Source organism: Microcebus murinus, chromosome 10 (assembly GCF_040939455.1).
Source record: "Microcebus murinus isolate Inina chromosome 10, M.murinus_Inina_mat1.0, whole genome shotgun sequence".
Lineage (NCBI taxonomy): Eukaryota > Metazoa > Chordata > Mammalia > Primates > Cheirogaleidae > Microcebus > Microcebus murinus.
In genome coordinates this window covers 68,570,184-68,642,272 of record NC_134113.1, presented here as the reverse complement: position 1 = coordinate 68,642,272, position 72,089 = coordinate 68,570,184, and the positions used below count along the sequence as shown (strand labels likewise).

Here is a 72,089-nt window from a genome sequence, read left to right as displayed (position 1 = left end):
CACTGACAAGTTGATTAGTCACTCAACCCCTTTAAGTCTTGTCATTAAATAGAGTAGACAAGGAGTTGTCTATTTCCTGTACAGTTGTCCTTGGAATTAAATTAGTTAAATTTACACTCAATAAATGTGACTAGGAGCAAATTAGGAGAGCATTTCTGAATTTGTGAATGAGAACCGTTGAAGGTTAAATACAAATATAGCTTAGTTATCTCATATTTAGTGACATTTGTTTAGATCCTGTTTGGGCAGAGAGAAGGTGGCTTGTGGGTTGACCACAGTTGTACAGGAAATAGTGATTAAGTTGAAGGTGATCATCTAGGACCTGTCCAGGGAGTAGCAGTCTTGGCTAAGTAACCCAAAACATCCTGGTTTCCTTGGAGAGGTCATTTCTCTAGTGCATGAGACAATCTCAAGCTCCCTTCCCTGAGAAATACTTAATATCAACTAATTCTCCTGTCCCATATCATACCATTTTATATGTAGCTTGCTTACAGGGAGATAATGCACTAAGAGATTGACTTCAGAATTTCAGTTCTCTGGACTAATTCTTCATTAGAAAGTAAATATCTTAGTCCATTTGTGCTGCTATAACAAAATACCACAGACTGGGTAATTTATAAACAATACAAATTTATTCCTCACATTTCTAGAAGCTGGGAAGTCCAAGATCAAGGCACCAGCAGATCCAGTGTCTGGTGAGAGCTGCTCTCTGCTTCCAAGATGGCACCTTGTCCCTGTGTTCTCCCGTGGTGGTAGGTTGAAGGACAAGAAGGCTACCTAGTTCCCAGGGGCTCTTTTTAAAGGCATATAATCCCCTTCGTGAAGGTGGAGTCATCATGACTTAATCACTATCCAAAAGTCCTACCTCTTAACACTATTGTATTAGGATTTCAACATGAATTTTGGAGGAGACACAGTCAAACCATAGTAGCAGAAATTTGGTATGCTGATTTTTATCAATCTACATGAACTTGGTCAATGCAAGTCACCATCGACAGTTAAGCCCATTCCAATGAGAATTAGGAATTCTGGGTTCTGAGATAGCAAGGGTAAGACAGACTCAAAATTCATCAAGGTCAATGCCACCTTGATAGACGCCAGTCTGGAATGTCAGCCAGTCCTATTGGGTGTGACCTGCTTTCTTTAAACTCCAACAAACAACAAACAAAATATGTCATTATGTTTTTCTGTTATTTAATCGATATTAATGGGTATCTAATGCTATACCCTGAAGAAGGTCACAGTCTTAACACTGGCAAGTGACTCATAAATAATATGGCAATGATAATAAAACAATAGGCAAAATGCTAAAGTGGAGAAACATTTAAATTACTGAGGGAGAGCAGAAGAGAGGTGACTCATCACCCAGAAAAGTGTGGAAGGGATTTGTGGAGGAAGTGATATTTATGCTGGATTGTGAACAGATCCGCCTGTCTAGTGGTGGGATGGGGAGAGGGCATTCTAAGTAACTGGAACAGCAGTGCTAAGGCATGGAGATGAGAAGGCACATGGCATGCTTGAAGAATCACAACAAATTTAGTGAGACTAGAACAAAAGGCACAAAGTCTATGGAAGAGAAGCAGGAAGGAGGTAGTGATGGGATATAAATGATGGAGAGATAGTTTAGGGCCAGTTTTTGAAGGTTCTTTATGTTATTTAAAGGATTTTGGACCATATTCTGTATTCAAGATAGAGACATATATGTTGGAAAATGAGTTGGTAGAATTTATTTCTGAAGATTTTTTAATTATTGCAAAGATGTAAATCTGAAAGAGAGTACTTGGTAGAGGACCATATGGTTCTGAAATTGGCTTCATCCTGTAGAACACATTTTATAAAGAATTTCGTATGTGGAAAAAGCAGTTCTATCAAACTGGCCCATGATACAAATCTGGAAAGAAGTACTACAAGATTAGATGATCAAATTACAATTTTAAAAGACTAGTTAATTTGTGTATTCAAAAAATGTTTATTGAGCATCTACTATGATTCAGGAACTTTTCTGAGTGCTAGGGATGCCATGGTGAACAAGTCAAAGTCCTTGGCTTCATGGATTTTATACTCTTAGGAAGAAGACTGATGGAAAAAAGCAAATAAATGTATCATATAATGTCAGGTAGTGGCAAAAGAAGTGAAGAAAATTGATATAGTGTAAAAGGTGATAGAGAATAACAGAGGGAGAAATTTTGAGGGAAGAGAGTTCCAGGCAGGGGAACAGCAAATGCAAATGTCCTGAAGTGGGAACAAGCTTTGCAAGCAAGATGGCCAGTGTGGATGGAGCTGACTGACCAAAGGGAAATGGTAAGAAATGGAGAACTATTCAGAGGCCGCCTCAAGAGTTGGCTCAATGAGGCAAAACAAACAAAATGTTGTTAAACCATGATGTATACAAAGTCATTTAAAAATAGGCGGGTAGTATTATAACAATAAAAATATAATAGACTGTTTTATTTCATAAAAATCAATTTCACAAGGGAAGGTTGAAGGAGATAAGTCTTATCAGCAGTTTATGTGAAAAAGATCTCAAGGCCTTGGTAGATCCACAAGCTCAGTTTGAACTCGTATGAAATGATGACTGCAACACACACACACACCTGTGTGAGCATGCCCGTACCCGCGCTTACCGCAAGCTTAGACTAAATTAACAGAAACATACCCAAATTAAATAACATAATACGCTAGTATTCTTTGTATCTACCATGTTTAAAGCATTACATTGGCTTTACGATGAAAAATGTTAAGAGAGTTATTGGTGAATTAAAATTTTTCTCATTATTTAGTGACCAGGATGCTTAGAAAGATAGAAATAATAACCTTGATAAATCATTGTGGCAATATACACAGACAGAAAATTAGGCTTATTCTTTATTCCTCCGTGGACTGAATGCCTCTGGGTGGAAGCAGAGTCAGTTCGGTCTGAGAGAACTTTCAGCCAGGTACGGTAGCAGTAACTGCAGCGGGCTGCCTGGGGGAGGTAATCCACTTCTCACCTGCTTGCCTGGATTCCAGGGCAAGTGAGAAGGAGACACAGGAGGCAGGAGGGAAGTCTACCACGCTGGTGATAAAGGTGCATCAACACCCTCAGCCTGGACCCATAGCTAAATGAGCACCTCCGATGTCCTCTCCTGTCCCCTCCCGTCCAGCCCTGTGCTTTCGACACAGGCTAGGAGGCAGCAGGAAGTTGGGACAGGTAAGTGACTAAGGTACTCAGAGCCTGGCCCATGCCTCCTCCGTCAGCCTGACCCTAGCCCAGCCCTGACACGGCAGGCCCTTCCTTGCCTGCCGTCTCTCCAGAGTGACACAACATCCCTGCTTGCAAAAGTAGGAGGTGGAAGAAACTGCAGGAAAGTGGGAGAATGATTTCTAATTCTCTTCTCAAAATATTGCTCTCCCTGCCCTGGGAATTTTTCCAGCACACCCTGGATGAGAATTTATCAAATGTTCTTATAGGGAGGATTTCTGCTTTCATCGACGAAAGGTGTACAAGGCTACTTTAATGTGCCTATCAATTCCTAATATTTTATTTCATTGCTTAAAATGCTTAAAGCTTTCCTTTCGGATAAAATTCAAATTGTTCAGCCTGTTATTCAAAAGGCTCTGCGAAGTACCCTACCTTACTCCTGTCTCCAAATTGTTCCTGCTACTTTCTAACCAGTCTACATGACTCTGGGCTCAGGTACATGCCTTGCCAAGTCCTCCTTGGTTCCTGCACCGTTTCACTCTGCCAGAGCCCACTTGGAAGTTCCCTTGCCCTCCATCATTTACGCCAGCAGTGTAGCACTTATCAAATGCTTGGTGTTCGTGGAATCCTCCCAAGCACAGAAGGAAATACAAAGGCATGCAAGAAAATACTTTTCAAAACAACTCATGATTCAGGACCAGAACAAGTGAGTCTGGCAGAGGTGGTACAGGGTGGCCGTGGCAACAAAGCTAACAGTCCTGTGTGGGCTGCTTCACATCAAAGCTGACATCGTCACCGCTTTGGCCGAGTGCCTGAACAGCAGAAGTCGATGCCAAACTTGTGACCTGGCACCATCCCGCAGCGGAACCAGCCAACTAGCTACTTGGTGACAGGTTGACTGCACTGGACTCTCCTTTCTGGGCTGCCGCAAACACTGATTTGTCCCCATCAGACTCTGTTCTCACCGAGTGAGATATGGATTCGCCTTTCCTGGCCACGATGCCTCTGTTAGGACCTTGGTTTGTGGGTTTACAGTATCTTTTAAAACGGCTCTGGTGAAAAAAAAAAAAAAACTCGGAAGAAGCTGAGGCCACGGGGTTCACACTTGCAGAATTCCGCTGGTCTTACTGTGTGCTTCATCACCTGAAGCGGTTGGTTTTATAGAACTGCGAAGTGGCCTGCTGAGAGCTCGGTTATGCTGTCAGCTGGGAGACAACACCCTGGGAGGCTGGATGAAATGCAGGCTTTAAACCAAAGTCCGATGCACAGTGCTGTTTCTGCCACAGCCGGAATATAGAGAAGTCTGCCAAGGGTTTTTACATCTAGGTAACCACTCTGTCTCTCTCTCTCTCTCTCTCTCTCTCTCTCTCTCTCTCTCTCTCTCTCTCTCTCTCTCTCTCTCTCTCTCTCTCTCTCTTTTGGCTTTTGGCTTTTGGTTGTTGGCTTCCCATTTCTTCATCTCTGTGTTCTGCTAATTTAAAGATCTCAAGTGAGAAACGATTCCACGTGGTCACAACAATGGTTTCATGGACCAGGAAGTTAGAGACTGTCATTGTGGGATCTTTATGCCACGAACTAAGAAGAAAGAAGGAGGCAATTCTGCGGCTCTGGGTATTGATTACAATTACCAAGGGGAAATCAGATTTATGAGCACAATGAATGAAGGCAGGCAGGCTTAAGTTTGGAATCTAAGGAATTCTGGGTACTAATAACTCCATACCCAGTAGTGAAAGTTAATGTAAAGTCACAGCACCCCAATAAAGGCAGGATCACTGAGGACTTAGACCCTTCAGAAATGAAGGTCTGGTGCCTATCCTCAGGGAAGGAAGCCTAAACATGATGGTTAATTTTATACGTCAACTTGAATCGGGTATTTGGTAAACCATCATTTCTGGGTGTGTCTGTGAGGGTATTCCTGGAAGAGATTAGCATCTGAGTTGGTGCACTGATCGCCCTTACCGGTGTAGCTGGGCATCTTCCAGTCTGTTGAGGGCCTGGGTAGAACAGAAAGGCAGAGGAAGGGAGAACTCGCCCTCTGTCCTTGAGCTGGGACATCTCTCCTCCCCTGCTCTCAGACATCAGAGCTCCTGATTCTTGGGCCTTCAGGCTTCAAGACCAGAGTCTCATTCCCCCTTCTCAGGCCTTCATACTCAGACTGAATTACCCCACCTCTGTAATTCAGGGAAAACTGTATTTCCTAGATGTCCTTGCCATCCAACTTTTCATCATGGAACATGGAAGGAATGGAGCAACTTTTTCCTTCTCTGCTTTTTAAGGGCCCCTGGCAGTGACAGCATTAGCAGCAGTAGCAGCACAGGTCTCAGGTCGGTCCCTGCTTTCTCCCTTGGCAGTGCCGTTCCAGAAGCATTGGCAGCAAGTTCTCGGCAGCCTTAGTGACACAGTGGTCATGGGCTCTTAAGTAACATTTTCCCTTCTTTTCTCCTTCATCCATAAGCGTAAGAATGCCTTGCTATAGTTATTAATCTCTGGATAACTTCATATTTTCCTTGTTTCTCCTATATCCTTTTTAACACTTTGATAACCAATTCCCAATATTAAATTCCCTCTGTTTGAGATACTTAGTAGGGGTTCTATTTCCCCATAAGTACAGTCACTGACCCAGACACACCCATGACCCAGCCTAGGCAAAGAAAAATATGGAGTAGATGGGGGAGGAAGAGGATAGAGGTTGATAGGCCATGAAAAAATGGACAGATCAGATAATAGGATGCCTTTATGAGGTCAAAGATGACACTATGATTTCTGATGTGTAGCAGTTGTAGGTGGTGAAAGGGTCTAGAGTGTGGCCTTGGAAATAGTGGCCAAAGTGAAATGGAAAGTAGTTTCACTGTAATTGATGGGGCCTTTTTAACCATGAGGCAGTGATGTTGCTTGTTCATTCAAATGCCATTGAAATCAGTAATGATAATGCCAGGATGTGAGACAGGGAGAAAGATCCAGAATATGTCCTGTAAAATACAGTGACAACTATTTTTTATTAGGGAAACACATTTTAATGGCCAAGATAGGCTATTAGTAATCACATGAATTATTTCCCTTTCTTTGCACTGCTAGACAAATGCATAATGAAAATGTCAGAGATTGCTCTGCCTCCTGTCTCAAGCAATAGCCTTAGAGCTGCCGACAGTGAGTTCATATAAACATGCATATTTGGCTTTGTAGGCATGCTAGAATCTTAAAATTTCCTTCAGGGTATACAAAATAAAAACAATAAAAGGTCATAGATTAATATTTACCCTTGGCTGAAGTCATTACAGCTTTTTTTTTAAAAATCCTGTTATAATCATAAAAGAAAAAGAAATATCACAAGAGCCAATGTTTTATGGTCCAGCAATTGTGTTATAATTAGCCTATACAGATTGAAAATGACATGAGATTATCATTAGTGAATAATGGGATTAAGAAGATTAAGACCACCAGAGCAACCTCACTCCAATGTGCTGTTTAGAAATGATCCCAGTTTACATGTATTTATGTATTTAATTCCCTAACTTCTCTTTTGCAGAAATATTTGCAGTGATGGGAGTTGGCATTTCCATTTCAGGAAACACAAAATAGCACCAAAACATTAATCTGGTATCAAAAGAACAAAATTTGTGTCCATTTTATGCTCCATTTTATGCCACTACTCATTTATCTTTTAGCTGGACTTGCCTAGGAAGTATTTTTTTTAATCATATTTACACACTTTGTAACTTAGTTATGCCCACAAAACAGTCCCTCTAGCTAGAACTCATTAGAATTGATGTTTTACCCTTGAGTACTTTGCTATTTCCCTTTATAATTAATGCATTATTGTGAAGTTCATTAGCATTGTTACATAGGATCCATCGATACCTGCCCCAGAAAAGCACTGCGTTCCATCACAATTCCTCTGCACTGTTGCAAGTTTTATTTCCAACTGATAACTACCGGAGTCTGTTACATTCAGCAAGTTAAAAATTTTATGTAGGCCAGGACTGGAGAGTGGGGCAGAGTCTGTGGACTGGACACGTTATGGCAGGAAAGTCATCTCTCCAGGGATCTTTTCATTTAACTGTGGGTAACTTCCTGAAGTAGGGATTTTTAAGTATAAACCTCAAGGGTAATTTTTGTAAAGATTTTAGCAAAATCAACTAATATTTGACTACAATCTACTCTCAGCTGTGCACTGCCATCTGTTCTCTACTCTTTTGTATTTCAGCATATCTGGTTTTTGCCTCTTGGATTGTGTTTTCACATGTCCTCTCAGAACTCGTTACTCTGGATATCAGACAAATCCATTTGGTAGCTTCAGTCACTAAAGTAGGAAGATAAAAATATTAATAATAAAAGGCAATGGAATAGAAGCATTATTACTGGTTGCTAACAAGGGCACAACTAAGCATGCAGCCAGGTAAATGTAGAAATGTAGAGAATAACTTTTCTTTCCAAAGTAAAAATAGCTTTATTATTTTCTAATAATAAAAATGACATATGCTCATTATAAAATTTTCAAATACATTAAAGTCTATAGAAATTAAAGATCATCCAAATACCACATCCCAGAAAAAAGTCATCATTAACATTTGGCAAAGCTTTCTCTATAAAACATATATTATTTTAAAACATTCAGTGTTATAAATAGGCTCATATGAAACATGCTGTTGTGCAGTCTGCTTTTTCATTCAATACTATTTTAGGGACAAATTTCCATAGCAATAAACATAGATGTAAATAATTTTTAATGACAGTTGCATGTAATTTATTTGACCCATCTTCTACTGAAGGATATTTAGGTTGTTTCCAATGTTTTAATATGATAAACATCATGAAATACATCTTTGGGCTCATGTTTACACACTTGTGCAATTTTTGTTCATCAGGATAAATTCCTAAACAAACTGCTGGGTAAAGGTGTACCATTTAGATTTTCGATCTATATTGCCAAATTGCCTTCTAGAATGGTTGTGCCAATTTTCCCTTCTGTCAACAGTGAACAGGAATCCCATTCTTGTCAATTGCTTTAATTGCTGACAATCTGGGAGGACAAAATTAATAATAATGAAAGAAACACAGACATATATTAGCTGTTTTCATTTTCAAATAGGGAATACTTTCCATTTTTAAGTTACCCCCTTTTTCAGGGCAGGTATTTCTTGGACCTGAATAAAGCTTTTAGTTGCATCAGCAGTGTGACTCAGGGCAAGAGTCAACTTCTTTGAGCCTCATTTTCCTTGATCTCACAGAAATAGAAGCCTGCCCAATAGATTGTTTAAAGCTTAAATGACTTCAGAATGCATCTAGCACGTTAGTAGACACAGTGATGTTAACTGAGTCAGCATCTCCGATAAGTAAGCTCATTTCAATTAATGCTGGTCTATGAGAATATTTTAAAATTAAGGAGCCAATAAAAAAACTCTGTAAATATTCTTTTGCTATTTATGACCACAAAAGTTTGCAATGAGGCAGATGACACCCATATAAGAAGGCTCTTAAGTGAAGGTTTGGTAGGCAATATAGATTTATGGAATAAAAATGCCTTCTGGGAAAATACATGCAAGTCAAGTCCATGGACCATCAGATATATATAAATAATCTGGAACAGGTAGACAGGAACAAAACATAACAAAAATCAGTTTGTTGCCTGAATGTTGGTTTATCATTGCTTAGACATGGTTTAAGAATATTTTCCACCATAGAGCAAATTTAATGCAACATATACAATGTCTAATTCCTCTTTCAAAGATATCTTAACATTAATATTTGAAATTAATAACTTTTATCCAAGAATGGTGAAATGAAACCATTTAGGCAAGTGATTGGTGATATTCTGGATACCAGAAAGACAAACTTTGGATGCAGTCTAGACAATCTTGATTCTGACGCTGTTTTGAAGGACTATTTGATTCATTCATTTTATAAATATTTATTGTACCATGTTATGTGATAGGTACCTGCTAGCCACTAGGGAGACAAAAATGAGCAGGACTTAGCTCCTGCCCTCAGGGAACTTGCAGTTTTGTGGAGGAGGAAAGATAACTCAACAAATTCCAGTACTGTGTGATAGTGAGGTGAAGTTTGTGTAGGTGCTTCAGCCTCCTTGGAAGATGCCTGCCGAAGATGCCATCAGTAGCCAAATAAATCACTGGAGAAACTGTAAGTCAATAGAATAGGGTCTGTCATGATTGCCACAAAGCATGTCGCAGACTACTTAGTGTACACTAATACCATAGTGATGGGCCACCATGGGGTTATCAGTTACACAACGGGACAAGGAGAAAACCTCTCTGAACCTATTCAGAAGAGCTGGCTGGCAGAGAAGATGGCACCTATGATTGGAGAATACTCTAAGATTTATGCACTCAAGCAGCAGCTCCATGAGGATCTTTGTTGGTTTTGATCTCCACTGTATCCCCAGTTCCTAGGACAGCACCTGACACAAAAGAGGCCATTGAAAAATGTTTATCCAGTGCATGCATGGATAGATAGATGAATTCACTTAACTCACATCAAATGACTACAGAGGTAGGTGCCTGTAGAAGAGGAATAGGATAGTGAAAAAGGCAGAAGACATGGCAAGACTTGCATGCCTACTAAAAATTTGTGGAACTGGCTGGACGTGGTAGCTCAAACCTATAATCCCAGCACTTTGGGAGGCTAATTCAGGAGGATTGCTTGAAGTCAAGAGTTCAAGACTAGCCTAAGAAAAGCAAGAAAGACCCCATTTCTACAAAAAAATAGAAAAATTAGCCAGGTGTGGTGATGCACCTGTAGTCCCAGATACTCGGGAGACTGAGGCAGGAAGATGGCTTGAGCCCAGGAGTGTGAGGTTGCAATAAGCTTTGATGATGCCACGGCATTCTAGCTCCAGCAACAGAATGAGACCTTGTCTCAAAAAAAAAAAAATGTGGAATCAACATATGGTTTTTCACATCCATGCCTTTTCATAGGAGCTTGAACCTCCGGTGGCTCCTTTGTACAATGTGGACCACAAGAAAGAGCATGGGCTTTGAAGTCAGACAGATATGGGTTCAAATCCTGGCTCCTCCAAATCTGGCAGGACTTTCAGCAAGTCCTAAGACTTGCTGAGTCTTAATTTCCCTGAGTCAGCATCCTCACCTATAAGGCAGGATTCACACCTTTAGCCACAAACAACCACGCTAAGCTCCTGACCCAACTCCCTTCACCCTCATCCCATCCTTCCAGCCCCAGAGACAGGGTTGTGCAGAGCTCTGCTGGAACTGTGGGACCCCAATTCCTTGGATAACTATCCTGGGGAGCTCCTTTGCTGCTCTTTTCTATTTCTTTTAATCCTTTCTGTCTTTCCAGGGAGTGCCTCCAAAAAGCCTAGCGCATAGTAATCTATTCCTCCTCCTCACCCTTTCAACATTTACTTTCAGTTCTGTTGGTGTGTGGTTCAAATAACAGATGTCACTGAACTGTTAACTTGGGTAGCTGCCCTTTCTTCCCTACTAACCTGTTTGCTCCTTACTTGGTACCCTAGTGGCTTACTCAGTGCCTTGATCCCAGCAGATAATAAATGCAACCCATGATAAACCTCACCTCCTGCACTCATCATATCTCAGGTTGTAAAAGTTGTTCTACACAGGCTGATCTACCGCCCCATAAAACTACACTACTATGCAGTGAGTCACAGATTGTTACAACTTTCAAGAAGTCAATAAAATTGATTATGTCAGAAATCCCATACCTATTTTCAAAAACAACAAAATATTTTCTCAATGTTTCCGGGCATTGTAAAACAGGACAAAAGCCCTAAGAAGCTTAGTAAATAGGCTCTGCCTGGACGATTGCCCACAATGTGTTACAAGGATGAAGATCAGTGAACTTCTTAATTAATTCATGTTTGCTGATCAGAAGGAACATTTGGTGGCTCATTCTTGGTTTCTTCATGTATCTTACTGTCTACATCATGAAACCATGAAAGTATCCTCTTTCTACCCGTAACAGGATGCAAGATTGAATTCCCATCAATTGACATTTATTAATACACCCACTAGAAGGCAGATCCAGGCAACAGGACTGGATCAGTCAATGGAAGATTTTGGTACTTTCCAGCCAGTGACATCTGCTTACCGCATGATTAGTCAGGTCACTGCCAGCTAATCTGACATGGTCTTTGAGATGTCCAAAACAGCCACACCCTAGAAAGATGATCTAGTCAATAAGCTCATTGGTCAACAATATTTCTAGAGCTCCTACTCTATGCTAACTAATATCCTTGGTAATAGGGCGAATATAAAAGAATTATTCTTTTCTCAAAAAACATACAACCTAGGTGGAATAGTAGGATCTACCAATTAACAACATAAGCACATGCGAAGGCAGTGGTTCTCAAGGAGTGGGCTTCGCAGCAGCAGCAGCCCTGGGGAACTTGATAGAAAGCCGCATTTCTAACCCCAGGCCTACTGCATCAGAAGGTGGGTGGGGCCCAGCAATCTGTTCTTAACAAGCCTTCCAAGTCATTCTGATGCACACTACGGTTTGAGAAACCCTGCTCTGAGTCAATTAAGCAAGTTCAAATCAACATAATACCAACAGATGATATGTGTGCGGGGTAATTGTGTGGGCCTGGTGTCAATCAGAGCTCCCTTGAGGACCCTTCATTGAAGGACCCTATTCAAAGTGAAAAAACAGTTTAACATAGAGTCAAATCTTCATTATCTCTTTTGTGAATTATTAGCAGCAACTTTTCAAGATTCCAGGCTAATGTTCCTAATTCAGCCAATACGCTTTCCAACTACATCTCTAAGACAAGCTAAATCAGCCTCAGAACAGTTTGTACTAAATGCCAAAGACTTTTGCTGCTTCCTTTCATTAACAACGTATAATCAAGAATTGCCAAAGTAGGAAGGTCACAAGAACGAAAGTTATATGACATCTAGTCTAACCCTTTCCGCCACCAGTCTTAACACAGGGACAGTGTGGGAGCCTTGTGAACACATGCCTGACCACATACATGACAATCAGATGGAGAAGACAGCTCCGGGCAGCTGGTACCCTGCAGAGCAGCCCTGAAGCATGGGCTCTCCCAGCTGCTTCTTTGGGGCCTTGTATTAGGCCAATCAGATTAAGGTACGATGTGTTTTTAACCTGATTTCCTGCCTTTTTTGGAGAATTTTAACTCCATGTTCCTGACCTTGGTCTGTTAACCTGACCCTGATTCCTGATAACTTCCTTCTTGGATTAGTTGTTCTTGAACCTGAACTTGAATCTGCCTGTGATTAACCCAACCATACTGACTCACTGCCTCCCCTCACCAAAATGAGACATGCACAGATGCACAGAAAGCTAGAGGTCTACCCTTTTATTCCAAGCTTCCTGGAAATCTTCTGGAAATGATTTTCTTCAGTGTTTCTATCATAAACAGAGTCATTATCCTCCCTTTGTTAATTTACTCAGCAATGTTTATTATAGCTCAATTTTTGATTATGTGTGTTCACAGAGACAATTTAATTCAACTTAATTTACAAGGAAACACTTGCTGTGTGTAGGATAACATGGTGGGCCCTGAAAAGATGGCCCCTTCACACTCAGGGAGTATGGTAACGGTCTGTGTCCTAATCCCAGATACCTGTGAATATGTTACTTTACATAAGAAAAGGGACTTTTCAGGTGTGATTAAATTAAGGATCTTAAGGCACAGAGATTTTCCTGGATTATCTGAGTGGCCCCAATATAAGGACAAAGGTCTTTTTTTTTTTTTTTTCTTTTTTGGAGGGGAAGGGAGGGGAGAGGAAAATGGAAAGGAAGGGAGGGGAGGGGAGGGGAGGGGAGGACAAAGGTCTTTATAAGAGAGAGGCAGGAGGACAGAGGAAGAGGAAGAGGTAATGAGAGGGAGAGAGAGAAATTTTAATGTGCTACATTGCAGGCTTTGAAGATGGAGGAAGAGGCCACAAGCCAAGGAATGCAGGAAGCTAGAAAAGGCAACAAATTCTCTCCTAGAGCTTCCAGAAGGAATGCCAAGGACTTTTGATCTCCAAAACTGTAAAATAATGAATTTATGTTACTTTAAGCCACTAAACTTGTGTAATTCATTCCAGCAACAATAGAAAACTAATATAGGGAGTTTATAATCTACCTAATAGAGAGGTATGATGACACAAGCAACTTTGTATAATTCAGAAAGAGACAAGTATAAAATATAAATACAAAGAAATTCCTATGGAAATGCTTCATAAAGTGAGTACTTCTGGCTAGAAAGATCAGAGAAGCTTCCTGGAGGACAGCAGTTTTGCAGAGCCCTGACGACTGGCTAGGATTTTCAAAAGGGGGAGATCCAGGAAACAGCAGGAGTAAAGGCACAGAGTTGGAAGGTATAGAACCAAACAAAAAGTTGACCTAGGCCCTTGTGACCTGCTATTTTCTCAGGAACAAATATTACTTGATTAAAATTTCATATGCTCTACTCAGGATATAATAGGTCTTTAAGTTTGTTAAAAAAAAAAAACCGTAATAATAGTCAACAACTACGTTATACATAGTATATGCGAGAAACTATCCTGAGAGTTTTAATATAGAAACACAGAGCTTGGGAAGGAATCCACCCTCTACACAGAGCACGCTGTAGCCAAGGGTGAGCCTGGCTCATTTTCAGACAGGCAGGCTTGACACGGATGAACAGAAGAACAGAAAAATACAAAGGTCCAGTCAAAAAGGTGATTCTTTAAAAAGGCACCTATTAACATTTACAAATTAGACACGTCCTACAAACCTTCAAAAACAAGGTAAACCAAACGATGGACTCCAGTGGAATGTCCTCAGCAGACGGAGGTTCTGAGGACTCACACTGATGATGACGAAGAAGACGTTAGAATCCAGGCCCTGTGTGGCAGGTTTTGATTGTTTTGTTTGGCTAAGGCAGAACCCATGATCTTGAGTCATTCTGACTGGCTCTAATTTAGCCTGGGTTTGATCATGAGGCAATTATCCCAATAAAATAAATATATATTTTTGAGATGCAGTCTCGCTCTGTTGCTCAGGTAGAGTGCAGTGGCATCATCATAGCTCACTGCAGCCTCAAACTCCTGGGATCCTGTGATCCTCCTGCCTCAGCCTCCCTAGTAGCTGGGACTACAGGCGCAAACCACCACACCTGGCTAATTTTTCATAGAGACAGGGTCTCACTCTTGCTCAGGCTGGTCTTGAACTCCTGACCTCATGCGATGCTCTTGCAGCCTCCCCCAGAGTGCTAGTATTATAGGTGTCAGCCATTGTATCCAGTCCCAATAAAATAATTTTCTTCATTCTGTTTTGGGGCTGGGAAGAAAAGAATAGAACTGTCCAGATTGTTTATATGCATTTCCCAAATCCACCACCGATCGTTCTCTTGGCACTACTTATGGAGACGGTGTCTTCCCAAGGTGATCCCTACACTCAGGTGGCTTGGCAACACCTGCTTTTGTTCTTCATCTTCTGGTGACCTTTATTCCTTTTTGTACTGTTCAAATTCATTCCAAGAAAATTCGGAGGAACAGGTAGTCTCCACAGGCCCAATCCTGTCAGAGTGGCCAGGAGCTTCTGTAGAAGGGTCCATATTCGCATTATGGGCCTGTGGGTCCTGTGATGGAACCACATGCTTTGGGAACCAACTTTCTTCACGAGAAGCACTGGGCATGATGTCAGCTTCCTCGTTCCTCCTGCTCCCTGTCTTTCTGTCCAGGCCCAGAAATGTAACCTCAGACTGGCTGCATTCGAATGGAGTTTTTTGAGTCATTCTATCTTTCCTCAAACCTTTATCAGAAGGTAGTGAATGATTACTCTGGTTTTCATCATCTTCCACTGGGATACTTGGTACGTTATCCAAAAATAAAGGAGAAGGACACCTGAAGGACTTCAGTGATGTGGGAGGATCTTCGGCAAAATATAAGCTGGCTTGAGCACGTTCAAGAGTATTTAGGACCTAATTAACAAAGAAGCAAACAGACATGGAGTGAAGCTTGAATAACCTCCCCTTTCACCCTGTTTTTTCTCTCTTGTTAAAGAATATTCTTTCGCTTTCATGAAGTAAGTTCGACTATAGTATTTCTCATTAGAAGAGACCTTAAAGATTAACTAAATCCCTTTATTTTCAGGAGTAAATTAAGTGACTTGAAGCAAGGTATAAAAGAAAACTGCACTGAGTTACATATCCAGAGACCAGACTTTAGCCTTAGAGTTGCCCCGAACTAGCTTTGTGACTTCCGGCCAGTCTCTTTACATCTTTTACTTCAACCATAGCATGTGGAGGATTGGAAAGAGTGGGGGAATGGTGGGCCTGATCTGTAGTTCTTAAGTGTCAGCATTACCTAGGGGAGCTTTCTTACAGTACAAATCCCTTGGCCCCAACCTAGACATTATCATCCAAAAAATAAGGAGTCCAGAAATCTATATTTTAGAGTCTTCCCAGGGGACAGGGATGTGCAGCCAGGTTTGAGAAACCCTTGACCTAATATAACGTATAATACATTCCTTCAGACGTACATACACATAATTCTTAAAAATATGTATACAGAGTTTTACAATTTACAAAGTACTTTCACGTATATTATCTCATTAAACCTGCACAAATGACGTTATTATTCTCATCTTATAGATAATAAAGTTGAGGCTCAAAAAGAGGAGTCAATATCACTAGACAGCAAGGCAGTGGCCTGTTGTTTGACATCAGATCTCGTGGCTCCCAACTCCCTGTCCCTCCACGATACAGCTCATAGCTCCTTCCTGGGCGCAAGGCTCCACACAGCTCTTACCGGTGGTGGCAGGCCTGGAATACAGCTCTCCTGGCTCAAAGGCCACTGCTCTTTCCATTCTGATTATGTCATCTCCTTGTTTAGAACCCTTCCTTGGCTCTACGATAGGCTCAGGATAAAATCCAAACTCCTAAAATGGATTCACGTTCCTCTGGAATTCATGTCCAACCTGGAAGCTTTTGTTATTATTTTTTTTTAAGTTCTTTTTCTAGAGACAGGGTCTTGCTCTGTTGCCCAGGCTGATCTCTAACTCCTGGCCTCAAGCCATCCTCCCACCTCAGCCTCTCAAAGTGCTGGGATTATAGGCATGAGCCACTGTGCTCAGCTGAGCTTTTATAATTTTAAGCACTCCGGCCTTTCCCTCACCCCCTACACCACTTCCATGACTACCTGCAGTCTTAGCACTGTGGACTTCATCACCTCTGAGCCTTTGCAGGTGTGGATTCTCTCTGCCTAGAATGTCCTTCTATCCTTACTTCTGCCTGGATGCAACCTGTTCTTCAGATCATAGCTAAGCTGTCACCTCTATCAAGAAGCTTCCTTGACTTCTACAGGCTGCTTGGATTTCTGACTCTAGGCTCATCATATAGCCCGGGCTTCTAGCTATCATTATGCTTCTCCTCCTGGGCCACAATTCCATGTTACTGATCTGATGACTCCTTTGAACTGTGAGCCTGAGGGTATCTGGGTCACTGTTGTACCCCCAGCACCTAATACAAAGTCTGGCACATACAAAGTCAGCATTAAATACATATTAGTTCACATAAATAAATAAATAAATAAATAAATAAATAAATAAATAAATAAATAAATGGATGATTAAATCTATGGATAGATGAATAAATTTTAAAATGAGCAAGGGAAACATATGCTGCAGTTTTAATGGGCCAGATCTTTTAATCAAGATTGACTAAAATAGTCCCTCCAAACTACTCACTTATGTCTTTTCATCAGATTTATTCTGGAAGCTTGGTTCCACCCAATGATCTCTACCAGAGTAGCAAATGGTGTGACTTTTTGACTTGTAAAAGCTATCTATTAGATTGGCATTCTCTGATGGATGCTGGATTTGTCTCATTGATAAAAAAAAATTCAAGTAGATACATAATTTATCCCATTGAGATTTTCCCTGGTTCTGTGGGCTCAGTTTTGAATAAAACCATGTATGTACGCACTTCTTCCATCGATGGTCTTAACTTTGCCTGCCTTGCAGCGCATTGGCCTGCCAAACAGAATAGCTTTGCAGAGAAATTCCGAGGACAGGGAGGCACTTTCTTATCTAAAAATGAGAGACATGAAGCGAGGCCTCTCTTCTCCATCAATTCCATGAGGAGATCTCGCTAGGAAGAGAAGGAGACAAACTTGTCATATAGAACTCGGATCAGGAAAATGCCCAAGAGACCAGTGCTCAGGTAAAGATAATTCTTACCAGCTGGATATGTTTCGGATCATCTAACACCACTCTGCACCCTGTTATGACTTCCATTATCACCTACAAGAATACATAGAAAGTCGGCTTTATATGTTAAATACATGCACACAATTTGCTGCAACTATTAACCATGACTGTGAATATAGTTCAGTCTAATTAATGACTTTATATCTTACTGCTTGCTTCATTGCACAAAATTAACATACAAGACAGGTAACAGAAAATCAATAAGTCTACAAATTAAAGCTCTTCAAAAAATTCTTTTCAGAATTTAGAACGTTCTTGGTCATAAACTCTCCTTCTTCGCTAACTGGTGGTTGGTACTCACAATTCCAAAGCTGTAGACGTCTGTTTTAATGGAAAGCTTCCCTTGTCTGATATACTCTTCTGGCATGTACCACAGATGTTTACTGCCGTTGCTGGTCATATTTATGGTAGAACTCTGATGTTCTAGGTGGGGTCGGAAGTGTGCCATGGCAAAATCAGTTAGTTTTGGTTGAAACTGATCATCCAAAAGTATGCTCGTGCTAAAATTGTGATCAAGGACAAACAAGACAAAATATCATAAAGGCATTTCAATGTAAAACATGGCAAGCTCACCTTCCTCACAGCTGGTTAATTCAACACATAGACAAAATAAAGCCAAACATAAATTTCCGTGAATTAGAGAATCTTTAAAAATTTTTTCTTAACATATAAATCCAAGTGATGTATAAAAACTAGAACAAAAACCCAACGTAGGAACAGTGGGCATTTCGAATTTAAAGGAGCATATTCGGAGTTGCTGGCAAAAGCCGATGCTTTGTCAACAGGGGAAGCTAAAGTTAACCAAAGCAGCTTTCCTTGTACTTTTCTTACACTTAATGAGAAGATGAACTGAGTTTTAATCAGCTAATTATTAAGTGTCTGTGATGTGCACAGAGCTGTGCTAGGGAATGCTTGACTTATGGGCACAGAGCCATGAACTTGGAATGACTTGAGGAATCCTTGGTAGCCCCTGCCTTAATGATCTTTCTGCCCCCTTGTTCCACTCCTATGGTTATTTTTTTTGGAGGGGGGTCTTTTTAAAAATATAAACATCTGCAGAGGCAAAGTACTTATAATCAATTAAGCTGTTGCCACATACAAACTTTCAGAATCGTTTGACAGAGGGAGACAATTCTCTTGCTGCACACCTGGGGGTGAGTCCGGCCCTGCCTTTCCCTGGCTCTGCGACCACTGGCAGGTTACTTCACCCCATAAGCCTCCATGACCTTTTCTCACACATGAAATGAGAAGAACGATAGAACTTACGGCTCTGTCTTGGGGGATACGAAGTGCACAGTCTATTGCCTGGCATGTCATAATGCTCAATACATGGTAGCTGAGATACAGATTAGTAATTGATCATAGACAGCAGATGGACACTGATAGAGGAAGCAGGTCAGCCAAGAGAAAAATCACCTCATTCTCAGTTTTGCTTAGGGTTAGTCAGGGCTTGCTTTTTGTCCCCTGAAACCAAAGCATCTAATATTAGGCCTGCCCATCCAAAATGCCCAGTGGTGTATTTGTAGTACTACACACTATCATTAAAGGTGGTATAGTAACAGCTACTAGATAATAAGAAATTCTTAAACCTGAACATATACTGGATCTTACAAAAGTTCCAGAAGTCTTGCTGTCCCTGTACAAGTAAGTCAACAGAGAGGCCCAAGTTCCACAGGTCTGGATTGCAGGAGTTACTACTATACAGAGGATCAGAGTCCTACTCCTATTTAGAGGATACAGAAGGTAATTGGAGTGGAGGAGCATCCAAATTTGAAGCTATGCCCTCAAGACTTCTAGACCAGACTTTGTCTATGACTGACAAAAGATAAGATGAAAGAACTCCTCAGGGTTCTTTAAGGATAGAGAAAGACACACTTTGAACTCCTCTCTCTAATAATTGCCAAATCCAGAGAGCCCACCTTATGGATAAGCTCTAGGGCCCCTTATGTGCCGTGTGATCTTTGCATTTATGGGGAGAATGTCAGAGCAACCTGGTTCCCAAGACTCATATCTGTGAGCACAGTCCTCCTTTTTCTCCTTGCCTTGTCTTTTCTCCTCAGAGAACCAGGTAGCTGTTAGAGCCAGCCCGGGTCTCACACAACCCCATGTCTGTCACCCTCTTCCTTCCTTCACTTTCTCATCTGGAGAACAGCAGTGACTATCCTGACAGACCTCAGGAGACGAGGAACAGACTAGAGTCGGATCTGACTTTCTCTCCAGCACTAGATAACCAGGTAAGAAGAGACATTTAGTGTATAATTACTTCCTCCACAGGTGTACACTTCACTTGCTTAGATCAAGTCTGAGGCTTCCAGACACACCCTGACTGTTTCAGAGTGCTGGGGGTATTTTAATGCAAGAGTTTTCCAGGAGGGCCCAGAGGAGGGGCGAGCAGAAAGGTTCACCGACTCTCATTGCCAGGACACAAGCTTCAGCCCCTCAGCTTCTGAGAGCCGTGTCTGTGTGCTCCCACTCCGTTCCGGCACAGGGAGAGGACAGAAAAGCTCCAAATGTCAGATTTTTAATGTCAAACACCTAACCCTCTTCTTCCTCCACCCCAGTTCTATAGAAAGTATAAGATCATAATTTAAAACGCCGGAACAATGAGAACGCAAAAGCTGAGTTTGTGAAGCACTTAAGAATCCTTGAATCTTTTCTAAGTACAAAAGGAAAAACAAAATGCCACAACAACAAAACTCGTAATCTAATCCAGCTATTTGACTCGGTGAAACTGGAGGGAAGCTTTCTACAACAACTAGTGAATCACCTTCTGTGAAAGTCAGGTGGGGTGGGTGGCGACCCACAATGGTTACACAACAAAGCGCACAGAGGACGCTGGGTCAGAGAGAGGCCACGAAGAAGATGTGAAATTATTCTAGGGCACTGCAGTTACACTTTGAATGATGACATTTGGTGAAAAGACAGGTTCTTTTCCAGAAGACTTTAGCGTATAACATAAATTTTGAGTCTGGTGATTTATTCTGTTCTAAATAAAGGTTAACAGTAGTAGCTAGGGAAGAAGGATGTTCTGTTTTAGGAAAGTGGAAATTGCAAAAGGCCCGTCAGCAATCAATTTCTACCCTAATTCTTTCCCCTGCTTTAACTTTAAATAGAATGTTCAAACATAAAGTGCCTTCTGCTACCATGCAGGTCAACTGAGTAAGTTTCTCCTGTGGGGTGAAAATAGACTAACAAAATAAAAACAACCTAAAATAACTAAAATCATAGCAACATAATGCAAGAAGGCAGCTTGCTAGCTATGGTGGCCACCAAAGAGACAGACAGAAGACATCTTTGGTCCACACTAAATGTCCACATCCTCAATTTAGTGTTTCTACAAACTATTGTTTTTCTACTTTTTACCACAAGGCTATTTACTGTAACAGAAAGTCCGTCACCTCTCCAGATTAATTCTTTCTGTAGAAAGACCACTGGTTGTACACTGAGGAAGTGGGGCAAATCCTACACAGGTGGTAAGTTTGTATCTTGACTTGGGGACATTGCTTAATCTCTCTATACTAGCGGTCTACAGGACAATTATTTTGGGGAATCTAAATCCCTCAAACACATGCTACTTTGTAGTGAGAATTGTTTTCTTTGCTCACCAATTTGTCTCCTAATTTAGTTGAATCCCTTGGACCTTCAACATAAAGTCAGATGATTCACCTAGATTATAATGCAGGATTTGAATTTAAGTACAGATACTATGTTTCACATGTAAGTCCATGATTGGTTTTTAAATATATATATATGTTTAAAATTTTTAATTATTATGGGTACCTAATAGTTCTGTATCTTTACAGGGTACATGTGATGTCTTGATACAGGCATACAATGTGAATTAATCAAATCAGGATAACTGCAGTATCCATCCAATAATAATTTTTAATTATTATGGGTACCTAATAGTTCTATATCTTTACAGGGCACATGTGATGTCTTGATACAGGCATACAATGTGAATTAACCAAATCAGGGTAACTGGAGTATCCATCACTTCAGGAATTTATCATTTCTTTGTGTTAGGAACATTCCAATTCCACTCTTTTAGTTATTTTAAAGTATATGCTAACTTATTGTTGATTATAGTCACTTTATTATGCTATCAAATATTGTTCATTCTATCTAACTATATTTTTGCACCCATTAACCATTGCCACTGTACCCTCCTCTCTGATACCCTTCCCAGCCTCATTCTACTCTCTGTCTCCATGAGATCAATTGTCTTTAATATTTAGCTCCTACGTATATGTGAGGATATGTGAGATTTGTTAAAAACATATCTTTTAAAAGGGAGTTATTGGTGTCCAGTAGTCCAGCCCCTGAGTGCCTGGCAATTCTCAGAAAAAGCCAGGACTCCACCCAAAGAAAGACTCAGGGAACAGGAGGTGTGGGAGCCACATATTGGCCCCAGAGATAAAGAGGATCCAATAACCTCTCTGTGACAGCTGAGGCAACAGGACACACGTTCTGTCTGTCACAGCTGTCGCAACACCTAGACAGCCCTCACCAGATGATGCAAGACCCGGTGTCCCTGAGAGCCTGCCAGTTACTGGAAAAGTTGTACACACACGCCCTCCCCTGCTTGAGCAAGCATTGTGTCCTACACGAAGCTGAAACCCTTTATCCCCCGTTGGATCATGGAGCTTTCTCTTTCTTCCCTGTTGAATGCAGGCATGCTTAGAGACAGTATATTAAAACTTGTTTTTGCTTTATTGGCGCCTTGTGAGTCTAGGTTCTCTGTGCAAAGGCCCAGTCAATAAGAGGCGTTCCTCCTTTACATGTGCAACTTTGACTCTAACCGAACTAGCACAACTTCTCTAAGCCTGTTTCCTTGTAGGTAAAAAAGATCTGATAAAGCTTACCTCACCCAGTTCTTACAAGGATTAAATGAGAAAACACAAACAGAGTCCCTAACGCTCAGAGAGGGCCTCGAAACCTGCTTTAAAAAGATGTGGGCCAGCCATCGTCCATCCCACACCCGTGACCTTACCTTAAAATCCAAGAGGCTTGGCTGGGTATCTCTAGAGGAAGTTCAAAGACACCAATTTAAGGATCTCCAGGATGACCCTGGAGATCTGAGGACCCTTGGGCTAATTAGTTTCAAGAAATCAGTTGAGTTTCAAAATAATTCCAGAGAAGTTCTGGACAAACCTAATTAAAGTAATATTTCTAGATATTTTAAGACAATGGAGAGAAAAAAAAACTGCTTGGCATATATTGTGTGTGCATATATATATATATATATATATGTATAAATGAATGTTGGGGTTTGGATACAGTGGTGGCAAATAGACTTAATAGGAGAAATTTTAATTTATGTCATATTTCATTGTTTGGGCATTCCTCAGAAAAAATGAACATATTTGGATATTTTAGAAGAGAGGAGGTACTGAGGGGAAATAGGAAAATCTAAGGAAAAAGAATTGTTTATATCTAAAATGTTCCTGAAAAATAAAAATAGTTTTTTTGGAGTGGAGGGGGAGAGGGAAGAGACTGATTAATTAATCATTTAAACAAACAAACAGACTGTGTTTCCTGCAGGTATTGACATCCCTACTCAACACTGAGCCAGAGCCCATCCTTACCAGTTGCATTAGCCTCAGGAACAGAGACACCAGGTCTGGGGGCAGAGGCAGGAGGAGCCTGAGTCCTCAGGCAAGGGTGACATGGCTGCTGGAATGGGCCAGTCTGTGCTCCCCACCCCCCCAACCATGCAGTTTTTCTAGTCCCTCGCAAAGGAAATTCTCCACGCATTTGCTCCTTTTGACCTTCTGATCAATTTTTATTTAAAAAAAAATTCATTTTGAAGCAAATGGCTTCTCCCTTCCTTTCTTTCCTAGACCACCTCCCTTGCATGAAAGACCGTTTTTTCAGTTGGCGGGAGACAAATGGCAATACCGATTAAAGAACATGATTTTATAGGAAACATTAGAAACGCTCACCAAGATTATCTCCTTGCTTTGGAAACATTAGCTGGAATGAACGTCTGAGATGGAAAATGCTAAGGATGAAACGCATTTCAATTTTAAATCATTTGTAAATGTGAAAATAATTAAGCTCGCTAAGGGAGAGGATGGAAATAACTAGGAGGTTTACTGCTTTCAGATGCTTTTAAGTGTTCCTATAATTCAAAAACGTCTTCATTTCCCAAATAAAAATGTGAGGGTCTTTAGCCAAGAACACAGACTGCAACTTTTCAAGATTCTTTTCTTTAAATCCTTTCCTCCTCAAATTCCACCATCTGGAAATGCATTTTGTTTTTATAACATTCTCACTGAAGAGTTCAAATTACTAAGACATTTTGGGGGCTAAGTAAGCCAGCAGACTGGTTGAAAATACCTTTGAAATATGGGCATTGCTTCCTCCTGTGGGTGTTCTTCAGCTTCGTCCTTGACAGTTTCTTCCTTAGAAAGCCATTTACTCTCAGCACGTGGACAAGCAAAGACTACACAAATGCCCGTCTCCAGCACAGATCTCCCCCTCAAAGCCTGCTGCCTATTGTCACTGTCACTAGAGTGCAACGTCAACACTTCCAAATTTCCACACTCTGATTATGCTCTCCTCTCCTCCCAATTTCCCTGTCTCTGCTGATGAAGCCAATATGCTCCCAGTAATCCTAGACCTTTAATTCCAGAATAAGAGCGTGACTGTTGGACTCACACAAACATGGAAAGGAACCTCACCTTCCCCATCTACAGCCATGTGACAGAGGCAAATTACTAACCTCTGTAAGCCTCAGCTTTTTCCTCTGTCAAACTGAGATAATAACAATAATACTTAAACTCAGGGTTGTTGGGAGGATTACTAACAAGTTATTCAGTGGGCGTTTATGTCAGGTCTAAAGTCCTTCAGCTGTCATTGAATTTCCTAATCCATCTGTAGCTTACCAGCTACCCTTAATGTATTTGCACTTACCAATGCAATAAGGATAAACTGTGTTTATTGCTGTCTTGGGGTTTTTCTTCATTCTGTTCCCCTCATATTCAAAATACTCTATCCTCCCTTATTTTTTATTCAAATTCTCTCTGCAGCCATCAGACTCACTTCTTCCATGAAGTTTTCACTCAACTACTCTGAATTCCAGTGTTCCTCCTTTCTCCAAGTTCCTACTGTTCAGTATAGCCTGAGCTATATCACTTGGCCATTACAGAGACCACCTAATGCTGTCTAGTTAAACATAAGGTTGAGTCTACAGAAGACTCATTAATACTAAGTAAATATTTGTTGATATAACCAATTTGTTAAAAGGATTTGAAACCTTACAAGTAGCCTTAGATTGCACAGCATAGGAATGATGGCAAATATGTAGACCAAATGTTGCCAAAACATTTATCCTCCCAAAACAGCCTCCCATATTCTTGGCAGACATCACAAATTGAGTTTTGTAAACAGCTACCCTAGGTTTCCTTTCAACACTGCCCCGGGGGAAATTATTGTCAATCAATCAAAGATGGAATGTGAGACAAAACTGATTTGTCATAGCTGCTAGAGTATAATGGCTTCTTTTTCAGATCAGGCAAATGAGGCCCACATGGTTGACATGACTTGTTCCATCCAAAACAGCTTAAAGGCAGAGCCAGGACTAAAACCTAGCCTTTCTATGTCTCTGTTCGGTGCTCTTTCGATTTACTACAGTTACCTGAAGAAAATATCTTTTTATTCAGCTACTCATGAAAGATTAAGAAACTGTTAATTACAAAGAGAAATGAAATGAATTTTTAGCTCTTTTTTTTTCTTCAGCTGTGTATAGATAATTCCAGCGACAAAATGAACAATGGATGAGTCCCAGGATTTTAGCTGAATACAAAAGAAGTTCTAATAATTAGAGCTGCATCCAAATGCTGCAGGACCCCCACAGCATGCTGGGCCCTCCGTGATGGCAAGAGGCCAAGGACAGGTTGGATGAAGCACTGAGGAAGGGGCAGAGCAGGAAGAGACTCACATGAGGTGGGAATGACCACAGCTTATGGCCAGTCCCCTGGCTGTGCTTTGCTTATAATATCTCACTCCATCCTCACACTCGGGGAGGAGGTGCAATAGTACCACACCCACTTCCAGAGGAGGTAGGAGTCCAAGGCTCAGGGAATTAAGTGACTCTCCCTAGAAAGTAGTGGAGCAGGCAGTGATAAAAGACAGGGACAACAATGAGATCGCAGGGTTGAAAAGAGGGAGGAAGGAAAGAGAAAAGCCTGGGGAAAGGGTATTTCAGGAAAACAGGCCTTTCAGGACTTTGCCTAAGGCCTGCTCCTGGTGGGCAGGTCCCTGGAAGTGCCTCCTATACCTATCTGAACTCATCCCAATTCAGAAGCTGATCAGGGTAAAGCTTGGCCAGGATTTAAGAGAATACAGGGTCATATCATTCTTTTGCAACAACCCCCATGTCAGGTAGATAGCAAGGGATTTGGGGGCTCCTAGGGACAAAATTGGGTGATGTTGCCTTGGCACAATTGCCCCACCTGGAAAGAAGGACAACGGTGGACCCCTGGCCCCCATCTTCATCCTGCCCTACCCTAATCCTCTCCCAAGCAACTGCCCTACCTGGGAGAGGAGGGAATACCCTATAAATCTGCCAATCATAACTCAGTGCGCCAACTGCAAAAGAATGCAAAAGACTCTCTAGCCCACGGGCCAAGCCACTTAGGTACCATAGAGTCCGGAAATTGGCCTAGAACAACCCGCATGGGTAATAATGCAACTCCCAACTGTCCAAAGTGGTTCCACGGTGATGTCTGAGCCACTATAGAGGTCCCAATCCCTCACTGTAAAACAAGATGCAGATCATAACCAAACTCTCTTTTCCTGCTGCGACAAGAGGTCTGGTCGTCATTTGTGGAGTATGTATCTTGCTTTGTAAGCCTATATCTTGCTCTTGCTCTGTAATCCTATCTTGCTCCCTGTCAATAAATTTCACCTCATCCTTGCCTTACTTCGGTGCATCTGGCCATTCTTCGACCATGGGCGGGCCAAGAAACAACATTTTCACCCTGAAACCTGACACCTAGATTTGTGAGTACAGAGCACGGTACAAAAACAGGCATGTGTGATGTCAAAGAGTTTGAAAGCAAGAAGAGGTCAACTAGAGATCATTTCAGTTGGTTCTGAATGTACAACTTTTGGCCACCCTCTGGCTAGAGAATGACCTGGGCCTGAACCCAGATTTGTGTGCTCTTCCCACATCACTGTCATCCTTCTCCCACTGAGGAAGGAAGAAATGAACACCATTTCATTTTGCTTAGACAAAAGATGTTGTCCATTGTTCACACTTTAGGCACGAGGCTGCTGAATAATGATCCTCCAATCTCCATTTTTAAAACTATTTTAAAACTGTAAAAAGGTAAGATTATCTGCCAAGCATGGTGGCTCACACTCATAATCCAAGTACTCTGGGAGGCCGAGGTGGGAGGATCACTTGAGGCCAGGAATTCAAGATCAGCCGGGGCAATATAGTTAGACCCCATCTCCATGAAAAAATTAAACAATTAGCTGGGCATGGTGGCGCATGCCTATAGTCCCAGCTACTTAGGAGGCTGAGGCAAGAGGAGGATCACTTGAGTCCAGAGTTCAAGGTTGCAGTAAGCTATGATCATGCCACTGCATTCCAGCCTAGGCAACAGAATGAGGCCCCGTCTCAAAACAATAAAATAAATAAGTCAACCATACAAAAATATCAACAAGGCTTTATTTGGATGGAGAGACTTACAGCTTTTTTTGTAAAATGACTTGTTTTTTACTTTTATTTTATGTTTTTTAAAATTTTATTTAAAGGAGTATGTTCTATTCTAATAACAATAAAAATAAAGTCTATTGGAAAAAAAAAACTTGGCATAAGACCTTTGTATCTCAAACCAAATAATTGGAAGTTGAAAAAGAGAGTCTCCCAGTGTGCTGGGGTTACAGGTGTGAGCCCCCCCCACCCCACACAGCCTCAAATGATTTAGAATAAAGTCTTCTGTGACTCATCAGTCTGAAGCCCAAATAAAGTAAAGAAAAGTAACTACGCCTTCCATTTTTCACTCCTCCAACAAAAACAGAGCCCTGACTTTCTCACGGGAAAGGTCACTACAATACAGATTTTGAGATGTCCTTTTTTTGAGCCAGTTATCAGGATTTACAATAAAACTGCATCCCTCCTAGAAGCTGTCTTTCCTCACACAGATTTAGAGAATTAACATGACAAAGGCAGAAGAGGCAGGGATTTCAGATCTTCCTAAAGGCACTGAGCTGTACACAGGGACCAAGCACCTGGGTGGCCCAGGTTCAGAGCAAAGCGGGCAATTCATTTAAAAGAGATTTGGGAGGGTAATCTAGGTCAGCCAATTCACGTCTGGCCCAGACTTGCTGGGGACTGACTGTCATTACCACCTGACAGATGTTCAGTGGCCTGAATGAACTGAGTTGGTCTCCTTCCAGTTTCTAGAGAACAGGTGTGCAATCACCAAACAAGAAAGGGGAAATCTCCTGTCACAGCTGATACTAACATCTTTGCAGGCAGGTGTAGCAGAAAGGCCAAGAGTTCAGTGGCTATGGAAGGAGACGACTGGCTCTGGAACAGGCAGGGACACACTGAGGAGCCCTTGTGATACCAGAGTTCTCAAACAAACAGCCACAGCCCTGGAACCCCACACCCTGACTCGTGCCTGGGTGGCCACAGTCTGCGGATGAGTTACATTCAAGTCCTCAAACTATTTGGAAAACTCAGACAACAGTTGTAAGCAGCCCCTCCACCAACTAAAAAGTAAAATACATCGCTGGCTTCATTTCTAGTTCAAATCCTGCTCCTTCCATAACATTCTCCTTGTCTCTGATCAGATCTCTTTTGTACGCTGTATCTTTAGTACCCATTGGGCACTAGGTCCATCAGTGCTCCTTACATGATTTCATAGTTCTGCATATCCAGACAAGTACCTGGGATGCTGGCCTGGAACCACTGGCCTCGTTTTAAATTGTGAGACCCCTGAGAGACTCCAGAACCTTTCTACCTAGGGAAGCCTCTCAGACCAACCACACACTGGGGACACGCACTGTTGCACTGTGTATTTTGTGTTCTCTCTCTGATCACCAAGTTGATCCTTTAAGGATGAGACTATTATTGTCAGGGTCACCCCCACCATGGTCTAACACAATGCTCTGCATACAACAGATGTTCCACACTAAACGAAACATCTGTTTGCACACTAAACTGAATGTGATTCTCCACATATTCAATAAACACATATTAACACAGAAGTGATTTTTATCTTAAAACAGAGCTTAGTTTGTGGGTCCACTTTTCAAACACAATAAATTGACAATGGAGGTAAGTAAAAGAGCAGCCACTACACCACTTAGCCTCTGCCCGTGCCTCTCCCACCACTTCCTGACCAGAGTAGGAGTCACCCCTGGATGAGTGTGTACTCTCCGCTAAGGACCATACATACCTTATGTCATTTAACCCTAAGAGACAGAAGCTAACCCTAAGAGACAGAAATCTATCGTTAGCATTGCGCAGAAAGACTGAGGCTTAGAAAAGTGGAGCAATTTGCTCAGAATCACATTTTAACTGGAAGGTCTGCTTCTTAAACCAGGCCTCTGATTTCAATATGAGGGGTTACTGAGCTAAGAGGAAAGGATGGGAGGAGACAGAGGGAAAGTATGTGAAGAAGAAAAATCTTCTTTTCAGACCTCTGCCCTGTCAAATCTTCCTCCATAACTGTGGTGGTTGCCATAATCAACCCAGAACCTCCCACCCCCTCAGCTCCCTCCTCAGGCCCCACGAAGGCTCTTGTTCACCAGCAGGGAGGATGGGCTGCTGATGGCTCACAGCTAAGTTCCATCCCCACTCCAGGGCTGGTCAGATGCAGGAGTGCAAAGGCCTGAGTGCCCTGCCTGCCTCTGGGATATCTTTAAGGGCTTTCCCACCTGCAGTGCTTCCCCATGGCGTGGGCTGAGGCCTTTATTACAGCAGGATCCCAGCCCAACCTCTCCAACTGCCCAATTCTGACTTTTTCCTTCCCTCCTTAAGAATCTCCTGCACTTAGCCGGGCATGGTGGCGTATGCCTGTAGTTCCAGCTACTCGGGAGGCTGAGGCAGGAGGATCGCTTGAGCCCAGGAGTTTGAGGTTGCTGTGAGCGAGGCTGACGCCACGGCACTCACTCTAGCCTGGGCAACAAAGTGAGACCCTGTCTCAAAAAAAAAAAAAAAAAAGAATCTCCTGCAGACAAATCTCTGCCTCTGAGGCAATTCCCTGGAAACCTGCCTGGAGACACTAACGAACAGTGAGAAAGTGGACATGTGGGCCCACAGCCTCTGCTCACTCATACAGGGAGAAGCATGCAAGACAGGCACATCTGAATCACCTTGGCCAGAGTCAGCTGTGAAAAGTATCGGGAAGAAGGCAGAGCCTGCCTCTGTTTCCCTTCCTGCTCTGGTGCCCTTGTTGCTCTAGCCGGTGGCCTGCTCTCTCTTCCCCTCCCATCAAGAACTATTAGGTTATTAAGGTGAAATGTCCAATTTCCTTAAGTACTAAGTTTGACAGTTGATATCTCTAACATTTCACTTTGACACTTCTTGCTTTATGTTTTACTGTGAAGGTACATCCTCAGTCTTTCAAGTGCCTCAATATGGCTTGTGATTATCTTTCAAATTTATTTTAGAGCAATTATTGTGAAACCATGGATGGTCAAAATTCATGTTATTTTCCAATACGAGTTCCTTCATGGACCCAGTGCAACACAGGCAGCTCAAAATATCAAGTGTGTGGGAAGGATGTGGCTAATGAACACACAGTACATTGATGGTTTGAGAAGTTCTGTTCTAGTGATTTTAATCTTGAAAATGAGCTATAGGGGTGACCTGAGACCAAGGTGGATAATGATCAGCCGAAAGCTGTAGTGGGAGCAAATCCATCTCTACCTATGTATAAATTAGCAGCAAGGTTTGACATTACTACTCCAATAATCCTCTTGCAAGACCATTAGCAGCAAGGTTTGACATTACTACTCCAATAATCCTCTTGCAAGACCATGCTTGACCACATGTCGTACAAGCAATGCTGCTTAAACTTGGAAACTCTGTCACCCACCATATTCACCAGACCTTGTACCAACTGACTACCACTTCTTCCAGGCTTTGGACCACTTCTTGCAAGGAAAAATATTCGGTTCTCAACAAGCTGTGGAAAATGCCTTTTCACAATTTCATCAGCACTCGCTCTCCAGGCTTCTTCACTGCTGGCGTAAACAAGCTACCGTTAAGATGGCAAAACTGTGTCAGTACTTTAGTTGCATACTTTGATTAATTGAAATTGGACATTTCATATTTAATGACCTAATAGAACTCTGACATCCTCTCCCTTGTCTCCTCTCTCTCCTTCAAATTCTGGGTTCAGAAAAAGATTTAATGAAAGTCAGCCACAAAAAAGTCAATAGAAAGTCAATAAAAGTAATGTATTACTACTTGGGATTTAAAATAAGGCAATGCTCACTTTAAGTTTAGACCAAAGCAAGGACATATACAGCAAAACTCCAGGTGTTTACTTACTCAGTAAAACATATATATATATATATTTGAGCACTTATTGTGTTCAGTGTTGGTTGCAAGGTGGGTGGAAGAGGGATTGTTTTAGGTTGGGGGTGCCCACCTCAGTGGACCCCAGGACCTTCACTGTCCCTCTATATTTAGGACCCATGAAGGTGTATCATTTTAATACTGATTCTATGGCACCACTAGCAGGTGATGGAGCAGACATCTATGAGCAGTTCCTCCCACTCCGCCAAGACCAAGTAAAATCTAGTCTTTTCATATGGAGCTCATTCCTCAGAAAAACAAATAAGCAATCAGCCCTTCTTCTGCTTATGTCAAAAGCACACTAAAAGCTTTTTTCAAGATATTTGGAAATGGTTCAAAGAGGCAGCAGCCTTTTAACTTCGGTCTTCCCTGATACTCAGCAAAGGTATTATTTATGTACTTTTGGACAGGTTCAAGATAAAGGGCAAATAGAAAAAAAAATTCATCGCGGGGTTTGCTACAGTATATCTACTCTGTCTGAATGATTCTTTATGTCTACTGAAGAACAAGGAGTATGGAAGAAGTTGCTTCTAATTTTCTCATTTCTCAAAAATGAATACTAGGGTTGCTACTTGGCTTGTCACTGGTTAATATACAAAGTTATGAGACAGTAGGCTGAGAAGAATGAGCAAGACACTGGAGTCTCAAGGACAAAGAATCTTAATTGCTATGAACTACTGCTATCTTAAAGGAATCCCTGTATAAGTCACTTAACCTTTCTTGGAACTTCAGTTAAAAAAAAAGTGAGATAAACACGGGTTCATTTCACAGTGTGCTGTCAGGTATAATTAATAAAATAAAGATGCTCTTCGATTTATGATGAGGTTACATCCCGATAAACCCATCATAAGCTGAAAATATCATTAAGTTGAAAATGCACCTAACGTAGGTTAATACACCTAACCTACCAAACATCCTACATTAGCCTAGCTGATCTTAAATGTTCTCAGAACACTTACATTAGCCTACAGTTGGACAATGCAATGTGTTAGCATCATCTAACACAAAGCCTATTTTATAATAAAGGGTTGAATATCTCATGTAATTTATTGAATACTGAAAGTGAAAAACAGATTGGTTGTACGGGTACTGGAAGTGTGATCTCTACTGAATGCATATCACTTTTGTGCCATCATAAAGGGGAAAAATCGTTAAGTCAAATCATTGTAAATTGGGACTATCTGTACACAGGATTGTCTATCATACGTTGTTCATTAATAACTCCCAAAGATGTTGTAAACTCTCCCTTTGGCAACATAAATATAGCTTTTTAAATTTGGTAGACAAATTTTCATTAATAAAAATGTAAGATTTTAAAAACTACCACACATACATACTTACCAGAAGAACTATAGCAGAAAATAGTGTGAAGTATGGACTCACCTGTGATGATGGAAGGGGCTTTCAGGTATAATCTAAAGCTCTGGGATCATTTACCTTGATATACTGCCACAGATGATTGAGCATGGTTGAGTGTTGTGCAAGAAATGAATGGCTTTGGATATTCCTATTAATATACTGATTCGAAGATGCCAAGAGAGTGGGGCCGAGTTACCCTAAAAAGACAACAGCAGTTGGTTTGGCTGCACTTTCTGAAGAAAAACTATCTATATATTTATTACACTGAAGCATGTCAGAATAGAACAAATGGCAAGGTAGAGTAAGGTGAGTGAATCTACATTTTGGTTTGCCACAACCTATTTTTAATTCTAGATGGGTTTCTCTCTGCTACTGATGACAGTTCTAGGCCTCTTTTTTTTTTTCTTTTCTTTTTTTAATTTTGTTTGGTTAGCCTCTTAATAGACAATGAAAACACTCAATAATTTTAATATTAACTCAATCAAAACATAGCTAGTAAGGTAACACTTTAAAAGCTCATTAACTAAGATTTTAAAATTATTTGTGGCACAATAGTATGGATAATTAAAAATAATCTGCTTTTATTCTAACTGAAATTAGTCTATTTGGAATTAATTTTTAAACTTACCCTTCAAAAACATCTTACGAATCTTACAAGAAATCATGGCATTTATTCAACTTCCTTCTCTTTAAGGAGCTTGTATCCCTTAGATGTCTATCGTTTGTATTGAAGGATACTTTGCATAAAGTTAAACAATTTAAAATTATCTGAGAAATAAGGTAGTTGGTATAAACTTACTGGAGGTATAGAATCAATGAGGAGTAAGAACCCAGCAGATCTTTTGGCAAACATGTTGCACAAAGCGTGGTAACTCGGGTTATTTATACAGACTTCTAAGAGCAAGAAATTAATTCAAGGAGAGCTATTCTACTTCCTTGCAAAACCCATCCTTGGCTATCTACTCAGGCAAACACATCTAACTCCTTAGCTCTCTCAGAAAGTTTCAGCAGCTATCCCAGGAGTTCAAGGGGTCAGCGGATCAGGTAGAATAACAGATATGACTTACTACACACTGTAATCTGTCAAAAAGTGTTCCATTTCTCATATATGGATAAACCAAACAGAACTTCTCAGTCTCTGTAAAATATGCAGCCAACTCTAGTATGTTTGGATGATGAAACCTGGAAACAAAAGATTTTTAAAGTCATTAAATTGTTTATTTAAATAAGAAATAAACAACACCCTGGTTTGTGGGTAGTAAGGTGGGATGGGGAATTGGTTTAAAGCAGAATATAAATTCTGCCAAGGAAGAAGTAATTTCACTGAACACATGACACAAATTTGCTTTCCAAATTGGTCTAGAGATTTCTAACAAATACTAGTTATTCTTTTTGATTGACTGTGAGAATATAAATATAAATAAAAATCAGTTACCTTTTTATACCGACAATGAACTATCCAAAACAGAAATTAAGAAAATGATCCTGTTTATAGTAGCATTAAAAAAAACCCAAAATTCTTAGGAATAAATGTAACTAAGCAGGTGAAAGATTGGTAAACTAACAACCATAGGACATTGATGAAAGAAATTGAAAAAGACACAAATAAATGGAAACATATCTCATGGATTGGAAAATTAATATAGTTAAAATGTCAATATTACCCTATGTTATCTTCAGACTCAATACAATCCCTATCAAAATTTCAATGGCATTTTTAACAGAAATAGAAAAAATAATCCTAAAATTCATATGGAACCATGATAGACCCCAACTAGTCCAAGCAAGTTTGAGAAAGAAGAACAAAGTTGGAGGCATTCACTTCCTGATTTCAAATTATATTACAATGTTATCAGTAATCAAAACAGTATGGCACTGGCATAAAAACAGATACACAGACCAATGGAATAGAATAGAAAGCTCAGAAATAAGGCTACATATATATGGTCAACTACTCTTTGAAAAGGGCACCAAGAACACACAACAGGGAAAGAAAAATCTCTTCAACAAATGCTGTTGAGAACTGGATATCAACATGGAAAAGAATGAAATTGGACCCTTGTCTTACACCATATACAAAAATTAACTCAAAATGTATTAAAGACTTAATGTAAGATTTAAGATTTGAAACCATAAAAATCTTAGAAGAAAATATGAGAAAATCTCATTGACATTGGTGTTGGCAATGATTTTTTGGAAATGACACCAAACGTAGAAGTAACAAAAGTGAAAATAAACTAGTGGGATCAGACTAAACCAAAAAGCTTCTGCACAGCAAACAGTCAACAAAATGAAAACATAATCTACAAAAGGGGAAAAAATATTTGCAAACCATATTATCTGATAATGGGTTAATATATAAAATATATGAGGAACTCAACTCAATAGCAAAAAAGCAAATAATCTGATTGAAAAATGGACAAGGAACCTGAGTAGACATTTTTCCAGAGAAGACATGCAAATGGTCAACAGGTATATAAAAAGGCACTCGAGGCCGGGCGCTGTGGCTCACGCCTGTAATCCTAGCTCTTGGGAGGCCGAGGCGGGCGGATTGCTCAAGGTCAGGAGTTCAAAACCAGCCTGAGCAAGAGCGAGACCCCGTCTCTACTATAAATAGAAAGAAATTAATTGGCCAACTAATATATATATAAAAAAAATTAGCCGGGCATGGTGGCGCATGTCTGTAGTCCCAGCTACCCGGGAGGCTGAGGCAGAAGGATCACTCGAGCCCAGGAGTTTGAGGTTGCTGTGAGCTAGGCTGATGCCATGGCACTCACTCTAGCCTGGGCAACAAAGCGAGACTCTGTCTCAAAAAAAAAAAAAAAAAAAAAAAAAGGCACTCGACATCACTAATTACCAGATAAATGCAAATCAAAGCCACAATGAGATATTGCCTCTCACCATCAGAATGGCTATTATAAAAAAAAAAAAGCAATAACAAGAAGTGGCAAGGGTATGGAGGAATTCTATTCCTACTATTGGTAGGAATGTAAATTTGCACAGCCATTATAGAGGTAACTTTAAAAATTATAAATAGAACTATGATATGATCTAGCAATCCCACTTCTGGGATTATATTCAAAAGAAATGAAATTAGTATCTCAAAGAGGCATCTGCACCCCCATGTTCACTGCAGCATTATTCAGAATAGCCAAGATAGGGACATATGGAATCAACCTAAACATCCATTGATAGATAAATGAATAACAAAAAATGACACACACACACACACACACACATACACTTACACAGAGTGGAATATTATTCATCCATAAAAAAGAAAAAAATCCTGCCATTTGCAGGAACCTGGAGGACATTATGCTAAGTGAAATAAGCCAGACACAGAAAAACAAATAGTGTACAATCTCAAATACATGTAGAATCTAAAAAGTCAAATTCACAGAAGCAAAGAGTGGATCAACAGTTGTCAGGGGGAAATGGAGAGACGTTAGTCAAAAGGTACAAACTTTCAGTTAAAAGATGAACAAGTTCTGGGGATCTGGTGACAGATATATTAATTAATTTGATTGTGGCACTCATTAGACATTCTATATATACTGTGATGATCAAATCATCACATTATACCATTGAATATATGTAATTTTTATCTGTAAATTAAGTTTTTTTATGGCAAAAATTAAAAAGTTAGAATAAATATTAGGTTGGCAAGAATGGGAAACCAGATACTCTCCTATATGACTGCTGTTAAGTGTAAATTGGTACAAGTTCTATTATAGGACAATTCAGTACTACAAAATACACATAACAATTTGATTCCATATTTTTATTTATGGGAATTTATCTTACAGATACACTCAAACAGGTACTATATATATATATATATATATATATAAGATTTTCTTGTTGAAGCATTATTTTTGAATAATAAAAAGGTAGAAATATATAAAACTTATCAATAGGAGAATGGTTAAGTAAATTACAGTGCAGTGTATAATAGAATATGAAAAGAAGCAAAGTGAACAATCTGTTTATACTACCTTTTGTGTAAAAGAAGGAAAGTAAAAACAAAATACCTATTTGTCTACACATAAAATATCTCTGGAAATATATATAAGAAACTGATAACACAGTTGCCTTGGAAAAATCATCTGTGTGTCTGGATGATAATAGCGGGAGAAAAATCTCTTGGTCTACCCCTTTTGCAGTTTTGGAATTTTAAAATATCTGAATCTTTTTCTTTTTTGTTTGTATTATTTTGTTTTTTGAGACAAGGTCTCATTCTTTTGCCTGTGCTAGAGTGCAGTGACATCAGCCTAGCTCATAGCAACCTCAAACTCCTGGGCTTAAGTGATCCTCCTGCCTCAGCCTCCTGAGTAGCTTGGGACTACAGGTGCACACCACCATGCCCAGCTAATTTTTTAAAATTATATTTGGTAGAGACGAGATCTCACCACATTACTCAGCTGCTCTCAAACTCCTGGCCTCAAGCGATCCTCCAGCCTTGACTTCCCAAATGCTAGGATTATAGGCATGAGCTACCATGCCCAGCCTGAACCTTACTTTCATAAGCAAATAAACAAAACTTAAATGTAAAAAATTTTTACCATTGTGTTTAGTTTTTTATTGACTTAATGATGTATACTGAGTTGTTATGAGTGCCCTCTAATATTTTGATTTCTGGCCCTGGCTATGAGAGGAAAGTGATTCAGTATAATGCCTTCTCCCCTCACCTTCCTCCTGCCCCTCCACTTCACATATTGGTTCAGAAAACATCTGAAAATAACATTTTCTATTTGTAAAGGGTAATAAGTGAACTCTATAGGGTTGGGACCTTCAATAAAGAAGGCTGCACAATTGCAGATATGAATATATATGAAAATGAAGTCATTTTAATTTGTGTCCAAGGACTCTTAGACTTATGAATGAATCCCCCCAAAATAATATGCACATCAAAAGCACTTGATTTCTTTGTCTAAAACTCTCTTCCTGAAGAGAGTTATACTAATGAAACAGTTTCTAGGCTGGAATGTCTCTAAAGAACAGGAGAAATGTAAAATATATACAATTCTAATGTTCTAACAATTATTACTCAGCCATGTTAGTCACACATGACTTAACCCACTTCCTTGTGACAGTTTCTGGTTAAGATGCGTTCAAGTGCATTACGTAAATGATCTATTTTAAAAGGTACTTTAAGGAATTTACTGACGCAGATGTCAAAAATTTACCGAATGTTCTAACATCCAACCCACATTTATTAAATGCCATGCCAAGCACAGTACTGTAAAACCAAAGATGAACAGAGTTGAAACCCAAGCACGAAGAGGGGAAAATTCTAGACAAGATATACTCACAGTAGTAAAACTTCAAGCTCAGATAAAAACCTCTTCCAATGTTTCTGGCATTGCATTTTTTTCTCCTAAATATCATATAGAAAGACAAGAAAAAATTAAGAAAATGATCTTTATTTCTGGGATTCTTAATCTATGGTCTATGGTCTCCCTAAATTAGATAAACTTTTTGATGTAAATGCATATGACATTTTTCTGGGACAGAATCCTTAGCTTTCACCAGATTTTCAAAAATCCATTAGCTCCCAAACAGATTTAGAGAACCACTGTTTTTTATTGTTTTGTTTTGTTTTGTTTTGAGACAGAGTCTCACTCTGCTGCCTGGGCTAGAGTGCCGTGGCATCAGCCTAGCTCACAGCAACCTCAAACTCCTGGGCTCAACCAATCCTTCTGCCTCAGCCTCTCGAGCAGCTGGGACTACAGGCATGCGCCACCATGCCCGGCTAATTTTTTCTGTATATTTTTTAAGTTGTCCAGCTAATTTCTTTCTATTTTTTTAGTAGAGGTGAGGTCTCACTCTTGCTCAGGCTGGTCTCAAACTCCTGAGCTCAAACGATCCGCCCACCTTGGCCTCTCAGAGTGCTATGATTATAGGTGTGAGCCACTGTGCCAAGCCTACTGCTCTTGAATTAAAGGTTTATCTTACAATATATCATGGTGCCAAATTTTCAATTTCAACTTTTTTACCATATTTTGCACACAAATACATAAATTCAAAAATATTCTACGTATTCAAAGAAAATCCCATGACATTTAGAACCTCCCCATTTGATCTCCCAAGGAATTCAATTTGTGTTACTTATATTCTGCTGCAAAATTTTCCTGATTTGGCATTTATGACCTGGGTCATTTGGATATGTCAGTTCAAGTTTACTTTTGCATTAATTTTGAAAAGTTGAGCTTACTAAGCAAATGGAAGCATAACTCCTTACCTCAAAGAAGCTTTTGAAGCTAGCCCAGTGCCTGACACAAGAATACTGAATAAATTAAGGAATTCAATAATATTGTACTGAGCACCTACTCTACACCCGGCACTGTTCTTGATGCCTTTACACATCTTGTATCATTGCATGTTTCTGCATCTCAGGTTCCTAACTTCAACCACAGAAGAGTTATTAATAAATTAAGTATACTCCCGGGTCCCATCATCTGTAGGGCTCTGTCATTTGCAAATTGCTAGAGAAGGCAGAGTTCTGGAGCTCTGTCCTCAGAAATAAAGGGAGAAAAACTCAACAGAAATTCTGGAAGCCATTTTCCAAGATAAGCCAGGAAGTCAGAAATAATACATCAGGCTAAAAAATCCTTTTCAAGGACCACTTTATCAGAATTTGCTTTTTAAAAGACTACTGTCCTGGGAGCCAGGAGGACTAAGTTCAGGCCCATCTATCTCTAACACTTGCTATTTGTGAATTCTGTCAGTCACTTAACCTCCCTAAGGCCATAGTTTTCTTCATCTGAAAAACAAAGGAGTTGGTTTTTGTGTTCATGCTAATCTATAGCACTCTAATACCCGTTGCTTAAAGTGTGATCTACGTACAAAAAATTTCAGCTTCACTGGGAGCTGCTGAGAAATGCTGAATCTTGGATTCCTGCCCATTATGCTGAATCTGAATCTGCACTGTAAGATGATTCCCAGGTGATTAGTACATACAAAGTTCAAAAAGCACAGATCTAACACATTTAGTACAATCCTCCACCTCAGTGCCTCTAAGAAAGGTAATCAGTAATGTCCCAATGTTACAAAACTGCATTTCTTCAAAAAATGTTGTGTGGCTAAGGCTTCATTCAATGATCTCATATTTCCTGAGTGTGTGTGTGTGTGTGTGTGTGTGTGTGTGCGTATGTGTGTGTGTGTGTGTGTGTGTTGGGTTAAAGGAGATAGAGATAAAAGCAGAAGGGCAAAAGTCCAACTGCACTTCTATTCACTACCTTAAAAGGAGTTAAAATGTAGGGACAGTAGGACTGTGTTCGGTCCTTTGTAATCTCTGGGTTTTTTTACTCTTAATGATCAGCAACTAACTAAATTCTTGAAAAGGGCATGTATGCTTCATTCAATTCATTCAACATTTATTGAGTAACTACTATGGGCCAGGCCCCATCACAAGGTACTAAGATACAAAGGCAAATAAGAGCTCTTCAAAGAAAGCCATCCAGTCCGTTGGGAGAGGCAGATGAAGAAATCAATACTACAGGCTGAGGCTATGATGCTGTAGCCTCACATAGGAGGGTCACCAAAACCATACTGGAGGGGTCAGAGGCAATCAAGAAAATAATATCTTTAAGACAGGTAGGGAAAGGGATCCAGAGGCAAAAACATCCCATTCTGAAGTGAGACTCAGAGAGAAAACTCCCAAAAGAGAGTGTGATTTGGTGGCAGCTGCAGAGAGAAGAGGAAAGCAGAGGAGATGTATCCTTTGGGGAGGTGGCCCTGGGCTCAACCATAAGAGAGTGTGCAAATGGACACTGGCACTAAGAAACGGGCTTCCTTCAGTAAGGCCACCTCTAGAGCAACCACATTCTATTTGTTGAATGGTTTTACCAGTAGATTGTTTCTTTATTAGACTGTTCATCTCAGGAACCTTGAGTTGTCTATATAGAATTAAGTGGTGCAAAATACAATTTGGGAAAATGGAGAAATCAGGTTAATAGTTGTTTAAATGGCTTTGTGATGTAAGTTGCAAACTAGGAATCACTGTAGATTCTTCCTTCTCCCCACTTTCCCAGTCCTGTCCAACAGATCACTAGATTTGGTCCATTTCACCTCACCTCTTACACATGCCTTCTTACCATCCCCACAGACTTTGCCCTGGCTTCCAGCATTAGCTCTCAACACTGGCTACACATCTGAACCACCTGGGGACCTTTTACAAAATACTGATAGCTGCCACCACTGCTACTGTTCTGACTTAACCAGTTGCTATGGAGCTCCTTTTTAGAAAAGCCCCGTAGGTGATTCTAAATACAGTTAGGATAGAGAACACTGGTTGATGCCTTGCCCATTTCTTGATTTACACATCTGAAATATCCCTCTACCAGGTCTTTCTGCTTTTGGTCTAATTTTTGCCATTTTTTCCCCCGGCTCTCCTGCCAACTCCCAATCTATTGTCTAACCTGTAATCTAAGTTATATTTTAAAAATACAAATGTAAGACATTCTCTTACTTAAAAACCACCCACGGTTTTAAACCTACCTTGTCTTTCCAGCAACGCCTTTTGTTACTGCCTTCCCCCTCCCCACCTTCCCACTCCACTCCACTGGATGAAGTTATTCCTGAGAAAGATCTGTGCTTTCACACACACACACACCCAGGTATGTGCACCTGCTAAGTATTCCACCCAGACTGTACCTCCCCACCTTTACTGCCTCCCCAAATCCTACTGATCCTTCAAAATCCAGCTGAAAGGTCCCTTCCTATCTTCCACTTTTCCATTTGTTTTTGAAAATGTTTATGGAGTGGTAACTCTGTGCCAGATAGTCTTCTGGGTGCCAGACAGACCCCTCCTCTGGGTGGAGAGAGCTGTATCTTGTATGTACCTCTGTGATCGTTTGTACAAATTCCTGCTAAAGTACTTCTCAAGTAGCCTTTGTTTCATCTTTTGTTCATCTAGCTAATTTCCCCCATAAGACTGTGAGCTCCTGGAGGACAGAACTAGGCCTTATTCATCTCTACATGTTCAGTGCCCAGTCCATACAAGGAGTTTAGCAAAGGTTTATTGGTTGTTGACCAACAATGAAGAAAAAGGAGAGCAGCTCTGTCACGTCTATGTGTTCGTACTCATCTTCCACTGACTCCTGAGTTTGATCCCCTTTCTGCCTCACTGGCTGCAGTCACCCAACTGTCTTCTACCCTTCTACTCTGATCATTGGCTGGTTCCCACTTGAAGCTTCCTCTTTCCCACCCTCCTGAACTTTGACAAAAGACAATTTATGAAGTAGCACCAAATGCCAAACTGTGACTTAGCCTGAGAAGCTGCCTGGAGAGAACACTGCTCATTCTTAAAAGCCAGGAACACTGGAGCAGACTGGCACAACCTGACCCTCTTAAGCAAAGTCCCAGGGGTCCTTCATGGCTTTTCAAAAAAATCTTTCTCAATAAATTGGGGAGTGGGAAGGATTTAACTTCTACATTTCTGCAAGACAGGCATTCATTTCTCCAGTCATCTGAGGTCACATATCTATTTCTATTTATGAATATTTAATTTTTTTAGAGACTGGGTCTTGCTCTGTTACTCAGACTGGAGTGTGGTGGCATGATCATAGCTCACTGTAGCCTCCAACTCCTGGGCTCAGGCAATTCTTCTGCCTCAGCCTCCCAAGTAGCTGGGACCACAGGTATGCACCACGACATCTGGCTAATTAAAAAAAAAAATTTTTTTTGTAGATATGAGGTCTCCCTGTGTTGCCCAGACTGGTCTTGAACTCCTGAGCTCAAGCAATCCTCCCACCTCAGCCTCCCCAAGTGCTGGGATTATAGGCATGAGCCACAATGCCTGACCATTTATGAAATTTTTATACTCAAATATACCTTTCAATGTTGATGAAAATACAAATTTTAATATGAAGTATGAGCAAATAAATGGAACTGATATCGTGTGATAGCAATTCTTTCCATACCTGTTTAAATAATTTAATGGCATATGTTTGGTTTTGAATCTCCACTCTATACACATCAAAAATCTCCCCTTCTCCGATTAGGAAGTCTTTGTGGAAATTTCTGGTTCCTTCTATGATGTTTTGAAAGCTGATGGAAGATTTAAGCAATATTCCTTAGGAAGGAAAGCAGGGAGAAGATAAGTTACCTTTTCTCTTTTTGAGAATCAATGTCATCCTTATAACCAAAACTTTCATATCAGAAACAAACCAGAGCCCTGCAAGAAAGTCAGGAGAGGAAGGCCCAAGAACCAAAACCAAAGCCCACTGTGTGCTTTCTGTATATTTGCTTGGGTATCCTTCCTACCATTCCACAGAGCAAATGGTTTTTGAGAACAGTAGCATTGTGATTTTATCAACTCTCCAAAGATCAGTCAAAGAGCTTAGTAGCCAAAGAGCTTAGCTTAGCTTAGCTTGGAAACTTTGCCAAGATTTAGTTTCCTCGTCATTAGGTCTATGTATTGCTGCTGACCCATTATGAACCAAAATCACTAAAAAATAATGAAAGCAGACATCTTAATATGACTAAACAATATTCCCCGAGCATGACTGATAGAACACTTCTCATGAGCCAAATCCTCTAAATGCCTAATTTATTTCTTCTGAGTAAATTAGAAAGAGGCTTCAGCTTTTTGAAAAATCATCCAAAGCAGAGATTAGTAGAAAATATGTAAAGGTAATCAAACACAAATTTAAAAGGCAGAGCTTGGCTAAATCCTTCAGAGCCCAGTTTTGGCTGTATTTCCATAGCTAATACAAAGTCCTTTCTAAAGACAGTTTATGTTTGATTCAGACCTTATTGTTTAAGAACCAAAACCTTATCTAACCTTTCTAATTCTCTTCTCAACCAATGAAGCTTCAGATCTTGTGGCAAAGATTAGGCAAGTCAGCCTTAAATAGTCTTTAAAATCTATCAGAATTATTCCCAGGTGGGACTAAATTATTCTCCCTACTGACAAAGTAGGAAAGTTGATATGGAAAATAACTAGATTTTCATATGGACCTTCAGCATTGCTCTACAATTATCTTGAAAGGTTTCTGCAATTACAGAAAAATCTTAGAAATGAAAATTTCTAAAACTGCATAAAACCCAACATCATTTTTTAAGTGTTTTCCTATAACATTTAGAAATAGCAAATTTTACTAACAAAAACCTAAAACATCCCCCTTTGTGAAGAGACCACAATTATGTTCTTCATTAGCCGATGGATTCTTAACATAGCAGTTATATGCCATCCATTAGAACTGTAAGTGTCAAAACAAAATAGAAATTATTGCAATACCTGTAACATTTTATATTGAATCTGAATATAAATGGATAATGTATTCATTGAATATTTCTCCTTCTAAATTCACTTAAATGAAAGCATGATTTAAGGAAAAGTATTTTTTTTTTTTTACCTTTTTCATCATGTTCAGGAATAAGAACATTATCCACTATGACATTGGCTGTTTCCTAAGAGAAGAAATACATATTAAAGTAATTCCATTTCATAAGCCTGGGAAGAATAGAACCTCAACAGAAATCCAAAGCTCCCCCTGGACTATACTATGCAACAAAGTGAAATCTAATTTGGAAGAAAGCAAAGTTCTTTCACTTTCTTCAAAAGCATTCATTGTCATATATATTTAAGGCTCAATATCAACTGTAAAAACTTAAGCATCAATGCCACAGTCAGTTATAGCCCATTTAAAATGACTTCTAATGCTATAAAAATGATCACTGCTAATTTTCTCTAATAAAATCTAAGAGCAGCACACAAAACATCAACTAGAAAAGGGAAATTAAAAGCTGAGTTAAGACAAATTCATAAGTCACACCATCTGTAGTATTTCTAAGTCTTATCTCTGACAGATCTCTGAGAGGAGAAAGCTCTTGATTCTTCAAATATTTATGAATTTTTCTAATTTCCTGAATCCTTATGTAAGTAAAGAATCATGAGATAACTAAGGCATGTCTGGTTTTTAAAAAGTGCCTGCAAATCTAGCATTTTTCTGCCTAATAATTTTATAATTATGCTCAATTATATATGCAACAAAGTTCAATGGTCATTTCCTATGCACATACACTCTACCTTGGATGACATGTTTGGTCCGTCCTTCTGATGACTTTGCCATGAAGGATTCAAGATGGCTCCTGAAAGAGAAATTAGGGGAGCTAGATACAAAAATTTTATGTCCCTAATAAACATATTTTCTTTTCTTTCTGAGACCGGGAAAATAAATACTTTGCTAGTAATGTTCATTTCTAAAGTTCAGTTTCATTCCTATAGAATGGTTACATTTTTACATATGTGAAATAGCTTTCTAATGATCAAATATCATACAAACATACTTTTGTTCACTTAAAACATGAATAGCTAGCTTAAGTTATTGTTAGACATAATTAAAAATATTAAAGTACAAAGTAAAAAACTGAAAGAAAAAACATTGTCAACTTTTTCCACTTATAGTTAAGATTTTTATAATTATGAAATTATATCTTCCTGGGTTAGTTTCATTTTTATACCATTGTACTACAAGGTATTAGAGGTGGTTATGTGTAAGTGAGCACTCATGTGTGTGTTTGTGTGTATGTGTTGTCAACCACAAATACTTACCACCCCTTCCCAAATATAGAATATAACTTCTACCTGTTATAGTTCTATCTGAACTGAGGTAGTCTATGTAGTTTCCTACAAAAGATTAAAACCCTGACTTATTTTGCTGTCATTTCTAACATTTTGACTCAGACTTAAAATTTTTATTTCATCTTCCAGTTTTTCTTAGATTAGGTTCTCGAGTTTCTTAAATTTATTTTGCTTAGAAGATTAGTAACAAAACATAATTAAAACAAACCTCCTTGACAACACTATAAACCAACTAGACTTAACAGATACCTATGGAACACTCCATCCAAAAACAGAATACACACATATTTCTCAAGTGCACATTGAACATTCTCTAGAACAAACCATATGTTAGGCAATTAAATGAGCTTCAATACATTTATAAAGATTGAAATCATACAAAGTATTAATATATTTTATGACCACAATGGAATTAGAGTAGAAATCAGTAACATAAGGAAATTTGGAGATTCATAAATATGTGGAAATTAAACAACAAACTCATAATCAATTAATCAAAGAAGAAATCACAAGAGAAATTAGAATATACTTTGAGATGAATGAGAATGAAAACCCAACATACCAAAATTTAGGGGATACAGCAAAAGCAGTGCTTAGAGGGAACTCTATAGCCATAAATGCCTACTTTAAAAAAGAAGAAAGATATTAAATCAATAATCTAATCTTCGGCCGGGCGCTGTGGCTCACGCCTGTAATCCTAGCTCTTGGGAGGCCGAGGCGGGCGGATTGCTCAAGGTCAGGAGTTCGAAACCAGCCTGAGCAAGAGCGAGACCCCGTCTCTACTATAAATAGAAAGAAATTAATTGGCCAACCGATATATATATATAAAATTAGCCGGGCATGGTGGCGCATGCCTGTAGTCCCAGCTACCCGGGAGGCTGAGGCAGAAGGATCACTCGAGCCCAGGAGTTTGAGGTTGCTGTGAGCTAGGCTGACGCCACGGCACTCACTCTAGCCTGGGCAACAAAGCGAGACTCTGTCTCAAATAAAAAAAAAAAAAAAAAAAAAAAAAAAAAAAAATAATCTAATCTTTCACCTAAAGGAACTAAAAAAAGGAGGGCAAACTAAACTGAAGCAAGTATATGGAAGGAAATAATTAAGACCATAGTAGAAGTAAATGAAATAGAGAATTTTTTACAAAGAGAAAAAATAAATGAAACCAAAGTTGGTTCTTTGAAAAGATCAACAAAACTGACAATCTTTTAGCTACACTTGCCAAGAAAGAAAAAGAGAAGACTCAAGTTACTAAAATCAAGAACAAAAAAAGAGACATAAGTACCAAACCTTACAGAAAAAAAAAAATTATAAGGGAATACTATAAACAGCTGTATGCCAAAAAATTAGTTAACTTAGATGACATGGACAGATTACTAGAAAGACACAAACTATTGAAACTAACTCAAGAAGAAAGAAACAATCTGAATGGACCCACTATAAGTAAACAGGTCAAATTAGTATTTTAAAACTTTCCATAAAGAAAAGTCCAGGCTCAGATGGCTTCACAGGTGAATTCTACCAAACGTGTAAAGATTAACACCAGTCCTTCACAAATTCTTTCAAAATAGAAGAGGACAAAGCAACTTCCAAATCATTCAATAAGGCCAGTGTTACTCTGATACCAATGCCAACAAAGACATCACAAGAAAACTACAGACCAATATTCCTTATAAATATAAATGCAAAAGCCTTCGATAAAATATTAGCAAACCAAATCCAGAAACATGTAAGAAGAATTAGATATAAGAACCAAATGGGATTTATCACAGGGATACAAGATTTATTTTATATCTGAAAGCCAATCGATATAATTCATCACACTAAGAGAAGGAAGGATAAAAACCACGTTCATTTCAATAGATGGCAGAAAGGCTTTTGACAAAATCCAATACCCTACCACTATAAAAGCCCTAGGAACAGAAAGGAATATTCTCAATTTGATAAAGGATATCTATGAAAAACCCACATTGAACATCATTAATGGTAAAAGACTAAATGTTTTCCCCTTAAGATCAGAAACAAGAGGATAAGGATGTCTGGTCTTGTTACTTCAACTGAACATTACATACACTAAAAGTTTTAGCTAGAGAAACTAGACAAGACAAAAAAAAAAAAATATATATATATATATTGAATTAGGGATTGTTATACAGAATAAAATGTGAAATTTGAGGTCTGTAAGGGCATTAAACATCATTGTCTGTTTGTTGTTTGTGAAAAAGATAGATAATACTTCATTGTCACATAAAATGGAAATTCAAAATGGCTAAGAAGCCAATGGAAAGGGTGGATTTCATGTCAAAACTGGAAAATAACTCTGATGATTGATCTATAAATGTAAAATGTGATAAGGACATGCATGCCAGAAACACAGTGATGGTAAGTAAAGATTATAGGATTTTGAACAATTTGGTTATATCCTGAGATATGAGGGAATGCTTTATGGATGTGAAGAAATCACCTAATGGCAGCAATCTGAATTGCAGGAATGGTGCCTGGGAGGAAATAAAAGGCCCTTCTCAATAAGACTCATAAGAAAATCCAAATCTACAAAGTGATGCCTGGAGGTTGGAATGTAAAAGGTCAAAAATTCCTCTAAAATGAAAACCATCCCACCAAACAGAACAAAATTTTAAGGAAATGTAGGCAACACTGATTATTTGGATAAATCTGTCCACATTAGTAGCAAACAAAGACTAACTCTTTTTATGCATTTTCAATTAGGAGCTCTAACTCCTATTTCAGTAAGTGGCTAACACAGGGCATGCCTGTTTAGCAGGCTATACTTATGGTTCCAACAAATCATCACATCTCACTTTTGATAACCTATGCAACTAACTTTTTCAAAATTATATTTCAAAACATCAACTCAATACATTACAATTAAATAATGCTATTTTCTTTAGTTAGAAAAGGAGTAAGGCACTATCCTCCTCTTTATCTCATATTTATTAACACCTATCTGTTTGTACTAGATCAGTAAGTAAATGTCTACCAATCAGCTAATCTCACATCAAAAAAATGAAATCAACTTTGCATGTGCAACAGACTAGGAATTAACAAAGAATGTGGAATTTCTGTCTACATACACTCCAAATCATTCTCTGCTGCATAAACAACACAGAAGGTAAAAATACACACTAAAAGCTATTGCAGAACATTGAAGTAAAAAACATACCTGTGTGTCCCATTAAATTGGTGTGAGTTTATACTGTGAACAGGAAACCATGTGAGTGGTTTCATTGGCAAGGAAAGGCCTAGATAATGAAAAGGCAACAGCTTTACAGTTCCCAGGGACTCACTGAATTTCACTTGTTCAGTCAGCTCCAGAATAAAGCATCCTGCTGTACTAAACTAAGTGAAGAAACAGCGTGCAAAAGACAAAAGGGATTAGCTATGTTATACAGATAACATCGTGGTGGAAGTGTATTGGGGATGAAAATCCCATTAATATGAAAAAATCTACAAAATAAAAGTCAATCTGAAGCTACAGTTTTCTGGTGCAAATCTCTCAGGATTTCCTTGTGTGTGCAAGGGCTCATGTGCACTAAATATCTTACCAAAGAACATGTGTGCAAATAAATAGAACAAAAAAGATGCCTACATTTTTAAAAAGCCAAAAGAATAAAGATATTGATTCGAAAGAGCTCCTGACCTAAGAGCTCTGAGTCTACAACATATAGCCCCAAGATCACTCAAGATCATTATTGCTGAAGTGAATAAAATCCAAATGGAATAAACAGAACAGGTAACATTAGATTATTTTTACTGACAAGGAATAAATGGAGAAAAATTCATGAGCTTTAAATGTAAGGCATGGCACAGCATCAGACACAGATAAGACAAACAAAGGGAAGAATTAGGCCACTGTGAAATGGATAGTAAATAAGTAAGACAGAGTTAAATGATGTGGTGTAAAAACAGCAGTGAAAAGAAAAATCTCAAAATTATTCTGGAGGTATCATTTGCACTAAAATATAAGGGGTAAATCTAATTATATTTTTAATTTCTAATCATATAATAAAAGAAACAAGCATTATCTATATTTTTCTTTCTCTCTCTTTTTTTTTTTTTTGGAAACAGGAATTTACTCTGTTGCCTAGGCTAGAATACAATGGTGTCATAATAGCTCACTGCAACCTCCAACTCCTGGGCTCAAGCAATCCTCTTACCCTCAGCCTCCTGAGTAGCTGGGACTACAGGCACACACCATCACACCCAGATAATTTTTCTATTTTTTGTAGAGACGGACTCTCCCTATGTTGCTCAGGCTGGTCTTGAATTCCTGGCCTCAAGTGATCCTCCTGCCTTAGCCTCCCAAAGTGCTAGGATTATAGGAATGAGCCACCACACCCAACCTGTATTTTTCTTAAAGACTGTGATTCTAATTCTGTTTATGACTCAAAGAGTTTCAGAGTTTTAGACAGAGAACTGACTCTATTAGCTGCTAAAATGAAACATTTTAAAAAGTGTAGTTTGGGCCGGGCTCGGTGGCTCACGCCTGTAATTCTAGCACTCTGGGAGGCCGAGGCGGGCGGATAGCTCGAGGCAGGAGTTCAAAACCAGCCTGAGCAAGAGCGAGACCCCGTCTCTACTATAAATAGAAAGAAATTAATTGGCCAACTAATATATATATAGAAAAAATGAGCTGGGCATGGTGGCACATGCCTGTAGTCCCAGCTACTCAGGAGGCTGAGGCAGGAGGATCGCTTGAGCCCAGGAATTTGAGGTTGCTGTGAGCTAGGCTGAAGCCAAGGCACTCACTCTAGCCTGGGCAACAAAGCGAGACTCTGTCTCAAAAAAAAAAAAAAAAAAAAAAAAAGTGTAGTTTGCAAGTAAAACTGAAAAAAAACAAAACAAAAGAAAACAAAACTATGAAGTAGTAGAAAGGAATGTGTTGTATAAGTTAGGCAATAAGGGAAAAAGTGTCACAAGAAAATGTGAAGCTACAAGGTCCCTTCTGGATAGAAGCCACAGGGAAGGAGTCATTGACATGTAGTATGACGAGTCAACGGCTTGGATAAAATGCAATATTTACATATACAAATCATAATTTCTATAAGGTGGACTGAGAGCCACATTACATGAATAAGTGTTTACCATGGTTTGTAATTAAATAGATAGCTCGATGATGCCCCATCTCCTGGAGGATCTGTAGAAGGTCACCGACGGTCTTGTTTTTCTGTGCCCAGGACCAAAGTAATTCTCTTGTTCCACTTTTACCTTGATCTACATATTTTTCAATATGACGAACATCCAGCCAGCTGCTTGAAAGCCGCTCCGCTGTGGAAATCGAGATAGAGAAACAACGAATAGTTAAATGTATTCTTATTGGAATACTTGTTTTTATGTAAACTGTATGCCTTATTTCACTTTATTTGTGACTTTTTATTTTGAACTTATTTAGCATATATGCTTCACCCACCTCCTGCTAATGTTAACATTTTACTATGACACAACTATCAGAAGCAGTGATAACTGCAGACCTTATTCTATTTCACTAGTTTTCCCACTTAAGTCCCTTTTCTTTTCTAAGATCCCATCCAGTTTCCAACATAGCAATTCAATTGTTCCCTCTCCTTAATCTCCTCCAATCTGTGATGGTTCCTCAGTCTTTCCTTGTCTTTCAGGAGAATGAAATGATACTGTGTCCTTCTCAGTATGTAACATCAAGAGGTTTGTGATATCAATATCTTATCACTAGTAACGTTTATTTTGATTGCTTGGTGAAGGTGATGTTTGCAAGGTTTCTCCACTATAAAATTATTGTTAAAATCTCCCTTTAATTAAATATTTAATTAAATATTCCCTTAATAATTAACAACTATGTTGGGGAGGAACCTGAGATTATGCAAATACCCTGCTTCTCCTCAGATTTGGCCCACCAATACCTGCATGCATCAGCAGATTGTATGTATCACAATTACTGAGGTGTTTGCTTAATGGTGAATTTCTATTTCCCCTTTTTCCTTCTATGTTCATTAATTGTAACTCTTCTGTAAGAAAGAGCTGTCCCTTCTCCTCCATTTATGTATTTATTCAATTTTTTATTTCTATCAGTATGGACTCATGGATATTTATTTTATTCTATAGGTAAAAATCCAATTCTATAATTATTTATTTTGTTGCTAAAACTGTTCTAGCTTTGTCCATTTAGGTTTGCTCTTATGTTCTTTTTTTTTTTTTTTTTTTTTTTTTGAGACAGAGTCTCGCTTTGTTGCCCAGGCTAGAGTGAGTGCCGTGGCGTCAGCCTAGCTCACAGCAACCTCAAACTCCTGGGCTCGAGTGATCCTTCTGCCTCAGCCTCCCGGGTAGCTGGGACTACAGGCATGCACCACCATGCCCGGCTAATTTTTTATATATATATCAGTTGGCCAATTAATTTCTTTCTATTTATAGTAGAGACGGGGTCTCGCTCTTGCTCAGGCTGGTTTTGAACTCCTGACCTTGAGCAATCCGCCCGCCTCAGCCTCCCAAGAGCTAGGATTACAGGCGTGAGCCACAGCGCCCGGCCTCTTATGTTCTTTTGATAAGCCCTATCTTTTTTTGAGCACTTCTTTATTTTCTGGCTCTACAAGTTGCTCTGGGCTCATTTTGTATTATATTTCCCCTTCCCCAAGACTGGAATTAATTACTTGTCCAAGGATCCTGGTTTATTCACTGGAAAATGGTGTTTCTTAGCTTTTAAGTTAAGATGCAGGTGCCAGATGTGCTCATTGTGGCCAAGGTTCTATCACTTCTAGGCCTTCTAAGCACACAGAGCTAGGAAATACATGAATGTGCACTAATCCATCGACCTTTATTTCTCTATCTACATGTATACATATTAAAAACTAAGAATTTGTTCTGATACCTCTGATTCCAATCCAACATCACAGGGTACATTTCAGTCTTTCTGTGTTTCTAACTTCATTCTTGAATAGTAAGAAACTCTGCTCTTGTTACTGACAATATATTTACTTATTTGTTTAATTCTACTATACAAATAAAATACTTTCAGAATTGCTAAGCCATACCCCTGCGAGAAACATATTAACCAACTAAATTAGAGCATAATAATTCTTTTTGTCCTTAGCCCAAAGGTATCCAGTGAAGATGCTGTTTTCCAAAGTTACTTAGGCTAATTTTTTCCTTCCTCAACCCCTTCAGTGTGGTTATTATTTATTTGCAATACAGTTAGATTCAGTTGTTGAAGTTTTTATGGAATGGCGTTTTAAGTTTTTGTTCTATACTGTCTCGTTGAGCAATTCTGAGCAATTAAAAGGTAATATTTGGGTAGGATCAGGGAAATGTTTTTCTAGGCTACTAGGCTTTTAATTGCTCAATTAGGGTCTGTTATAAATACATGAACACTGTACTGAAAGTATATGAGTTTTTATGGTACCCTAAGTTAACAGGATTCTTCAATTGGAAATTTATACTGGCATACTGCACAACTTTCAAATTTTAAAGTGCACTTTAAGGCAAAGGAGGGAGAAAGAAAGCAAATGACTGAAAGGTTGGTCTTGTTTTTATGGTAATACTCCCAGATTAGCTCAGTCATCTTGAGCAGTAAATTAGCAATGTGGCTTTGGGCCATTGATGGTGATGGCAGCATTCTCTCATACCTTTACCTTCGAGAGAATACAACATTTAGGATCCCAGATACAAGTCTGTGGATAAAATCCAACAGTGACCTGGCAGTGGTCAGGAGGACCGCCAACACACCACCATAATTGATTATAGGAACTCAGCACTCTTTCCTTCTCCACTCACAATGTGGAAGCTGCCCTCTAGCAGTAACCATGGTACCTTCATCAAAGGACTCCCCTATCCACAAAGCTATACTCTTTAAAGGCTGCTGTCCTTTTAAAAGGCCAAGAGCTGCTCAGATTTGAGAAGAGCAATAAGCTTTATGGAACTTTCTTCTGTTAAAACTCGGTTTCAGAGTCCAAAGATTTTTAATTTCTCAGGGAGTTGCTATACCAGTTACAGTATCTAAAATCAAGAAATCGGAAAGGCAATGTCTTTTGCCTTAATATGGCGTCCCCTTACCCCACATTTTCAGTTCTACAAGGCTTTGCTGGAATATTTAATTTACCTCAACTTTATGTCCCTGCTGAGACTGTAAGTAAACCCTGAAAGTTGAAAGAGGGCTTGAAAGTTGAAACTTGAAAGAAAGTTGAAAGGGGTGCAATATTACTGCACCCCTTTCTGTGAGCCAAATGCAGAAAGTAAATTTCTGCTATGTTAAACCACTGAGATCTTGGTGGTGCTTGTCACTGCAGCATAACTTAGTCTATCCTGACTGCTACCCACAAAGTTGTATCTTGAATGTTCTATTACTCAGTCATATCTTGTACCAGAATAGAGTTAAAGGGAAGGGAAGCTTTTGTGATTGTATATCAAACGAGGGAAGATAAAGTTGAGACATTCTATTTGAATGCATGTTTAGGCTGTAAGGAAAGAAAAATAGCTACAATAAAATGTCTGACATCATTGTGTGGGAAGGTCTTCACCTTTCCTCCATATTTTAAGTTTTGGTAAGAATGTATTCGTTACTCATCTCTTTGAAGAGATGATGCGTCACAAAGAGGCAAGAACCATCCAAATGTCAACATATGCTTTAGATAGCACATTGCTTTTAAATAAAAAGGCCTTTAAAACAAAAATATTGGCAAGATGTGATAATGTTATTTTATTAATAATATATTTCTTTCTGATGAGAGGTAATCTACCTATTTGGTTGAGGTACATTTTTCATAAACACTTTATTTAGTTATTTCTAGAAGTTCTTGAGAGAAATACTGCAAATCAGTGCCATTCAAACATGTGTTCAGTAGCTTCTGTGTGCCAGCGGTACAGAAATTGCATGCACCAAGTGTGCGTGGAAGATGAAGACAGGTCCCTAATAAAAGACAGGAATACCAGGGCATGTTTCCTGGAGGGGTGGTTTCTGGTGCCACAGACAAGTTTAAAACTATGAGTATTTCTAAAGAAAGGTCAATTCTTAAAGAAATATTAGATAGAGTATGCTATCCTGGGAGGAAAATGACGCTGAGTCCCATAGACTATCCTTTCTTCCTCTTCTTCTTTTTATTTATTTTTTTCTTTTTTGAGACAGGGTCTGGCTCTGTTGCCCAGGCTGGCATGCAGTGGTGCAATTATAGCTCAGTGTAACCCCAACTCCTGGGCTAAAGGGATCCTCCCACCTCAGCCTCCTAAAATGTTGGATTACAGGCATGAGCCACCTCAGCTGGCTCTATCCTGTCTTCTAAGGAGGAAAGTCTTCTGTCAAAATAGAGCTTCCCCTCTGACTCAACGGGGGAGGAGGGCATGGGCAATATATGTAACCTTAACATTTGTACCCTCATAATATGCCAAAATAAAAAAATTTTTTTTTTAAATAGAGCTTCCCTGTGGGCCTCTGGGTAAGTGTAGGAACATATGTGTTTAGTAGTGGCTCTGCCATTGACCTATGACACAATAGGCAAGACACAGTCTCACTGAACAATCTCAAACTTCTCATTGGTAAATGTTCTTTGAAGTAGTCCCACCTAAAACATATACTAAATTTGGTTGCTCTTCCTTGGCCTACTAATTATATGAGCAATGACTTTAAAATACCTCTAGTTTTTAAACGCATCTCATTCTCAAAATTAGCATTCCAACAAAAGAACTCTATCAAATTTCAGCAAAGGGAAAGTTTAGGCTTCTACTTTTCCTATTAGAAAATTAATTGGCTAATATTTACAGAGTATTAGGCATAATGTACTATATAAATGAATAATAATGAATATTGACATATGACAGGCTTCTTCCCTTTTTTTAAAATATAGTTGAATTTTTGCAATAAGAAATATGCACACAATTTCACAAGGGTGAAGAGGAAAGATGCTCTTGTGGGCTACCACAATCAGGGCAGGAACAGAAGGGTGACAAAACCTCAGCCAACTTTGCAGCAGAGGAGGACTGAGGCCAGGTTTAACTAGGCTGGGGGGAAAGGGAAGGGTCTGTCAGATGGGGAATTGTTCTAGAAACGGTGAAGAGGGCACAAGGGGGCAAAGAGGAGACTAGTATGCTTAGAGCAGAGGATTCAGGATAAAGAAAAAGTGAACAAATTCCATGAAGTCTCTATGTGACCTTGTATCTCCAGGAATGTGCTTAGCACATAGTAGACATCCAATACATATTTGCTGAATGGCCATGAATGTTAGCATAAGAACTTAAAATTTCATTCTGAAAGCAATGAGACCTGTCTGAAATTTCTGAAAAGGTGATGCAAAGATGACAGCTTTGCTTTTTGGAAGATCCATCTGATGGTAATAGTAGCAGGAGTCTCAAATACAATATTTACACATAAAAAGGTAGAAACATTTTATAGCTCACAACAATTCTCCTAGTAAGAAAGGAATACTGTATGACTATTAAGTAAATATAGAGTTAATTTCCATAATTCCATTCCCGGTTTTGTTTTGTTTTTAATTTCCAAATTTCACTTTTAAAAGTGTAGCAGGCCATGACTCTGTTCTCTTCCATCCTGTGACTTGGCTGAGAAACTGCTATCTAAGATGCTGTCCCATAAGCACATTTCTGAGATTCAGCTGGAACATGAATGAACAGATGCCAAATGAGCTGGGGTTTTTAGTTCCCCAATACTGACCAGGGGCAAAAGGTTCTGAGTGTGTACTAAATCTAAGGAAAGCTAAATTAGCCAAAGGCATTTTTCTAATTATAGAGGTTCATGGTGAGAAACTGACCCCACTCAATTAAAATGGATACTGCCTATATGCATGGATTGCTTCCAGAGCCAGAAATGAAATATGTTTTCTCTTTCTCCGGTGATTCACAGCACAACCTTAATAGCTTTTCTTTAATGATGATGCATTCTGAACAGAAACACCACTAAAGAGTATTATTAGCATCCATAAAATGTATAATTCATTTAGATCAAATTCTATAAAATAATAGCTCCAATTTGATGCAACAAGAATGCAAACTCTTGACATGTTAATTACATTCTTGAATATTCATAGTTTTCTCCAATCTTTCCTTACTCAATCCCTTTATTCACAGTATAAATCAAATAAAATAAAGAGGGAAGTCCTCAATGACTAATTGAGTTCTTAAAATTAAGAGCATTCTAAGCTGAAAAGGTAAATTAAGAAAAATGTGCTGTAGTTAAGCAATGTTTAAAACCATTTTTGGGGGGAAGGTAAATATTTTTTTTTGAAAGTCATCTTGGCACAATATAAGGCAAAAAGTCAACCTAAGAAGTTCAGAGATCAGTTTATCTGGAAATATGGATTGCTTAATAATTACTCAATGCTCAAAAGTCCTTGAAGGCTGTTTTAAGAGTGTCGGACTATCTCTGCAGTGCTAACCACTGGGGAATTCAGTTGCAGAAATCATGTCTCCGTATGCAAATATGTCTCTGAAGGGGTTTTTCCCAAAACGCAACACACCCCTGTTTGGAATCTTTGTATTTGCATATAACCACATGCCAAAACCCCTAGGAAGTTAAGACTGCTTTCTTCACAAAGCTTGTTTTTAGATAACATGATGGGGTATGCTCTTCTACAAAACACATAAAGGAATTAGGCAATTTTTAAAAAGAACCTTTAAAATTAAAGATATTTTTAATTCCAAAAAGTCTAAACAAAACTCAAAGTGTTAAGTTAGCTCTCTATTCTTCATACAAGACTGTAAACATTAACACTCACTAGTTAACACATTTTACAAGAAATAGTTCTTAAGTTCACGTGTACCTTTTACCCCATACTTGAGTAGGATTCACGTTCCATAGCTGAGGAGGGCTGTGCCTAATTACTCGGGTTCCCCTCTGTCTGTCCTGCTCTCTTAATCCTAGATATAGGTAAGGACCTAACGTAACGTTAACTACTTCTGGAAGAGAATTTAAACACAGTTCGCCCTCCATACCAGTGTTTCAGTCTGCAACACAGAAGCTGTGTAATTTCGTACCCAGGTGACAATCGGCACTATTTCCCCACACATTCTTCCCTTGTTAAACTTCTTTATAGCATTCGTATAGGTCTGTCGCCTACATTAAGTTGAAAAATCCTTACAAGCAGGGACCATGATGTTGTGTTTAGTACAGTGCTTTGTCTAAGATTCTGCCAAATGAGGTTTTGGATGTTTTACAGGTGTCTGTTCATTCATTAATTCATTCAAAACACAGATAACTACTGAATGCCTGCTCTGTGCCAGGTACAATTTTAGATGCTAAGAGAGTGTAAACTAAAAATAAAATCCTAAGCCCCCTACCAACAGAATGTACCCGCTCTTGGCCAAAGAGACCCTAGAAAAAGCCTAAAACTGAGTTCTTGGCCATGATGGAAAGAGAGCTCAGCCATGCCTGGTTATGTCCCCTCCCTTTTGAAGTTTAGATGCAACAACTGACCAGCATTAATGTTAACATAGAGATTATAAGACTGACAAAACAGATGCTTAGTGACAATAAGATACTAAATTATTAATATGGTGCATGCCTGTAGTCCCAGCTACTTGGGGGCTGGGGCAGAGGGATCATTTGAGCCCCAGAATTTGTGGCTGCTGTGAGTTAGGCTGATGTCACGGCACTCGCCCAGGTGACAGAACGAGATGCTGTCTAAATAAATTAATTAATTAATAAATCAAACAAACAGGATCTAAGGCCATGCAAGGCAAAGGTTAAGTCGCACCTACAGGTCATCAATTTGCTTAACAGATCACTTTGAATCCTATATTGTGGCTTGCTCTACAATTAGCAGCTTTTCTTAACTTAAACTTTTTCTTTCTACTGACTTCAAGCCTTTAGACAAAGCTTTATTCCTTTAACCAATTACAAATTAAAAAATCTCTGAATCCACCTATAATCTATAACCACTCCAACACACACACACACACATACACACACACACAAGGTGTGCTGCCTTTTGGGGCCAAACAAATGTATATCTTCCAAGTACTGATTTAGGATTTTACCTGCAATTCCTGTCTTTCCCAAAATGTATAATACCAAACTGTAACCCAACTGCTTTGTGCTCACTTTCTCAGGACCTCCTGAGATTGTTACCCTGGGCCACAGTCATCATTGGCTCAGAATAAGCCTTTTTAAATTAATTTACAGAGTTTTGATTTTTTCCATTAACAGAGTCAGCAGGAAACAAGGCAAGTAAAAGTCCTTGCCCTCTTGAAGCTTACTTCTAGATGGACAAAACAAACAAATAAATAAACATACATACATTTACATATGTATATATGTTTATATTATACATGTACATATGAAGTATGTGAGAGGTGATATATGACACAGAGAAAAAGAAAGCAGGAAAGGGAGACAAGGGGCTGGGGTGTCAATTTTAAAAGAGCCATCAGGTAACAGGCAAAAATATGAAGGATGAGAAGAAGCAAACCTCAAGGTCATTGGCAGGAAAAAGGTTTCCTAGCATGTTCAACGAACACAAAGCCTAATGTGGTTGGAGTCAGGCAAACAAGAGGGAGAAGGAAGTGAGAGAAGCTATGCAGGACTTCAGTGTTTATTCTGAATAAGATAAGAAGCTACTAAGAGGGTTCTGAACAGACTAAGCACAGAATATACTATACGCGTTTAACAGGCTCACTGACTGCTGTGTTGACGAGACTGGAGGAGGGCAAGGGCAGTGGCAGACAGTCCAGTCAGCAGACTGCTAAAATAATCTGGCTTGGAGATCTGTCTGTGGTTTGGGCTGGGGTGGCTATCCTGGCAGTGGTAAGAAGTGGTCAGATTATTAGATCCTGAAGGCAAAGTCAAGGGCATCATTTGCTGACAGACAGGATGTGGTTTGTGAGAGAAAGTGACATGTCACAAAAGACTAGTATTTTCGGCCTGAATAAGTGAGGGGTGGGTTTGCCATTAACTGAGATGGGAAAACTTTGGGAGGGGTAGGGGGAGCATTTCTGGACTGTTAAGTTGAAGATGTCTGTCAAGTAGGCAAATACGGATGAACCTAACATTCTCTCTTGGCATATAGATGAAATTCAGAAGGTAGTGAATATAGCACATAAACAGGAGGGAACAGGTCCATGCACTAAGCCCAGGGACACTTTAAGATATAAAGAGAACCCTATAAGGAGAGAAGAAAATAAGTAGAGTGACAATGTTCTAGAAGTAGAAAAAGTGCTTCAAGGAGGAAGGAGCGATCAACTATGTCAAATAAAACAGGAACTTTGAACTGACCACTGGATTGAAGCAGGGTGAGCTTAGACAAAAGGAATTTCAATGGAGGGGTGAGAAGTAAAAGCCTAACTGGGGAGGGTTCAAGGAAGAATAGAGGACCTGGAGTATAAATAGCCTTTTAAAGGAATTTTACCATTAAGGGAAACAGAGAAATGGGGTGGTAGCTTAGAGTAGAAGAGGGAACTAGAGAGAACATTATAAGATGGAGAATTAACACAGTGGTTAAAAAAACAGGCTCTATTCCACTTCAGGGAGAGGAGGCACATCTTTCCACTCCTTAAGTGGGGACTGCACATAGTGACTTCCTTCCAAAGAGTACAGTATGAAAAGGGGGGAACTCAAGTAATTTTACAGTGTAGATATCTGACAGACACTATCTCAGGCATGGTTAACATCAACCGTGACAATTCATGTAAATACTATGTACCGTTGATATGATGTGATGAAAATGGCACTTCACCTCTATGGTCTTCCTCCCAAAAATACATAACCTCAGTCTGATCATGAGAAAAACATTAGACAAATACCAGTTGAGGAACATTCTACAAAATAATAGACAAGTACTAACCAGTATTCCTCAAAACTTCAGGGACATTAAAAACAAGAAAAGTCTCAGAAACTATTGAAACCATACTTTATAAAGTAATAAAGAGGAGTAAGGTGAAAACTATGATAGAGACCTAAACTCTGCAAAGGCACATGCATAGTTAAAAATAATAACTGAGTGCAGAGTGAATGCAAAGGATGCAGAATATATGGGAACTCTTCATACAATCTTCTAAATTTTTCTGTGAAGTTAAAATTGTTCTAAAAGATAAAGTGTACTTAAAACTTAAAAATAAAGAAAAAAAAGAATACAGGCTCTGGAATCTTACCATCTGGTTAGAATCCTTGTCTGCCATTTAATAGACTGTGACTCCAGGCAAATTACTTAGATTCTCTGAGAATCAGTTTCTCTATCTACAAAATGGAAATAGGAAAAATACCTACCTCATGAATTTTTATTATAAGTAAATGAGATAATCCAGGTAAAACATGTACAGCACAGTGTCTGGCCAACAGTAAGCATTCAATAGGTGGCAGCTTTATTATTATTATTATTATTACTACTATTATTTTAAATCTTTATTGAATATTCAAATACACATTTAATATGATTTTCCATTTAACTTGTTTTACAGTAATTAATAATAATTTATATGATAATTTCCTTTCCTTTTTTAAGAGGAAGAAAATTGAAGCCTATTATACAGTATCTGTAAAAAGGATTTCTCTCTCAGTGTATTATAAGTGTTGAGAGGTTTTACGGTGTCAGCTGCTCTAAGCAATTTAATTTAAATAGCAATCTATGGTAATGAAATGAAATGAGTTGTCGCTGAAGGTTCTGTATGTACATTATCATGTCTGTAAGGTAAATAACATTTTCCAACTTGCGCTCGTTGAGCTTCACTATCAAGCCATATAAAGTCATCAATGTTAACCAGAGAATATATTATCTTGTAACTATAGTATTTTTAATAACAATGCTTGACAACAGTGATTTGAAGAATATATAAGTGATGGCTTCCAAATCAGGCTGTGCATCAGTCATTTGTGGGGTTTGGCAAAAAAAGAGATTAGAAAAAAATAAAATCTAACCTACTAAACCAGCAGCTCTATGAGTGGTGCCTGGGCACTGCATATTTAAAAGACTGCACAAGGGACTTCAGTTTGTGAAGAACTGATTTATATTATCCTGTACACACTGACCATGTCATATAGGCTGCTATACGATCTGCCTTTGTCTGAGCTGCACATGTCTGAGCTGCCACTTCAGTTGTGTAAACTTTGGCAAGTTACTTAACCAATTTGTACCACAGTTTCCTCACCTGTTAAAACACTGGTGATGATAACAGCACCTGACTCATAGCGTGATTAGAGGGTTATGTCAGACAACTCATGTAAAGCATGAATACTTAGATTTCAATGCTATGAAGAGAGAAAGAATATCCAACACTGGGCTGGACTTCCTGAAAAGTAGCAGTCACCAGGGACTGAGTGCTGATTTTCCTTTTAGATGAGGCATGTTCTTCCATTTTCATAGTCTCTTACCTGCTTCACTCATTTATGACATCAACCTGGCCTCATTAACTACCTGGGGATTGGATTAAAAACATTTTTCTTTCACAAATTCAGTAACTGTAGGAAATCTATGGGTATAAACACTGCCCATGCCATGATCAACCTCAAAAAGATTTGGTGGGCAAGAGATCTTATCCCTCAAATGCATATTGCAAATCTCTGTATTTTCTAGAAATTAGGGTCAAATACCATTTTCAGAGATTTTTATTTAAGAGCTATAATTTAAAATTACAGAGTTTAAAAAGACATAAACAATTTTTACATAATTAGAAGCCCAGTGCCACAATCCCAGAAAGTGTGACCATATTGTTCATTAGCAACGAAGAAAATTTTCTCATAGGTCTTCTGCTATTCTTGGTACGAAAAATCACTATTTCAGGTCATTAAAGCTAAGGTGTTTTGATATGTTATTTTCAATGAACATTAAATGTGTCATAATGGAGTACCAAATCTAACTAAAAACACTGGAACTTAACAAAACAAAGATTTTTGTCTGAATTATTTCTGATGACACTTCCAATAGGCAGTTGCTCAACTTTCCAATGTCTACATAAAATGCAATTTTGAAGCCAATTTTCTAGATTAAAATAAAAAGCCATTCTTTAGCATAAATCTTCATACCACTAACTTAAGCAAATAAACAAGATATGTATATATAATATGTACAAAACTAGGAGCCAGGCTAATCACAAGTAGTATTTTACTTTAGCACTTAATTAATTTTACTTTAGCACTTAATTAATTTGAAATTAATTAAGTTAGGGATGCACTGAAAACACCAAAGGATCAATATCTTGAAGTTCTAAACATGTTTTAATGTGAAAATTGTATTCTGGCGTGATTTTGCAATCACAAGACATCCTATATTGCGAACCGAGAAAGGCCAGAATCGTTTACAAATATACGATGCTTTCACGCGAGTTGTCTGTCTTTCCCAAGCCGCCACTCACTTGATGCAGCGATACCCAAAGTTTCTTCGAAAAAGAAGGGGGAGCTAGTGTCTGGGTCTCAGGGTGTCTTGGAGAAGAAGGGGCGGATTCCCCCATGGGAACCTCGTGGAGGCCGCGCCAGCCCCAGCTGCCCAGGGCGGCGCCGAGTGCGCCCGAGCGCGGGGACCCCCGCCACCCCTGTCCCGCCCGCTCGCGCCGCGCGTCCTCCGCGGGCCGCACTCACCCAGGCCGCGCCAGCCCAGCGCGCCGTCGCAGCTGTCCAGGACGGCGCACAGCTCGCCCAGCAGCGTGGGCGGCAGGTCGAACAGGAGCGTGTGCGCCGAGAGCGCGCCGCGGGCCCCGCCGCTGCCCGCCATGGCGCGGCCGCCGGAGCGCGGGGACGACAGGGCCGAGGGGGATGCGCAGCGCAGGCCTCAGCGCCCGCGAGGGGCCGTTACATAACCGCGGAAATCCTGCCGCCCCGACGGCTGCCAAGACCTCGGAACACGCCAGTCCTCGGGCCCTGAAGGGCGGCGCCCGCATGACGCAGAGCCGCTCTCCAGAGAGGCCCCCGCGGACAGCCGGGGTCTCCCCGCCGCGGGCTCCCTCTTGCTCGCGCGCTTTCTGCCCTCAACAGTCCCCGCGGCCCTCTGGGTTCCGGACGCGGCTGAAGAGACCAAGCAGAGAGTGAGCGCCAACGCATGGATCCATCCTAATCTCCTTCAAAAGTTTAGTTCGTTTTATCCTGTCAGAAATGAGACACAGGTTCATTGAGGAACGCTTGGAAAACCCAGAAAAACTGAAAGAAGAACATTAATCACTCATAACCCCATTCAGTCGACGACAACCACTCTAAACGTTTTGGCACATTTTCCTCCCAAGTTTTACTGAATTGAAACGGATGAAAATGTGCATATATGCAGTGATTACTTGAAAAGATAAACATAGATACCAACAACAGGAAAGCAAAAAAAAAAAAAAAAAAGAGACCAAATGGGAGTAAAATTATGTACATCGTCTTCACGAGGAGGCCCCTCCTCCATGCCGTTGTTTGATTTACTTTCTCCGATCCGTGGGCTTTTCTGATGAAACATTGTTGGACCAATTCTTCCTTCCTCAAAACGCTTCACAGAGTCTCCCTTTTGCTTTCAACACAGAGTTTAAATTGTTTTGAAGTCTTCTACCGGTTTATACGTTAATATCCCACCGTAGGCGTGATACAAATGCTACCGTCAAAAGAGGGGATGCTTTGAAAGCGGTGAGAAAAGTCTCAACCCTAATTAGTGACTGGAAGAGTGGACAGTGGCCCTCAGCTGGAAAATGCCAGCACCTATTTGAAACCGACCGCGCGGGTTGTAGTCTTTGAGAACAGCGCCCCCTGGAGACCACCGGTGATGACACGCTGTCACTTTAGAACCCCTGCCTGAATTTCCGCGTCATTCTCAGTCCTCCATAAAAACATCCCTCAAAATCGATAAAGCCAATACTGTTTGGGCACCAGTTTCGATACCCGTTGGTTGAAATGACTGAGGTTTGATTGTCAGTCTGTACAAGCGTACGAAGCTTTGTATCTCTTAACGGGACTGCCTGAATAAGCTGAGCGACAGAGGCAAGATGCCGTTGAGTGTTTGCTAGTTCTTAAATTCCTGCAGCACGAGAGGAAATGGGCAGAGGAACCAGGAAAATCTCTGTGGATGAGCAAAGCGGTCAGAAAGGCCTACTTTGCTAGATCTTTTAATTTACCATGAAGCAAGGATCTTATGTGAGAGCTAGATTTTGTGAAATCTGTATTTTCAGTGTTGGCAGTTGTTACCAGACGGTTCCTAAAACTGCCTTTGAGTTTTGGATCACCAGGTTACTCACTACTCTTCACTGTTGTTGTCATCATCCACTGTTCTCCCCCATCCCCATTCCTCCTACTCAGTTTTAGGCTCTCTAGCTCCTGGCTCACTGTCACTCTCTCCACTACTCATCCTATCTTAGTTCTTGGTGATTTAAAATATATGTAGAATAAATGATTTACTTTCTAATACCTTAGACTCTCGGTTCCTTGACTCCCACCATCATCCCCTAAAACTTTATCATTATCAATAACTGAATCCTGTCCATAATTTGTATTTCTTGAATCCACTGTCTGACCAAACCTCCTGTCTTCTAGCACATTCCCTATAGTACTATGACCCCAACAGTCCTTCCTCCTCACCAGGATATCTAATCCAAGATATTGCTGCTGCTTCTCTGGCTCCATCCTCTTGATGTCCTCACTTTTCTCCTTATCTGTAAAGTCCACAGTCAATTATTATACTCACTCCCTTGCACATGCTCTCTATTCACTTGCTTCTCTCTCACTTTGTTGAACTCTCTTGGCAAATATATCATCCTGATTAAATCCAATTTTCCAATTTTTGGATCTGCACCCCTGCACATGAGTGTAGCTGGGGGGAAAACTCCCAAATCCTGTTAATTGAACTCAATTTAACTTCAAGGCCATGACTTTCAGTTGGGTCCTTTATGCTGCCAAGTGAGCATACTATACATCTTTAGTCCATTTATTCTGGGCTCCTTGAAAACTATGTTATGCTTTCTCTTTTCTTCTCAACTCCCATCATCTTCTCCCCCATCCTCATGCTTTGCTGATGAACTTGAAAATATTTATTGAGAATACTGATGCATCAGGAAAAACTTCCATAGAATCTTACTACCACATTGCCTTATCTATAGCATCTGTACCAACATACACTCTTTTCCCTTTTTCCATAGATGAATTGTCTAGGCTCCTGTCTCAGTCTGATCCCTTTACTTGTGTACTGGGTCCTATCTCCTGCCCCCTATTCAAAGGCATCAGGAGCACCTGTTATCCCTGCTCTCTGCTACATTGTCCATTTTCCACTCTTTAGTGGCTCAGTTCCATTAGTGTACAAATATGATGTTATTACTTCCACCTTAAAACAAGCAAAAATTATTTGATGCCACTTCTCCCCTTCCATCTACCACCCCAATTCTTTGCTCCCCTTTGCAGTAAAGAGTTGAATAGTCTCACTGTCTCTAGTTTTCTACTTTCTTCTCTTAATTCCACTCTAATTAGAACCACCCCTACCACCTTACTCCATTAAAACTGCTCTCTTCAGGGTCACCCATGTCCACATCATTGTTAAATAAAATAGTCAATATTCAGTCTTCATCCTACTTGACCTGTTGGTAGTTATTGACTGGGTTGATCACTCCCTCCTTGTTGGACACTTTCTTCATTTGACTTCTAAGACACCACGTTCTCTTACATTTTTCACTTACCTCTCTGGTCACTCCTCAAATTCCTCTGCTGTTCCTGCTCTTCTCCCTGAACTCTTAATGTTGGAGTGCTCCAACATTAACATTTCTCCAGGGCTCAATCCATTGTTCTTTATCTATACCTGCTGCCTTGGTGATCTAAATCAGTCAAGATTTGAAATACCATCTATATCTACAGACTACCAAATTTATATGTCTAGCCCAGACTTCTTTCTTGAATTTGAGAGTCCTGTCCAAAATTGAATTCTTGATCATGCCTCTTGAACCTGCTCTTCCCACATTCCTACCTGCCTAGGTTAACAGCAACTCCATCCTTCTAGTAGCTTAAACTAAAAATATACAGTCATCCTTGACTTCTCTGTTTCTTCACAGTCCACATTCAATCTGCCAGAAAATCCTGTTGGATCTGTTCAGAATATGTCTAGAATCTGACCAATTTTCCCACCTTCACTGCCGCCATTCTGGTTTGAGCCACTATCATATCTTGTCTGGATCACTATAGTAGCCTCCTAACTAAAAGTAGCTTCCACTCTTGCTTCCTGCAGATTTTCCTCAACACTGCAGCCAAATTGATCCTTTTAAATCATATCTGATTATGTCTCTCTTCTGTTTAGAAGCCAGAAATGGCTCCTAGTTTCAGTTAATAAAAATCAAACTCTTTATATGATCTGCATTCTACCTCCTTTTTCCTCTCCACCCCTTTACCCTCTGATCTTGTTTCCTGTTCATTCTGCTTTAGTTACACTATCTCCTTGCTGGTCCTTGGACACACCAGGGAGAATTCCACAGTGGAAGCTTTGCACTTGCTCTTCACTCTCCTGGTATGCTCTTCCCACATGGCTAACGTCTACTCTGACTTCCATATTTAACATGCAGTGGTCCATGCACTCAGATTTGGGCTGGGATGTGACTCAAATTGGCCCAATAATATATGGCTTAGGGGAATCATGTCTCATTCAGATAATGCTCTTTAATATTTAAATAGGAAATTGTAGCAGCTCTGGCCATCTCTGAGAACCATTTTACAACCATATAGAGATCAATATAAAAATGAAACGAGCCCTTGGAGTAGTTTAACGAGAGGAAGAACCAGGTCCTTGATAACGTCATTGAGCAGTTCATTTGTTCTATACCTGGAGCTTGTCCTGCTTGTGGACACATAATTATATGTGGGATAAACTTCGTTTTTTTTTTTTTTTTTTTTTTTTTTTTTGAGACAGAGTCTCACTTTGTTGCCCAGGCTAGAGTGAGTGCCGTGGCGTCAGCCTAGCTCACAGCAACCTCAAACTCCTGGGCTCGAGTGATCCTTCTGCCTCAGCCTCCCAGGTAGCTGGGACTACAGGCATGCGCCACCATGCCCGGCTAATTTTATATATATATATCAGTTGGCCAATTAATTTCTTTCTATTTATAGTAGAGACGGGGTCTCGCTCTTGCTCAGGCTGGTTTTGAACTCCTGACCTTGAGCAATCCGCCCGCCTCGGCCTCCCAAGAGCTAGGATTACAGGCGTGAGCCACAGCGCCTGGCCTTAAACTTCGTTTTTAAGCGAGGATTCTTGTTATTTGCAGCCAAATGCATCCTAGCTGACACAGTAAGCAGGCATTTGGTAATACTCTTTGACTTGTTGAGTGCCTGTGAAACCTGTGAAAAACAATTAAACCCTTTCTAAAGCTGGAGTTCAAATGTATACAACTATATCTTGTGGGCATGGAGATTGGATTGCAGATAGAGACAACTGAGCCCTTGAGAAAAAATAAATATTGGTAGAGAATGATTCCGGCAACATAGGTGGAAACAGCCTGAAGTTCTAGATGTATGTGAAACTGTAATAGAATCCATATAGACCCAGACCCTTAAACCCCAACATACCTACCCACTTCCAGCATGCATGTTTTCTGGAAAAGAGAGGGCTATGGTTAAATCACAAAACTGTTCCACTATGTGACCCAGCGCTTTGCTGTGGGATCCTCTCCAAACTTCTCTAAATTCTGGGAAGAAGATTGTGTTTCTGTCCCAGCTGGAAAGAAGAGAGTAATGAACCACAAAGATTAACAAGTGAAAGTGAAGGAAACCCTGAGGGTTGGTGACAACGGCACAAATACACGGTAATATCAGTAACCAAGCCCTAGCTAAGCACAGGCACCAAAACCTCAGAAATCTAGAAACAGGCAAGGGAGAAAACAGGTGTGGCAAACAACAGCTCTTATATATGTGAGATAATTATCTTGGTAGTAGCTATTGATACAGCATCACTTAGGGTGAATATTCAAAGGACACCCAGGCCTGTAGGACCTAGAATATTTTCTGATTTTAGAAGTAATTTTCAAAACAAAGATTACTGACATATCCCACCTTTGAGCCTCTTCCCATCTTTGAGCCTTACATTAGAGGGTCTTGTATACTTTGGGGTTCAGGGATAAAGATCAGGAATGGGGTGAAGACATTTGTAATACTCATTACTTGGTAATGAAGGATGAACGGGGTCTTAAGCTTTCACCAAAATGACATCATGTACTAATTATTCCTCCAGTTTATGTGTGTATATACATATTATATACACAGAAATTATATACACATTCATATACACATAAATACAGTATTTCTAAAGAACATTAGGTGTGTTATAACTCAACTGTTTCCTATTTAATATGTCAAAAACATTTTTTAAAAATCTATTATTTCATAACATGATATAACTAAAACTTTTAACCATTTTTCTTTGAGGATTGATAGAAAGGATCATTTGAAATTTCATTTTCTTACTTGTACTTTTTATGTTTTCAAAATTTTCTACAGTTAACATGTAGGGTCTCCGTGATCAGAAAACCCTCAACTATAGGAAAGAAATTTTTTTCAACACTTTCATCGTTGATCTCATTTGATTATTTTCTTTCTTAATCATTTTCATGGCACTATTCAGCTCTGAGTGCATTGCTATAACTTTTGCCTTGTCACCACCGACTCTTAAATGTCACATTTGTATAATTGAATAGCTTTCAGCCAAAGGCTTTTAATGATAATTTCAACATTAGCTACAGTTCTATTTTTGAAGCAAACATTTATTTACCCTTAGGAGAACTCCAGACATGAAAAAAAATCTGAGATTATAGCTAAATGCTTTCTCTTATATTAAAATATTTACTGAGATTGCTTACAATTTGAGACTAGAAAAGGACTTAAACATTCTAGTCCAACTCCTACATTTTACGGATGACAAAACTGCTACTGGGTGTAATATTTGTTGGAAAAAAACTTTTTAAAAAATGCTTTCAAAATAAAAATCTCATTTAGGATTTCCAAAATTTCTTTGGCATGTTATGAACATAAATCTCATGTATTTTCCCTCTTAAGGATTTGGCTTTCTTTTCCTTGCTACTGAGTAAATTCCCTCCAATAAATTCTGTATTAATCAGCTCAGGCTGCCATAACAAAATACCATAGGCTGCCTGGCTTAAATAACTTATTTTCTCACAGTTCTGGAGGCTAGAAGTCTAAGATCAAGGTGTTGGCAAAGCTTAATTTCTGACAAGGGCTCTTCTCCTGGCTTGTAGATGGCCCCTTTCTTGCTACACCCTCACGTGAACCTTCCCTGCTGCATGCATGTGGACAGAGAAAGCAAGCTCTCTGTCTCTTCTTAAATAGACACTTCGTATAAAGACACTAATCCTATGGGATCAGGGGCCTACTCTTATGATCTCATGTAATCTTAATCACTTGCTTAGAGGCCCCATCTCCTAATACAGCCACACTAGGGGTTAGGGTTTCAACCTAAGAATTTGGGTGGGGTGGGGTGGTGTACAGTCATTCAGTCTGTAACAAACCTTCTGCATGTAAATTCAAGAAATGATGTTACATCACAGGTTTCACGGTACACATTCTAACAACACTTGGTAATTAGTTATCCGTGTCCTCTAACCTTTCACAATAGTTATAGTTCCCCTTGTTCTTCTTGTACTGAATTTACTCTGTTGTTCTGAAATCGTGAAAGAAAAATAAATCTTGGGCATAATCTGGTACCTTGATAATGAAGACAACAGCAAGTTTGTATATGAAAAATATTGAGCATATTTAGCTTTAAAAATCTTAGTAATTTTTCAGATCAAATGGCCTTTCCTCAGGGTCATTCTGACAATTCCATAGTATTAGCCCCTATCACACCATCTTTCTTGAATGTTTACCTTTTTTGTCCTCCATGATGATACTTAATATTTTCTTCTTACATTCTTGTTTCCTTAATTAGCTCTTCCTCTGGCCTATCCTATCTACCCACGGGCTGAATTCTTTGATTTTTTAATTCTAGGTCTTACAGATTTTAGATAATCTCATTCTTTATCTCTAAGTCAACCACTCTCATATTTGTGTCATCAGCCCTAACCTTCCCTGCAGATTTCCTTTTCACCTCCTTTCTTCAATATTTATTGAATAATTCCTTTTGGATTTCTTGCTTTCATCTCAAATCAGCAGGCTGTAAACTGATCATTTCCTAGAAAATCAATCAACTTCCTTGTTTCTAGTCACATTGGCCAAGGTAACTCTGGGTAATTTTGACTGGTTGATTAATACTATCTTCAGAACAATTTACCGAGCACTAACTATGTCAGCTATTGTGTTAGATGCCTATATCTAATAAGTCACTAAACCTTTCATATATGTCTGGGTCATTTCCAATTTGTCTGTATTAGTTACTTCATGTATGGATTTTTGCAATATCTCCTACCTGGTGAACCCCTAATTATCATTTGATATCCAATTGAAAAGTCACCAACTCTGTGTTGTAAGTTGAATTGTGTACCCCAAAAATATATGTTTAAGTCCTAATTCGCAATACCTTTGAATGTGGCCTTAATTGGAAATAGGGACTGTGCAGACGTAATCAGGTTAAGAGGATGTCATGCTGTATTAGGGTGGGCCCTAATCCAATGACTAGTGCACTTATAAGAAGAGGGAAAGTTTAGCACGGAGACACAGAGTAAAGGAGGGCATGTGACAACAGAGGCAGAGATTGGAGTGATGCAGCCACAGCTAAGGAACTCCAAGGATTCCTGGCAACGACCAAATGATGCATGGAACAGATTCTTCCTCAGCACCTCTAGAAGGAACCAACCATACTGACATCTTGATCTCAGACTTCTGGCCTTCAGAACTTTCTGTTGTTGAAAGCTGCACAGTTTGTGATAACTGTTACAGCAGCCCTAGGAAACTAAAACACTCTGTGAAACCATTTACAGTTTCCCCAAAGTTAATCATTTTTTTCCAGGTTCCATAACATTCATTACTTATTTCTATCAGAATTTTTGTTGTTGTTGTTTCCCTGTGTGCTTGTTGAAAATCAGTGTGTAGCGGAGGAGTTGTAGTCATCTTTGTGTACCTTGTATATTGCTTGGCACAGTATAACTACTCAATAAATGTCTAATGAATAAAAGGAGTGATGACTGTACTAATTATAGCACTCACTGTGTGCCGGGCACTATGTTCATACTTTACATACTATGTTCTGAACACAATTCTCAACACCTAGTCTACACTAGAAGATATTTTAACTTGGAGTTCGTAGAGCAAACATATTAGATGAAAATGAGAAAATGATGAAGATATGGTTAGAAAGAAGAAGCAGCATGCAGGTAGATCTTTAAAACCATTAACAGTTCCTCTAGATGAGTGATTTATTTACAAAGTATTTTCCTTGAAATTGTAGCTTTAAAAGAAATAGAGGAACAACAGAACACTGAGTTATTAAATTTCATATTTGTAAATAAATGCTTTATTGTCACAAAATAACTTTCTTATCTAAACTGAGAGGGAGAAAATAAATTTTTTCACTTTTTAGAAATAATTTTTAAAATTTAAGTATAATATACAGAATAGCACACACAGCCTAAGTATAAACAGTTTGCTTCATTTTCACAAAGTGAACATATATAACCAGCAAGTAAACAGAACATTACTAGAATCCCAAAAGTCCTTTTAAGTGCCTCTTCCCAATTATTATCCCTTTCTCCTCCCCAAAGATAAACAATTTCCTGATGTCTAAGACCAAAGATTTGTTTGCTTTTCAACCTTTACAGGGTATTGTATAGTATATATTTTTGGTATCTGGTTTCTTTTGCTCAGCATTATATTTGTAAGGTTCATCCATGTCATGTTTAAAACTAATAGTAATTTGTTCATTTTTATGATATAAAGTATACAATCATATGAATATACCTTAATTTATGTATCCATTTTCCCAGTGGTGGACATTAGGGTTGTTTCTAGCTTTTGGCTATTATTAATAATGCTGCTATGTATATTCTCAGATATGCCTTTTGTAAACCTATACATGCATTTCTGATGGGCATATACTTTACCTAGGAGTAGAATTGCTAAATCATAGAACTTGCAGTGTGTACTTAGCTTTGGTAGATGCTGCCAAACAATTTTCTAAAGAGGTTGCTGTTTTATAATACCACTGTCAGGGCCAGGTATATAATTTGTACAGCCCAGTGCAAAATAAAAATGTGGGACCTCTTGTTCAAAAAGCAGGAAAAAAAGCCCAATGAAAGATATTTAAATATAAAGCTTTCACATTTCTTTTGCAATCTCTTGACTTGCTATGACATTTTTACTTGCTATTTAATGTAGCAAAGTAAAGAAAAATATCATTTAAAATTATGTGCACAAATTTTACCATTGGTCTTTTTAT

The 72,089-nt window shown here is 39.3% G+C and overlaps 1 protein-coding gene and 1 long non-coding RNA gene across 2 annotated transcripts in view; one reads left to right on the top strand and one right to left on the bottom strand.

Annotated features, from left to right (window-relative positions):
- The window catches only part of LOC142873402 (uncharacterized), a 7,776-nt gene extending 2,927 nt beyond the window's left edge, over positions 1–4,849 (top strand). Inside the window, exons 2-3 of the long non-coding RNA XR_012921461.1 lie at positions 651–752; positions 4,664–4,849. This is a non-coding gene — a long non-coding RNA (uncharacterized LOC142873402). The remainder of the gene's footprint in view (positions 1–650; positions 753–4,663) is intronic.
- An 8,809-nt stretch (positions 4,850–13,658) lies between these two features.
- IRAK3 (interleukin 1 receptor associated kinase 3) lies at positions 13,659–62,824 on the bottom strand. The gene is made up of 12 exons (XM_012782409.3): positions 62,363–62,824; positions 49,972–50,154; positions 44,320–44,381; positions 43,646–43,700; positions 42,209–42,360; positions 37,598–37,662; positions 33,350–33,464; positions 32,361–32,479; positions 17,676–17,874; positions 17,345–17,407; positions 17,091–17,255; positions 13,659–15,086 (listed from the first exon to the last, which is right to left on the bottom strand). The coding sequence occupies exons 1-12, from the start codon at positions 62,493–62,495 to the stop codon at positions 14,610–14,612; spliced, it is 1,788 nt and encodes a 595-aa protein (XP_012637863.2). The 5' UTR covers positions 62,496–62,824; the 3' UTR covers positions 13,659–14,609.
- Between the last annotated feature and the right edge of the window lie 9,265 nt (positions 62,825–72,089).

What these genes read in the sequence shown, in the direction of transcription:
- IRAK3 (XM_012782409.3), bottom strand. Translation starts at nt 62,495, where the DNA reads ATGGCGGGCAGCGGCGGGGCCCGCGGCGCGCTCTCGGCGCACACGCTC. An exon ending in GCTGGGCTGGCGCGGCCTGG is followed by an intron (nt 50,155 to 62,362) that starts GTGAGTGCGGCC and finishes CGATTTCCACAG; the next exon opens with CGGAGCGGCTTTCAAGCAGC. An exon ending in GACCAAACATGTCATCCAAG is followed by an intron (nt 43,701 to 44,319) that starts GTAGAGTGTATG and finishes TTCTTCTCTTAG; the next exon opens with GAAACAGCCAATGTCATAGT.